This window comes from Gossypium hirsutum, chromosome D05 (genome assembly GCF_007990345.1).
Source record: "Gossypium hirsutum isolate 1008001.06 chromosome D05, Gossypium_hirsutum_v2.1, whole genome shotgun sequence".
NCBI classification, from domain to species: domain Eukaryota; kingdom Viridiplantae; phylum Streptophyta; class Magnoliopsida; order Malvales; family Malvaceae; genus Gossypium; species Gossypium hirsutum.
In genome coordinates this window covers 25,856,540-25,928,628 of record NC_053441.1, presented here as the reverse complement: position 1 = coordinate 25,928,628, position 72,089 = coordinate 25,856,540, and the positions used below count along the sequence as shown (strand labels likewise).

Genomic DNA, 72,089 nt, shown 5'->3' with positions numbered 1-72,089 from the left:
AAACCCACTGAACTGCTTTCCAATGTTCTTTACTGGGATTCACCATGTATCTGCTAACTGCACTAACTGCAGATAATAAATATGGACGTGAACAAATCATGGCATACATGAGAGATCCTACTGCACTAGAGTATGGAACATGTGGCATGTACTCAATCTCATCATCTGATTGTGGAGACAAAGCTGATGAAAGTCTGAAATGGGCTACTAAAGGAGTACTAACAGGCTTAGCATTCTGCATATTGAATCTGCAAAGAACTTTCTCAATGTAACCCTTCTGACTTAGGTACAATTTACTTGATTTTTTATCTCTGAGAATCTCCATACCAAGTATCTTCTTTGCTGGTCCCAAGCCTTTCATATCAAATTCTTCATTTAGTTGGGCTTTTACCTTTCTTATCTCTCCTTTATCTTTTGCTGCTATCAACATGTCATCAACATAAAGGAGTAGATACACAAAAGAACCATCACTATTTTTATTCAAGTAAACACAACTGTCAAAGCTACTTCTTTTAAAATCATGAGAAGTCATAAAGGAATCAAACCTCTTATACCATTGTCTTGGTGACTGTTTCAAACAGTAAAAGGGACTTTTTCAGCAAGCAAACGTAGTCCTCTTTTTTTGAGACTGTAAAACCTCTGGTTGTTGCATGTAAATATTCTCCTCAAGTTCTCCATGCAAAAATACAGTTTTTACATCTAACTGCTCAAGCTCCAAATCATGCATGGCCACAATACCAAGCAAAGCTCGAATTGAACTATGCTTCACAACTAGAGAGAACACATTTGTGAAGTCCACTCTTGGAATTTGACTGTAACCCTTTGCAACAAACCTTGCTTTATATCTGGGTTCTTCAACTCTTGGAGTCTCTTCTTTCTTCTTAAACACCCATTTACAACGAACAACCTTTTTACCTTTAGGAAGTTTCATAAGATTCCATGTTTTATTTTTGTGTAGTGATTCCATCTCCTCTTGCATAACAAACATCCACTTTTCTGAGTCTTCACAACTAACCGCCTCAGAATAATTAGATGGCTCTTGGTTTGCATCTATATCTTCAGCCACATTTAAAGCATAAGCAACTAGATCAACCTCGGCATACTTTTTTTAGGTTTAATTTCTCTTCTAGTTCTATTTTTGGCAATAGAGTATTGTGGTGAAGAAGCAACTCTATTTTGAATTTTTGTACTGGCTTTAGTAGTCGACTCTGTTGTAGATTATAGATTAATCTTATGCTCCACCTGCTTTTGATTTTCTTTATTAGAAGAGTCTTTAAGAGATAAGTTAGGTAGCATAGTAGTTTCATCAAAAACAACATCTCTGCTAATCACAACTTTTCTTTTTTCAAGACACCATAACTTATACCCTTTTACACCAACTTTATAACCAAGAAAAACACATTTAATAGATCTCGGTTCTAATTTTCCATTATCAACATGAGCATACGCAGGACAACCAAAAATCTTTAAATCAGAATAGTCAGCAGGATTACCAGACCATACCTCTTGTGGAGTCTTTTTCTCAATGGCAACGGATGGAGATCGGTTGATCAAAAAATATGCAGTAGAGGCTGTTTCGGCCCAAAATGACTTTGGTAAGTTGGCATTTGACAACATACATCGAACCTTCTCCATAATCATTCTGTTCATTTGTTCTGCAACACCGTTTTGCTGTGGAGTATGACGAACTGTCAAGTGTCTCACGATCCCTTCTGACTTGCACAATTTATTAAACTCATCAGAATAGAACTCTAAGACATTGTCTGTACGGAGGAATGTTATTTATTTTCCCGTCTGTTTTTCAATTATTGTTTTCCAAGACTTAAATATGGAAAACACAATACTTTTCTGCTTCAGGAAGAACGCCCACACTTTTCTGGAAAAATCATCAATAAAAGTTAGCATATAATTAGCTCCACCTCTCGAAGGCACTCTGAATGGCCCCCATAGATCAGAATGAATATACTCCAATGTTCCCTTCGTGTTATGGATTCCTCTGGTGAATCGAACTCTCTTTTGCTTTCCAAAAATGCAGTGCTCACAGAACTTCAGTTTGCAAATTCTTTGCCCATCAAGAAGTCCTCTTTTGCTCAATTCTGCCATGCCATTCTCACTCATATGCCCTAGGCACATATGCCAAAGTTTAGTAATATCATCATATGACAAGGAAGAGGATGAGACAGCTGCATCACTTGTAATAGTAGAACCCTGCAAAACATATAACTTGGTAGTCTTTCTCTACCCTTTCATCACAATAAGGGAACCTTTGGAAATCTTCAAAACCCCACTTTTAGCTATGTATTTGTACCTTTTTGAATCAAGAGTACTCAACAAAATTAAATTTCTTTTTAATTCTGGAACATATCGTATGTCACTAAGTATTCTGACGACTCCATCAAACATTTTAACTTTAATTGTTCCAACACCTTCAATTCTACATGAAGCATTATTTCCCATCAAAACAATACCTTCAGACACTGTTTCGTAAGTTGCAAACCAATCTCGATTGGGACTTATGTGGAAGGTGCAGCTAGAATCAAAGATCCACTCCTCGCTCGCTTTAGAATTGTTGACAAAAGCGACTAGAAGTTCACCATCGCTGTAGTCTTCTACAACATTAGCTTTACTAGAATTTTCTAGTTGTTTTCTATTTTGATTCGCGGCCTCCCTTTTGATCTTATTCTATAGCTTATAGCACTCAGATTTAATGTGCCCTTTCTTCTTGCAGAAGTTACAAGTTTTACTTATGTTTGAAAACTTCGATCTACCCTTAGATTTACTGCGAGGATTCCGTTCATGTGTCCTTCCATGATCATCATCAACATTCTAATCTTGTTTCCCACGAACAATAAGACCCTCTCTCTGATAGTCGGCTTTAACCATAAGATGCTTCATCTTATCATACGAGGTTAAAGAATCATAAACCTCATCAACTGTGAGAGACTCACGGCTATATAAAATCGTATCTCTAAAGGTTGAATAAGAAGGGGGCAACGAACAAAGTAGAATCAACCCTAGATCCTCATTATCATACTGAACCTCCATGGCCTCCAAGTTTGAGAGAATTTCTTTAAACACTGTTAAGTGTTCGTGCACAGATGCACCTTCCTCCAAACGATGAGTATAAAGACGCTGCTTCATATGCAGCTTGCTAGTTAGAGTTTTCGACATGCATATTTGTTCCAACCTCTTCTATAATCCAACGGCGGTCTTCTCCTTTATCACGTCCTATAAAATTTCGTTAGACAAATACAGATGTAACTGTGTTAACGCCTTTCGATCCTTGCGCTTCTTCTCTTCGTCCGTCAATGTTGAAGGCATCTTATCTACCCCTAACAGGGCTTCTTCTAAGTCTATCTGTGCAAGAATTGCCAGCATCTTTATCTACCACAACGCAAATCTGGTGTTGCGATCCAACAGCAGAATTTCATACTTCAAAGACGTCATTATCGTGATTGAGATGAATAACCCGGAAGCTCGGATACTAATTTGTGAAAATAGAATATCGGTAATGACAATATATCGCAAAAAAATAGAAAAATAAAGAACACACAGATTTTACGTGGAAACCCTTTTGGGAAAAAAACCACGGGCAAATGAGAAGAAAATTCACTATGTCAAATTCGAATTAATTACAAGAGGAGTAGACGATGCCTATTTATAGGCTTGTAAACCTTATTCTAATAGGAGTGAAACTCCTTATTCTAATAATATCAAATAGATAGAGTTTAATAAGGTTTAAAAAAACCTTATTCTAAAATAAAATAAAAGAAGTATAATTCTATAGGGATTTTACTTTTATTTTATTTTACCGCAGTAATTTATTTAAATAAGGATTTGGGTCACTTAATTCTAACAGAATTATTAAGTAAAGATAATTGATAAATCAAGCCCAAGTGTTGAATTAGTTAATTGCTAATATTTGTGTTAGTTACCATTAAAGGATCCTTAAGATAATATGCTTGAAATTAAGAAGCATATAGTGGAATAAGTTTGTTGTTGTAGTAGATATGTTGATAATTAGATGGGTAACTTGAAATGTTGCTAAACTAAGTGAAAGTTATTGGGTATGTTGTTAGGGACCAAATTGAATAGAATTAAAGCTATTAAAGATATATGCTATTAGTTGAAAACTTGGGGTCCCTAGTTAGTATTTACAAAATTGGATTTTATTTGATAGAAAGGATCGGGAGATACAAAGTTTTTAGACATTAGTGTCTTAATAGACTAAATTGAATTAAATGTACTCATGTTTGATTTTAGTAGCCTTGTGTTTGAATGGTATAATTAACAATGTTTTTGTATTATCGAATGTAGTTAAAGACAACACCGAAACGCCAAAGGTAAAAGGGAAGGAAAAGGCGAGCATCGAATAAATATCATGATTTGTGCTAATATAATTCACTTTCAATTTCTTGTTTTGTTCCGTATCCATACTTGTAATCTTGCAAAGAATGATATAGTATTGTACTTATATGAATTTTCATATAAATGTTGATACTATGATGATAGTTGATAATGTATATTATACATAAGTATGATTTGAACTTATAAGTGTTGGTGATAAAAAATATAATGCCTTGATAATGTGTTTATATAATTGAGTTATGATTTATGATATACTGGTGATTCTATGATGCTGAACATTGATATATGCTAAAATGATATTTAATAATGATATTGTCCTATTAAATGATGTTAGACGTAGTTCAGTAGTAGTTGTCACCAATATGGTGATTTACCAGTTCCAATTCTTCTAGGGACATGGGCAAATACTAAAAGTTATTGTTGCCAAGTAATCCGAGATGACAGAATACAATAGTTCAAACAAATACTAAAAGCCATCATTACTGGGCAATCTGTGATGGTAGAATAAAATAGTCTCAATTCCCAAAGATCGTGAACTTACTCGTTATATAGATTTGAATATGTATTCTAATGTTTATTGTCGAATAATGGGGGCAAAAATGAGTAAGTTATAAAAAGCGATAGGATAATGGGGGCAAAAATGAGTAAGTTATAAAAAGCGATAGTGAAATGACATGTTAGAATCGAATATGATATGGCTGGAATAAATATTGAATGATGAATCATAAAGATTGAGAAATTAAGATTTATATTAATAAATGATATGTCAATGTACATTACATACACGTGAAAGAAAAGGAAAAAAAATAGACATAATATCCTGGGGGTGACATAAATCTTTAGTAAATTGGTGTGAAAACATGTAAAGACGATATACCTTCGTGGTAAATTTTTTAATGTAGAATCTATGATGAAAAGAAGGATTAAAGTAGTGTCACTTATTATAATATAATTGCATATTTGATATTAGTTTAATCGAATTATATATTGAATTTAATTTATATTAGTATCATTAAATGTATAATACTCAGCGTACAGTTCTGTTGTTTGTATGTAAATTTAAACAAATTCTGTTGGATTGAGTATCTCAAGACGCATTTAGAACTCAACGACATATGTTTTTGTTGTCTATATTTGGTCTAAGGCATGTACCTAAGTTGGGTTATATAATTTTATGCTATTTTGGCTATTTTGGTTATTTGGTGTTTGATGTGTCCTACGGTTGAATTTTGTTATCTAGATTTGATGTCTATATGCATTATTTTACTTATTTGATAATTGGTCCATTTATGCTTAGTAATGATACATGAAATGGTATAATGCTATCTTGTTTGCATGTGTTATGATGTGATAAATGAGTATGTATTGATAGGGTGTAGTTTGGGTTTATGTTAAGCAAGTTTTTTTAAGTTGGAATTCATGTTGAATTGCTGTGTAGTATAAGAAAATGACCATTTGGTCTCGAGACATCTTGATGTCTCGAGACACTAAGAATAAAAATGACCAAGTTATGTATTTTTGGGTTGAGGTCTTGAGACATGTTGAGCATGTATCGAGACATACATCGTCGTGTCTCAAGACAAGTAAACATCGGAGCTAAATCAGTAAAACAAGGGAAGTGTGTCTCAAGATCAATCTGGAGACATGAGGGACCTAGTCTCGAGATTTGTACCCCAATGCCTTGAGACATAGCATCATCAAAACAAAAATTCTAAAACAGGGAAAAATTCTGTCTCAAGACATAGACTTGTTGTCTCGAGACACATTGTTGAATTTTGACAATTGAGTTTGGATTCAAGTCCTAACTCCGAGTTAGATTTCGTATAATTTCCATGGCTTGTTGGTTAAGGATCTTTGACATTATTAATGTATGAATATGAATATGATTAATGATTAAATTGATATGAATGATAATCATGAACTATACTGTGTGAATATTTGTCAAGTTAGCTTGGGTTGCTTTGACGATATAATATGGCATCACACATTCGGATCCGACGACTAGGTCAAATGTGTGGGTGTTACAAGCATCAAGTGAAGTTAGACTGATTGAAGAGGCAATTTGGGAATCTCCCACAAAATCCAACATATGTTCAACTAAATTGTCATGCTAAAGCATATTGGCTTTGATTGGAGGTGTGCTGATTCTAGAAAAGTCTTGTAACTTAGTTCATACAATGTATCTCCTAGTGTTATTAAATTTTTAAATAGTTGGTACATATAGTTGAGGCTATGCCGTTTTAACTTTCCTATACAAGGCTTCGTGCAAGGAGTGTAGAGTGGGAAACGATGAAGTGAATAACTGTTTTGTGATTTTATAGTCATAGAGGTGGTATCGATTTCTATTCCTTGCTCCTATGCCCTCTAAACCTCTCGATTTTCCTTTCGCTAGAAGGTAAAAGTTAAACTACACCCTAAAACTCATTACTTTTGAAATGTTTTATGCTTGTACTAAGATTTTGTAATTTATTAGGTGGTTCAATGATTCAATAAATTGTGCTCTATGTGGTTGTGGTTGTATTCATTCACTTTAATTAATATCCCTTATGATGAAATTTAAGTTTTTTATTTTTTTATTTTTGCAATTTGTATGAATGTTGTACCAATGGGAATTTAATGTCTCTCTCATATTTATTTTGGTTATGATTAGTTTGAATTTAGTTAGTTGTTGTGTTAATCATTAAGTTCTAATAACTGTTTGGTTGAGAGAAAAAATAAAAGGACGGAAGGAGGAGAAAAAGTGGAAAGAATATAAAATTTAAACGTGCTTAGTAGGAAAAAGAAAGCGAAAAAACAAGAGAGATGTCTATTTTTCATCCTAATATATAAAAACAAATTATTTTAAATTAGAATTATAAGATGCAAGAAAATGATAAATGCATTCATGTTAGTTCAAAATTATGATTTTCAAATATTTTATTTTCTTTTTTCTTACCTCAATCTTTATTTTTAACTGGAAGGATCTTCTCTACTATTCTCTAACTTACAAATCACACGATGCGTACGATATTTATAAAGAGCTAATTAGAACTTTATAAAGAAAAACGATTCCTAACAAACCCTCTTTTAGTCGAATAAATGCATCGACAACTAATGAATTTTAGTTTTAATCAATTCGATGATTTTCATCAATCATCAATCTTTTTTCTTCATCCAATGTGAGATGTTTATAAAGAGCTAATTAGAGTTCTATTTTTTATTATTTTATACCATGTGTCAACATTCTAGTTGATGTTCAGTAAAAAATTACCGGTGGTAGTCAAATACCAATAAAAAGTATCAATTTAGTTTACCGTTTTAAAATTTATGTATGAATTAAGTCAAAAAAGAATTTAGGTACAAGTTACCAAATTTAGAAACTAACCAAAAAAAAAAGAGAGTATATGTCCTCTCTAGAGGTGTCTATGGGCCGGGCCGGGCCCAGGAAAAAATTTGACCCGCGTCCTAGGCCCGGCCCGGCCCAAAAATATGGGCCTAAAATTTTGTCCAAGCCTTGCCCGAGAAAAAATTTCTAAGTTAGAACCTGGCCCGGCCCGACCTATTTTTTTAATAAACACCAAAAAATTATTTTAAAAATAAAAAATAAAAAATAAAAAATATTTTAAAAGTATTTTAAAATAAAAAATAAAAAAAATTATTTATTATATTCGGGCCGGGCCGGGCCTGGGCCAAAAAAATGGGCCTCATTTTTTGCCCAAACCCATATTTCGGGCCTATATTTTTACCCGAACCCTCTCATATTTCGGGTGGACTGTCGGGCCGGGCCGAACCACCCGGCCCATGAACACCTCTAGTCCTCTCATTCTATTTTTCTACACTTCAATCTTCTATCTTTTAGATTTTTTTTTTACCTACCAAATAAAGCTTAAGAAAATATTAAGTTAGACATGATATTATATCCCAGATATTATATCGAGATCTAACTTAATTCATGCTAACCTTTATATAAAATGATTCTGATTTTTAAAAAAATGCAAAACATAGAGTTTTTTTTAATTAAAATTAGACGTTAAAGGGGCCAAACAATTGCTATGAAATTGATTTCCGGGGCACTAGGAAAGATTGTGCATAATTTAACATGCATTTCAATTATAAAGATTGTGCATGGGTTAACAACATGCGCTTCAATTATTGTTTATATAATTTGATATTGTAGGTGGATTTATTAAAATATGCTGAAAATTTTTTAAATTTAAGTATTTATGCTGCTATTTTTTTAATCTATCGATATATGTTGTTTTTAAAAGAGACAAAAGAAACACGTTCTACAAGGAACGTTTTCATCGATGTGGTATTGAAAACACGTCCTGTAAGACGCGTTTTCACTTTGTTAAAATTATTTTCATTCTGTCATAGGTTTTAGTATCAGTGATTATATGGTCTATATGGGAATTTTTTTTTAACAAAGTGAAAATGAGTCTTACAAGGCATGTTTTCACTGCCATATTAGTGAAAACGTGCCTTGTAGGACGTTTTTTTTCTCTCTCCCTAAAAATAACATATATCAGTACATAATTCTCAAATTTTTAAAAAAATATCAGCAGATAAATCGCTAAATAAAATAATTGAGATTTTATTTGAAAATCAGCTTCCAAACGAGATAGGTCAAGTTTTTGATTTTATTAATTTCGTTTTCGAGATGATAATATATTATTAATGGGATTTAAGACGCAATTAAGAAGCCGCCAATCACATAAAATTCAGTTTTTGATTTTTTTAAAATGCAAATTTAATTTTTAATATGTTAATGATAAATTTAGCTTCATTACTATATCACAAAAAACGAGTAATTTTTTGTTACTAGACTACAAATTTTTCTTCAAAATGGTATTTTTTTACATGACTATTTGAGTTTAATAAAATATTAAATTGTCACAAAAATGAGTTTAATAAAATAGTTTTAATTGTAATAGCAAGTAAATTTGAAATTTGAGGTGTTAAATTTCTGAAAATAAAATAGAAGAATTATTATTTTTGGTATTAAGCATAATCAAATTTGAATGAAAATTAAAATTTAAGTAAAATTTTTTCAACAATAATAAATTTAATAATTAGATTGAAATCCGCTACCACAATTTCTAATCACTTGTTCATTTGTTTAATCCTTCTCGTAAAATTTTTAATTCATAAAGAAATATCATTACAATAATGCTAATCCAATTAAATAAAAGAATTTTAGCATTGCATTTAGATATTTTGAGTAACTGTTCAACATAATTCAGCAGAATCCATATTGCATTTTTTCTTAAAAAAAGAAAAATGAAAAAAAAACCCATCGAGGTCAAGTTTAAACTTAAATAATTAAATTTGCAGTTAAGTATGTTAGACTAATGGTAATTTTATTATTATTATTTTTCATTTTATTTATCGGAGTAAATTCAGTAATTAATTTTTTATATACCTATTAAGAGATAGATACTAAACACGAATTTAAAAGCTACTTACTGATTAATATCACGAATTAAGCTGGCTTTAAATTCGATGGAACTCAATTTAGCTTCAACGCTTGGATTTTAATTCTCTCCACCTCTTCTTCCTTTTTGCCTTTTACTTGTCAAAATCCTATTACATACCTGATGGGGCATCGCTGGTTCTTAGTGTCGATCATTGACTTAGCGGGACGACTTTGGAGATAATTGGAAGAACCTTAGTCTCCACAATGTTTACTCGGTAAGCAAATTAATGTGAAAGCTCGATCCTGTTTCTTGTCTGTTAATTAAATGTTCGCCGGCATGGCAAGCGCCTGTTTTAGCCGGCAATTTTCTCTCTCTTTATGTCTGCTGTTGTGTTTCAGCTTACTACTACTTTGTTGCGTAAAATGTGATGATGAACTTCAAATATTGTTGAACCTGAAATCGGCTTTCAATGAATCAAGTAGCACTTCTCTTGATTCATGGAAGGCTACCGCGGTTCTGTTTGCAGCTTCGAAGGAATCACTTGCAACGCAGAGGAGTTGATTAAGGAAATCGAGCTTTCAAATCAGAATCTCACGGGTGCCCTTCCTTTAAATTTAATATGCCAGCTTCAATCATTGGATAAGCTTTCCTTGCGGTACAATTTATTAGAGAATTTCACCGGTGAAGAATTGAGTAATTGTGTAAAGCTTCAATATTTAGATATTGGAAACAATGTTTTTGAGGGCCCATTTCCAGATCAGATTCTGGAGCTAAAGAAACTGAATTTTCTTGATTTGGGGTATTGCGGAATTAAAGGCAGGATTCCTCGAGCAATTGGAAATCTCACTGTGCTTACTGATTTACAGCTTCAAAACAATGGTTTATCTGGAAAAATTCCAGTGGAGATTGGAAAGCTTCACAAACTCCGGCGGCTTCAGCTTTACGATAATCGGTTACAAGGAAAACTTCCGGTTGGATTGAGAAATCTGACAAAACTTGAATACTTGGATGTCTCAAGGAACCAACTCGAAGGAAATATCTCACTATTGAGGTACTTGACCAACATGGTAAGCCTACAACTCACTGAGAACCTGTTTACAGGCATAGTTCCGGCCGGAATATGGGGATTACCTAAAATGGTTACCATTGACATTACTTCCAATCAATTTGAAGGTCCAATTACATCTGATATAAAAAATGCAAAAGAAATTAGGAGACTGTCAACAACATGGAATAAGTTATCAGGTGAGTTGCCAGAAGAGATTTCAGAAGCTACATCTTTGGAGATAATTGAGCTAAGCAGCAATCAGTTTTCGGGGAAAATCCCTCGTGGAATTGGGGAACTGAAAAGATTGAGCAGCCTTGAATTGCAATATAACAGGTTATCTGGTTCTATACCGGAGTCGTTAAGTTCTTGTCGTTCTATCACTGTCATAAACATGGCTCATAATCATCTTGCAGGGAAAATCCCTCGTGGAATTGGGGAACTGAAAGGATTGAGCAGCCTTGAATTGCAATATAACAGGTTATCTGGTTCTATACCGGAGTCGTTAAGTTCTTGTCGTTCTATCACTGTCATAAACATGGCTCATAATCATCTTGCAGGGAAAATCCCTCGTGGAATTGGGGTACTGAAAGGATTGAGCAGCCTTGAATTGCAAGAAAACGGGTTATCTGGTTCTATACCTTCGTCTTTAGGATCTTCGCCATTATTGGACATTCTGGATTTGTCTCAAAATGAAATTTCCGGTAACATTCCAAAGAGTTTATCGTCTCACAGTTGGAGTGTTCTTTATCTATCCAATAATCGGTTAAGTGGTCCTACACCACTGTCTCTTGTCACTGCAGCATCTGAGCGTAATTTCGAAGGAAACCCTGGCCTCTGTAGTTCAATTATCAAATCTTTCAGGCAATGTCCACCAGACGCTGGCATGTCTAAAGACGTTCGTACGCTTATAACTTGTTTGGCTCTTGGTGGTGCAACCATCTTGCTAGCTTCACTCGTGTGCTTCTTATACTTGAAGAGGAAAAAAGGATCATGGCCCTTGTTTGAAGGAAAAATCATGGGAAGTCAAGTCCTTCCATAGGTTAACTTTCAGTGAAAATGAGATTTTGGATTCCTTACAGCAACAGAATCTGATTGGAAGAGGAGGGTCTGGGAATGTTTATAAAGCAACACTTTCTAATGGTTTAGACCTCGCTGTGAAACACATATGGCTTAAAGATTCTCATGCCAGCCGAAGGAGCCAGAACAGTAAACCAATCCAAAGCAAACGTGACAGTAAACCAAAGGAATTCGACACAGAGGTGCGGACATTGAGCTCAATAAGACATGTCAATGTGGTAGAGCTTTACTGCAGCATGACGAGCCAAGACTCAACCTTGTTGGTGTACGAGTACTTGCCGAATGGGAGCTTGTGGGATCGGTTGCATACGTGTAGGGAAACGGAGCTTGATTGGGATCCCAGATATCATATTGCAGTTGGGGCAGCTAAGGGACTGGAGTACCTTCATCATGGATGCGAAAGGTCAGTGATCCATCGGGATATCAAGTCAAGTAACATATTGCTGGATGAGTTTTTGAAGCCTCGGATTGCTGATTTTGGACTCGCCAAGATGGTTCAGGCCAATGGTGGTAAAGACTCGACCCATGTCATTGTAGGCACCCATGGCTACATAGCTCCTGGTAACTTACTTTCTTGCTGTTTAGGAGATTTTTTGACAGATTCTGTTGGTTAATAAAATTAATGGTAAATTCTGTAGAATATTGCTACACCTACAAAGTAAACGAGAAGAGCGATGTGTACAGCTTCGGGGTCGTATTAATGGAGCTAGTGATTGGAAAAAGACCAACTGAGCCAGAATATGGTGACGATAAGGACATTGTGACTTGGGTCTTGAGTAAAACGAAGGACAAAGCCAGTGTTTTGGGCATAATAGACCCAAGAATTGCAGATGCTTCGAAAGAATACGCTACCAAGGTGTTGAAAATAGCCATTTTCTGCACCAACACGCTGGCGGCACTTAGACCCACCATGAGAACCGTGGTTCAGATGTTGGAAGCGGCAGAACCGCGCCAACTGGTCACCGTTGCTATCGGTTAGGACTGAATAAAAGGAAAGAAAAATAAAGATTGTGATGAAAAGTTCAGTCTACAATCACGAACAACCTTGTAATATGGTAACATCATTGGTTTTAGCACAAACAGTCCAGTAATTAAAGTATTAGCCAGAGCCTGTAAGCTGTAATGCTTTAGTGATGTTTGAATTTAGCACAAATAGAGCCAAGTATCTCCAAGAAAATTTTATAGGTTTAAATTATGTTTTGGTTATTAAACTTTAAAAATTTAAGATATAATCACTAATATTATCAATTTATTTCATTTTAGTCCTTAAAGCTAATTTCATTTCCCATTGATAACTGAATTAGAATCTTAATAAGTACTACAATAAAATAGTATGGCCCAACTGGTTTCTTGCATTATAAAATATGGAGTAATAATTGATAAAGAAGGAATATGTAAAGGCTAGAATGAATTTTGAATAAGTTAATGGACTTTAGGGTCAAGAAAAGAAGAGCGCCAGACTTTAGCCCATTTAGACAGGATTATTCGAGTGCTAGTTGCTTGACACAAACAAAGCCATCAATTATGTGGTACACTAATCACTCAAAAAAAATTTTATGGACCAAAATATTTCCACATTTTGAGACTCTATGAAAAGATAATTACAATTTAACGAGTATTTTCTTTTATTTTAAGTATTTGAAGGAATAGAAATAAAATATCTAATTAATAATTTTATTATCTAAGTCTGAATAGTTGATGTATATCAAATAGAATCACATTATATAATGTATATCTATATATAGAATATCGAAATTCACCATTAATCAAAATATATTTTATATTAAATTATAAATTTGTTGATTGAACTTTACTATTTTATAAGTTTCGAGAATTATTTATATTCCCTCTCCAACTCATAAATAAGGAGATGATACGTTTCAGCGCACTCAAACCCACGTCTTCTTGTATTGACAATAATACTTATGTCAATCTAATTAAATCCAAACTAAATCCATCGAGTTAAATTTGAATTGAAAAATAACTTGACTGATGAATATGTGAAAACGACTAACACTATTACACTTTATTCAAATAACCATTATTCTTTTTTTTTTAATCAAATAGGCTTCCATGTTGTTTGAATCTTTTCATAGAAAACATTGATTTTAACTCAAAGGAAAAGTACTTCAATTTTTTAAACCAATCAGCATTTCATGCTTAAAAACTAATGTGGTAGAATGAATTTTACTGATTTTGGTTGATAAAAAATATTAGTTCCCTTTAGTTTTACATATCTCACAATCTTATTGGTTATAAAATATTTTACCTAAAACTATTTTAACTAAACAAATTTTAAAAAGAAATTGGATTTGAATATTGATAATTTAGTTGATTGAGTCTTAGCTCAATTGGTATCGGTATTGTTGCCAGTACAAGAGGACGTGGTTCGAGTGTGTTGAAACGCATTATCTTCTTATATAAGTGTTGGGGAGGGTCTATAGATAGTTCTGGGCATTATATATAAAAAAAAGAGATTAAGAATCGTGATACTATACTCATACGAAAAGAAGTAAATTTAAAAATAAAAATGCATAAAAAGGTTTTATTATATAATAAAGAAAATGATTATAAAAAAGTTGACAAATTAGGGGAAACCAAACCCTAGTCCACACATGGAGAAAAGGATAAGGGTTGGAAAATTGAGAAAAGAATTGACCTTCCAACAGAATAATTCTCATTCTCCCTTCTTTATAGAAACAACATGAGATTTTGTGGTTAGAAGTAGAACTCATCAAAATTAAAATGGATGTCTATTTCAACACAAAAGCAATGAGATTTTTACATTTCCGCGAATTCATTAAATCCTCGATTTATAATTTAATGCAGTTGATTTATGTAACAATTTTATAACCTCCAACTTTTTAAAATCAAATCCCAGCATTAGTATAATAATTTATGTTAATCTTCAAATATAAAATAAATAAGCAATTATTTGATAAATAATAAGAGTTACCATCGTAGGAAATGTTTATTTATTTATATTTTTATTTTACTATATCTTATCAAAACACAAGTCACACCATAATTTTCCAAAATAAATAGGTAAATATACTAAAAATCCCTTAAACTATTATATCTTGTTTAAATAAGTCTTGTAATTAAATAAATTCTTAATTTGTAATTTTTACCTCTGAAAATTCTTGATTTTAATATTCAAGTAAAATATTTTGAAATTTTAAATTATTCTGTATTTTATGCTGATTTGAATTTGACGAGAATAGTTTATTAAATAAAATAATAATATTTTCTGACATTAAAATAAAATAATATTTTAAAATTTCTTAAAAGTGCTTATATATAACACACTTAACCACTCTTTTAAATTTTATGTTATTGTTAAAATTGTGTAGAATTTCTATTGCATCTACAAGAAATCAAGATAAGAGCCCGAAATCCAAAATAAATTTAGTTTAACACTAAAATCAAAGGCTATGGATTCATTTAACTACAAACATAATTGAAGGGTTTGTTTAGGCAAAGTATGTTGAAACCATTTTTTTTGAAAATAAAAAATTTAGTTGTCGACTAAAATAACGAAAATTGGGAGTCGCCACCGATCATTTATTGAGGTATGATCGGCTCACCTTAAAAATGATTTTGGTCTGCAAAATTTGAGAAAACAGGTTCGGGAGTCGGTTACACACGAGGAAGGGTTAGCACCCTCGTAACGCCTAAAATTGGTACCGAATTGATTGTTTTTATGTCTTAGTGTCGAAATTTTGAAAAGATTTTAAAGTACGATCCTTTTAACTTGAATAAATTGAATAATAAAATACTCTTATTTCAAAGAAATAAAATGTCACACCCAGTGAGTTAGGGCGCACCATTTTTAATCTTCAAAATTAAGTTTATCTTTTGACTTTTAAAACCCATGCATGTTGAGAAGAATATTTGGTTATTTGGGTCAAATGAAAAATCAAAACCCAGTAAGTTATGATTCAATTTCCCAAAATTTCTAAATACCGTATATTGCCTTTATTTTTTAGAATAATCCTTGTCTCGAAAAAAACAACATGTCATATCCAATGCATTAGGACACAACGTATTGAATTCCCGAGAATGAGCTTTTTTTATTTATTTATGTGTTTTGATTAAAGCATATCCTCGATTATTTAGATTCAACGAGGAAAATTGGAACCCAATACGTTAGGGCTCAATCTTTTAGAAGATCCCAAATGCCGAGTATTGCGTTATTTTTGAAAACTTTTGTATGAAATAACTTTGTCATTTGTAATCTTTTGCATGAATAAAAAACGATTGAATAATAATGTACATCGCGAAATGATAATTCGTAAACTAAAGCATACACTAATGAATAACAAAGATTCAATATATACGAATAAAAATATCATATACATAAGAGCAACAACTTTATATCCTACATTATGCAAATACTAACATCCATATTAGCAATCAAAATGAATTAAAAAGTTAATCTTAAAAAAGTAACAAGCGAATTAAATAAAATGTAACAAGTCTTTAAATAACAAAAAAAACAACATGAAAGAAGGAAAATTATATATTAAAATAAGTTTAAAATAGTATATATATATACATGAAAGTTTGAACTAAATCAAAAATATAGTTAAAAATAAATACTTCATGAAATAATAGTATCCCAATAAATTTAAAAATAAATATTATATCAAAATACATAAAATTATATACATATATTAATTTAAATAAGCAATACATGAGAAAAAAAATAAAGATGATAATATATACATAATATATATATATATAAAGAAATTGAAATAATAGTGCAGAATAAAGTAATATATATATGTAAAAAAAGTAACCGAAAATGTAACCCAATATAACAATAATGTCAATAACAATAACAAATAATAATAAATTAATATTAAACTAATTAATAAAACGATGGGCTAATTTGGGATTAAAACAGAAATTTTGGGATTAAAAGGAAATGACCAAATTACAAAACGAAAATAATATAGGGACTAAAATAGGAAATATTCCTTGCCTAGTAAAACGCAGCGCTGCAAATGGACTAAAATGGAGTCAACAACAAATTATGCAGCCCAATTAAAAGAAGCAACATAAACTAGATTGAAACCAAACACAAACAAGGACTTGGAGCGCAAATATCCCTTCCCTTGCCAAAACGCGCGGATCTAGCCGCATTTGGGTCGGGTCATCGGGTATGGCTCAATACGGCGCCGCTTTAAGGCCACTGAAGTAGGCCTTAAACGACGCCGTTTTTTACACAATAAATATCAACCTTAAAACCCTAAAATCAGCAGCTATCAGCCTTAAACAAATTTAAGGGAAAAAAGAAAAGAAAGCTTAAACATCTGCCCCCCCAAATGCTGCGCCGTTCTTGCGCCCTCAACCTCTGCCAAGACTCCGATTGCAACGAAGATGGTCAAAGATCCGGCGGCCAGGTAAGCTCTTATCCTTTAACTCCTCTTTTCTTTTATTTTGCACACAAATAATAAGATAAAAAAATACAAAGAAAAGAGAAAGAAGAAAAAACTGCAATCACCTTTCGAGTTTTTTTTTTCTCTCTGAATATTTTTGGGGTTTTTTTGTATTCAATATGCGTCTGTGTATTGATATCGTGAGTAACCCCCATTACAGATTTAAAATCGGCTTTATATAGTCGAAAAGAAAATGAAAAAGAAAATCAAAATCTGAAATTTTTCTTTTTTACAACTGCTATCTGTTATTTTCTTGTTTGGTGCTGCATTGTCCATTTTTTTTTGTTACAGGTACGACCGTACGGAGGCGCGGTGACGTGCAGGCTTGCGTGGGGGAGGAGCGACGTGCTGGAGGCTACTGTTATGGCGTTGGGAGCTGGGTGCTGCCTAGGGTTTCTCTTAGTCTTTGGGCCACATAGCAATTGGGCCACCGTTTTAGGAATTTAGGTTGGGTCTGGGTTAAATTTGGGTTTAGGTTTAATTGGGTCCGTAATCTGGGCTTAGAGTTTGTAAAAAAAACTGGACTGTTCAATAATGGCATTTTAATTTTATTTGTTTTTATATTTGGTTTATTTTTTGTTTGTGCTTTAGGGTCCGGGCAAATTGGGCCTATTACAAAGTATATATACTATTATTTAAGATCTTGATTGGGTTGGTGTTATGAGTTAACTGAGCAACAACTCGGTTGGAAAAATTATCGAAATGCCCTTCCGTAATTAAAACATTCAATTGCATTAGTAAAACCTTCAATTTACAATTTAGCTAAAGTTTTATTTTGATATTTTTATACATTTTAATTTTATTATGCACATTTTATTACTTTCATCAATTGTATATATATCTATACTATTTATAAAGCTATTCACGAGTTGGTGTCATCCATCAACCGAGTCCCAACTAATTGGGAATTACCAAAAAGATATTTTATTTGCAAAGTAAGTTATATTATATGTGGGTATTTTAGACTTTTTATATTTGTATAAATTAATAAAAATTTATCCATAATAAGATTTGAACCAAAAACACCGTGCATATAAAATAACTTCATTTGCCATTTGATCTAAAGCAATTTTTAACTTTTATGTTTGTTAAATAGATTTCTATAAATTTGTGTATATCTATACTATTTATTAAGTGTTTTACCCCTCCCGTAATTAAAATAAGTTATATTATTCGAGGGTAATTTGGTCTTTTTTATTTAAACAAATGAATAAAAAATACATATGGTGGGATTTGAATCTAGACTAATTAGGTTAGAAAAACCTTTAATTTACCGCTCAATTAAAATTTTCTGTTAATATTTTATACATTTTATTTTTTATTATGCATATTTAATTATTTCCATCAAACGTGTATATATATTTATTAATGTATTTGATTGAGTTGGTGTCATAAATTAACTCGACACCGACTCAAGATTGATGACAACGCCATGATAAATAATTTTAATATATCTTTTTTTTTTCCATTTTAACTTCGTAAATATTTAATGTGTTATTATTGTTAATTAGTTTCAAACCATACGTTTCATAATTTATTGTATGTTATTTTTAAACACACATTTGTATCCTAAACTTGTGATTTCCACATGTATACACGTGTGATAGGATTTCTAGTATTAATAATGTTGTTAATTGAGTTGGTGTCATAAATTATCTCAATACCAACTCAAGATTGATGACAAAACAATAATAAACCATTGTATCCATTTAGTATTTTTAATCTTATATATTTTTATGCTTAAATTTCGTTTTACTCACAATTTAATTTGATTTTTTCATTTAAATATCATAAATTTATGGTTTCCATGTATACATGTGTGATAAGAATTCTAATAATAATTTAAGGGTTTTTAAAAATATACTAGCCAAATAAATATGATAAATGAAAGGAAAAAAAGAAAAGAAAAGAAAAAAGAAGCAGATAATGAGGAATTAGCAAGTATAGGAGATGCCAAATCAACACCAAATATTTTTTAAGAGAAGTGGGCATCTTTTACTTAGCTATTCATCATTGAGCACATCTACTACTATATCCAACAATCATATTCCCCATTTCCCTATCACATAATAACCCATTTAATGAAAAAATTATTTATTTTTTTTAAAAAAAATACCTTTAAACCATCCATTTAATGGATATCTATATGCACAAAAATAAATATTATTTATTTAGTATAATTTTTAAGCTAATATTGTACACTTTTAATATACTATTTATACAAAATTGGGGAAAAAAACAGTGCATTAATTGTGACTTGGATTCAAATATTCAATAGGTGATATGCATTAGAATTAAAAGTATCCTACTTTCCATTTTAATGTATATTATTATAATCAATTTTGATACACGTGGTGGAAGGCCTATGTCCCAACTTAGATGCCAACATTCCCATTGGCTCATCAACGTCAATCAAAAAATTTATTTTTCACAACAAATGATTCTTTGTGGGTGGAAATGTTGGTAATTTCCCAGATTATTGATTGTCTAATTTTATATTGTTTAGAATAGTTTAAAATAAATAATATAAAATAACATATTATTCATGAACCAACAAAAGCTAACCATTAGGTCTATTGAATTAACTTATTTTGACTTTTATATTATATATGTAAAAAAATTAAACCCACACAGTCATTTACTCTTCCTAATGTGAAATTATTTTATGAAACTTTTTCATCATATTAGTTATGGTCTTTTTTTTAATTATTTAATGATATTTCATCAATTTTTTCCATATCATTAACAAATAATTTTGATAATTTTTTTACTCTGAACTTTGACCTTGAACCTTGAACTCAAACACCAAACCTGAACCCTAAACCAAACTCTAAACCTCAAATCACAAACCCAAACCATGAATATTAAACCCTAAACTCCAAATCCTAAACCTTAAACCCCAAACCCAAATCTTTAGGGTTTGAGGTTTGAGTTTGAGTTCAAGGTTCATGGTTTAGGGTTCGAGTTTGAGGTCTAGGGTTCAAGAATCGAGTTCAGAGTTCGGGGTTTAAGATCCAAAGTTTAAAACTTAGGGTTTGGAGTTTGGGATTCAATGTTAGGGTTTTGAGTTCAATATTTAAGGTTTTGGATTCGAGGTTCATGGTTTAGTGTTCGAGTTTGAGGTTTAAGGTTCAAGAATTGAGTTCAGGGTTTGGGGTTTAAAATCCATAGTTTGAAACTTAGGGTTTAGAGTTTTGAGTTCAATATTTAGGGTTTTGGGTTCGAGGTCCAAGATAAAAAAATTTATCAAAATTATGTGTCAATGACATGAAAAAAGTTACGGAAATATCGTTAAATAATTGGAAATGGACCATGAATGATGTGGTGGGAAGGGTTCGTAAAAATAATTTCTCCTTAATTTAGAATTTGAACATTCTATTTTTATTTTTAGGAATTTAGTTATTTTATTTTTTAAATTTCAAAATTAAAGTCCAAGGGTTAACTCATAAAATAATTTCTCTTTCGTAATTTAGAATTTTGATCCTCTATTTTTATTTTTAATAATTTAGTTATTTTATTTTTAAATTTAAAATTTTAATTATATTAAATTTATTGATTTAACATGCTATTCACTTGATAATTATGTAATAAAAAATTAATATAATATAATACTTGTACAAGCCCAAATTTGATCTGGCCCAGTACACTCAAAGTAGACCAAGCCCAAAAATCAATAAACAGTCCAAATTACAATTCAGCAGGCTCAATCAGACCAGCTCACTATTCAACTACACGATTACTCCCAGCCCAACAAAATTAAACTCAAACTCGGAGCCCAAAACCAGGCCCAACAGACCTAGAAACCAAAGTCAGCCTAGGGTTTCAGAAAGAAGTGCTTCGAATCATTGCTATTTGACCTAGACCTGTTCTAAAAGAGTCGAGGCATTTCGAATTGTTTGTTGACATGGACAAAGTCAGGGAAAACCTCTGAAATTATTTCAATATTGGACCTTGGACATATAATAGTTCCGAATCGAATCTCTTTAGAAAGAAGATCTTTTGTCTCATGGTAGCCTGCTCCAGTCCCCTTACGAAACTTTCGTTATTGGGTTAGCCATACACTTCACATGTTTCTAGCGATTTACATGGCATCATCAAATGATACAAGTCTTGGAAAAGAATCTACAACGCACTAGAACGTCCTTGTTGACGATCCTTTACTTCGGCAGTATCTAGGGTTCCTCGAACAATGTGATATCTCACACCGGGTAAATCCTTAACCCTTCCCCCTCTTACTAAGGCTACAGAATGTTCTTGTGAATTATGGCCAATACCAGGTATATAAGCAGTGATTTCAAACTGAAACCCTAGGCACCGCACCTTGCTTCAGACCTTTGGTCTCCGGGCCGCCACTTGCTTCAGACCCTCGGTCTTCTACGCCACCGTCACGTCCAGCGCCGCACCTACCCTCTGCCCACCTACTCCAGCAACCCTGCAAAATAGAGGAGAACACACAAGCAACAAAAATAATAGGAAACATAGAAACAAATCGGCTATAAAAGTCGAACACCACCTCTGTATATTTTTTTACAACGACCAGTGAATCAAAATAGCAGAAAAAATAAAAAGGTGTTGATCTAGATTTTGTTTTTTTCACAGTTTTTCTCTTTGTATTTTATTTTTCCATGCTCTTTTATTTTTTGTTTTTCTTCTTTTCGAATTTAATTCTAAAAATAGAGAGAGAAGGGATTTTACTTGAATCGGCTAGCGATCTTGCCGTCGATGACTCTCCGTCGGCGCCGGATTCGAGTTTGGAAGAGGGTTTGAAATACCATTTTTCTCTCGGCCTCTTGGTTTAAAAAAGGGTTTGGCCTTTGAACGTGCTAAAAAACAAGGTCAAACGCCTCCTTTGCGCAGCATCGACCACTGGCCACGGTGGCGCTACGGTGACGGCTATGGTGATCATTAGGTCGGAGAAAAAGAGGGAGAAGGGTTAGGGGGAAAACCCTTATGTTTTTTTTTTCTGAAAAGTGGTGTGAAATGAAAATTAAAAAAAAATACTTATATAGGCCAATTAAACAACGTCGTTTAGGGCTGGCCACAATAGCCCTAAAATGACGTCGTTTCATCCCTTGACCCGAGATTCGACCTGCTCCGAAAGAAGGATCCGCGTGTTTTCGCTTAGGGGGATATTCGCGCAATGGATCCCTTCCCCTTTGAGATTTGTTTCAATGCGATCTTTTCATTTTTCTGATTTTGGCCACCAGATTTTGCTCACATTTAAATTCGGTCCTTAGACCATGCGTGAGCGTTGGTCCTGTGAACGGCGCCGTTCCAGGTCGGGAAAAAGGGGTTATTTTCATAGTTGGCCCCTCCGCATTTTATTCAATTTCCAATGTTGTCCTTTTATTTTTTTAATTTGCCTATATAATTTTATTTTCATTTCATTTTAATCCATTGCGAAATGACGCGTTTCAAGGGTTGGGGAATAATTTCCCATTTGGCCCCTACATCTTTGCGCGCATTTCGTTCGGGTCCTAATGATTCTGTTTCTTTTTAAATTTCACCCTTTGATTTGGTTTTATTTCCGATTCAGTCCTGGGATCATTTAATTTATTTATTTATTTTTCTCTCTTTCTTTATCTTTATTTTTAAAAAACTGTTTTTTTTTATTTTCTTCTTTTTATTTTGTTAATCATTTTGTTTAAAAAAGAATCAAATGCCTTAATTTATTTTATGTACTTATTATCTCCTTTTTTTTGTTTTCACATTTTTAGTCATTTTGTATTATTTGTTGCTTTCATTTTATTATATTACTTTCATTGCTCTCAATATGTACATGTATTCCAATTATTATTATTATTATTATTATTGTTCTTTATATTGTTATTTGTATCATTATTATTATCTTTGTTCATGCATGTTAACATTATAATTCGTTACTATCAATGCCATATGCTTTTATATTTTGCAATATCATATTCTTGTTATTTGGAATGTATGTTGTAATATCGTTACGAGTCATGTATAACCTTTTTGTACATATTAAACGATTTCTTTTAAAGCATAATCAAATAAATTACGTGCATATTGATAGATATTTTATCGACTTTCACCCATTGTTCAAAAAAGGGAAAAAAGTTTTAAAATAAGGTAATATTTCGTGTTTTTTGGGATTTGAAAAATTGTACCCTAACTTACGGGGTTTCGATTTCCTCGTTAAGCCTAAATAGCAAAATATCGTTTTAAACTATGATTTTTGAATAAGTAAAATCTCGTGTTTAGATTCGAAAAGGTTGTGCCCTAATTTACGGGGTTTCGACTTTCTCGACGAATTCAAACATACGAATCCTTTTAAACTTAAGTTTTTTAAACAATCTCGGAAATTATTAAAAGATCATGTTCTAACTTACGGGACATGATTTCTTTTCTAAACCCGAGATAATCAAATACCTTTCAAAATAAATAATTTATTTTTTTTGGGCATTTATTCACGTATCGAGAATTCAAGACATTGTATCATAACTTACGGGATATAATTTTCTTTCTCGATTAATGTGAAATATGCCATTTTTCTCGAAATTTTTAGCATTTCAACAAATGATCATGTTTTGAATCTTTTTCAAATTTTCAATCTTCGACACTAAGACACTAATTGATCAACTAGGTACCAATTTTGGGCGTTACGAGGGTGCTAATCCTTCCTCGTACGTAACCGACTTCCGAACCCATTTTTTGATTTTCGTGGACCAAAATCGCTGTTTTGATAAAACCAAATTGTTTATTAAAACAATCATTTTTCGAGGTGGCCCGATCACACCTCATCAAAAAAGATTAGTGGCGACTCCCACATTCGTTTTCATTTTTCAAAACCCAAGTCGACCCCGTTTTATCAAAAAAATGGTGTCAACAATACTCACTTAATAATCATATAATAGTAAAATAATGTTGTAAACAATTTACTTTTAAACACAAGAGAGACACAAGGATAAAAATCCATTAATTTGCATTACACTAAATTTTCAGATTCAATTTTCATGCACACAAGCTTACTTTTTTTCACTAGTTCTTACAAAATTAATAGATTATTATGATTTACAAAGAAAAGGTAAATAATTTAATTAAATGATATGAGATAGGTTGTTTTAAAATCCCCTACGTATACAGACACAGGGACCCATAAAATAAATTGTACATATGTATATTATTGCACCAAGTACAGCATGGGGGAATCAGTATGTAATGCCAGAAATGCAATTTTCTTTTATTACAAAAATACATATCCCAAACATTGTAAACATGGTCATGCTTATATATAATATCATACTGATGTGGGTGGCAATATTGGTAACATCACCTGCAGCTTGTACAACAGTGCTATTGCAAGGATCGGCTACTAGTATTTGTTTAACATAGATTTATTTAATTTTTAAATTTTTTTATGTATTTAAAGAAATTTTGAGACCGTCTATATTCAAACCAAAAAAGTATAAAACATAAATTTGAAGGGTCAAATTAACATTAGGCCATGACCATCCAAGGGAAAGCAGGAGTGATCACATCAAGAGGGGCCACATGCAATGCTCAGGGTTGGGTTGCAGATTATTCTAATATCTCATCTGTATAAAGTAGAAATATTCTATGTTTACTCTTTATTTTTTTTTAAATATTTATATTTGACATTTATGGTTAATATATATTTAGATATATATACAAAATTTAATTTTTTAAAAATATATATTCATTTTAATACATATTATATTCAATACTTACACTAAAATCGGATTAAAGGATATTATTCCTCTACACGAGCTAGTGGGTTATATACATAGAAAAGAAAGCCACTTTATGCAAAAGATACGCACAGTACACACCTCATTCTTATCTCTCTCAATGCAACAGCTTAAAGCCTGCTATTTCCTTCATCATTGAGGCTCATTACTACTGCACCCATTGATCCCTTCAATCATCTCATTTCTGTACTCTCTTCCCCTTCTCTGCAACAACCACCTTAACTGCCACCTCTTTTCCTATCAAATGGCACCCAAAGCTATTTTTCTCCTTCTAGTCTTACTTAGTTTCATGTTTTGTTCTTCTCAAGTTATAACAGATGATCATCAGTTTAAGTTCTTCAACGCCATGAAAGCTTCTCTATCAGGAAAGGCCTTATCTGATTGGGACATGAGAGGGAATAGTTACTGCAATTTCACTGGAGTTACCTGCAATGATAAAGGGTACGTTGAACGCATTAACCTCTCAGACTGGTCACTCTCCGGATATTTTCCAGCCGACGTGTGCTCGTATCTGCCGGCTTTGCGGGTTCTTGATATCAGCCGCAACAATCTCCAAGGGAACTTTCTCAACAATGTTGTCAACTGTTCTCTCTTGGAAGAGTTCAATATAAGTTCTGTTTCACTAAGGGAAACACTTCCTGATTTCTTCAGAATGACATCGTTACGTGTTCTTGATTTGTCATACAATTACTTTCGAGGCGATTTTCCCATGTCGATAACTAATCTTACCAATCTTGAAGAGCTCTACTTTAATGAAGTTGATGAAATGAACTTATGGCAACTTCCAGAGAACATCTCAAGGCTGAAAAAACTCAAAGTTATGGTCTTAACGACATGCAGGTTGTATGGCCCGATCCCAAGATCGATAGGAAACATGACCTCACTTGTTGATCTTGAATTGAGTGGGAATTTCCTTTCAGGTCAGATTCCAAAGGAGCTTGGTTTGCTTAAGAACTTGGAACAGCTTGAACTTTATTACAATCAGCACCTATCGGGGACAATACCTGAAGAACTGGGAAACCTGACAAAGCTCGGAGACTTGGACATGTCAGTCAACATGTTGACTGGATCCATTCCAGATTCTATATGTCGACTTCCCAACCTTCGAGTTCTTCAACTTTATAACAACAGTCTTACAGGAGAAATCCCTGGCGTTATTGCAGATTCCACAAAATTGACCCTCCTTTCACTCTATGGAAATTTCCTTTCGGGGGAACTTCCACAAAACATGGGGAAGACGTCACCATTGATTGTTCTTGACTTGTCTGAAAACAACTTTTCAGGTCCATTGCCAGCTGAGATTTGTCAAGGAGGTAAATTGCTGTATTTGCTTGTCTTAGCTAACAAGTTTTATGGGAAGTTGCCTGAAAGTTATGCAAACTGTAAGTCTCTTATTCGGTTTCGAGTTAGTAATAATCATTTGGAGGGTTCAATACCAGAAGGAATTCTAGGCCTCCCTCATTCTTCAATCATTGACTTGGGTGACAATGATTTTACTGGTCCTTTTCCAAGTTCAATTGAAAATGCTAGGAACTTATCTGAACTGTTCTTGCAGAACAATAAGTTGTCTGGTTTTTTGCCTTCTGAAATCTCTAGAGCTATTAATCTGGTGAAGCTTGATCTCAGTAACAATCTCCTGTCTGGTTCAATACCTTCAGAGATTGGCAATTTGAGGAATCTCAATTTACTTATGTTGCAAGGTAACAAGTTTGGTTCCTCAATCCCCACTTCACTTTCTTTACTGAAATCACTCAATGTTCTTGATCTTTCAAACAATCGTTTGACTGGGAAAATCCCCGAGAATCTCAGTGATTTGTTGCCAAATTCCATTAACTTTTCAAACAATCAACTTTCTGGACCAATCCCTCTTTCATTGATTAAAGGAGGGTTGGCTGAAAGCTTTTCAGGCAATCCAGGTCTTTGTGTTCCAGTCCATGTCCAAAATTTCCCCATATGTCCACAGATTTACAACCAAAAGAAGGTAAATTCAATGTGGGCAATCATAGTTGCAGCCATTGTCATCACCATTGGAAGTCTCCTGTTTCTTAAACGACGTTTAAGTAAACAGAGAGCTGTAATAGAACATGATGAGACCTTATCTTCATCATTCTTTTCATATGATATGAAGAGTTTCCATAGAATATGTTTTGACCAACATGAGATCCTTGGAGCAATGGTTGAAAAGAACATTGTGGGGCATGGAGGATCTGGCACAGTTTACAGAATTGAATTGAAAAGTGGAGACGTTGCTGTGAAGAAACTATGGAGTAAGACGGCCAAAGATTCATTTTCAGAAGATCAGATGGTTTTTAACAAAGGAATGAAGACTGAAGTTGAGACACTTGGAAGCATAAGGCATAAGAACATAGTCAAACTATATAGTTACTTCTCAAGTTTTGATTGTAACCTGTTGGTTTATGAATTTATGCCCAATGGGAACCTCTGGGATGCTCTTCACAAAGGATGGCTCTTTCTTGACTGGCCTACTAGACATCAGATTGCCCTTGGGGTGGCTCATGGCTTGGCTTATCTTCACCATGATTTGATGCCACCTATTATTCACAGAGATATCAAGTCAACAAATATCCTACTGGATGCTAATTATCAACCCAAAGTTGCAGATTTTGGAATAGCCAAGGTTTTGCAAGCAAGAGGGAAAGATTCTACCAGTACTGTCATTGCAGGCACCTATGGTTACTTGGCACCTGGTAATATTCTGATTCAACTTCACTTCATTTAAGATATTATAATTTACGTAACAAACGCAGCTTTATATTTTTGTTTTTACTTTTGAGTTTACATGTTGAGACCAATATATTTCATTTAGTTTAAGTATCCACATACATTATTTATGTTTGATGTATATTTGCGGATTAATACGAGGATATAATCCTCCAAGGACCCTCAAAATCTATGAAAATCTTGGAGGTTCCTTGGAAGATGATATCCGATATCAAGTCTAAGAGTAACATAGGTTTCCATTTTAATGTCGCCAATATAGGGTGGATTCTGACTAATTTATCCAATAGAGATCCTAAACATATATGTATATATATAGAATTTATAGTTCACCTTACACTCGAATATGGATGTACTTATTAAAAATAGATTAATTATTATTTTTTTAAATTTTCATGCATTTGAAGAGTTTTTAAAAAGTCATATCTACATATTTGATATGGAATCTAGTTTTTAGTTTACTCAAACTGATTGACTAAAATCTAAATGATGACTTTTGACAGAATATGCATATTCAAATAAAGCAACAACAAAGTGTGATGTATATAGCTATGGAGTGGTGTTGATGGAACTAATAACTGGTAAAAAACCAGTAGAGTCAGATTTTGGAGAGAACAAGAACATTGTTTACTGGGTTTCAACGAAACTGGATACAAAGGAGGGTGTAATGGAGGCCTTAGACAAGAGTTTGTCTACTTCATTTAAGGATGAAATGATTCAGGTTCTAAGAACCGCCATGCGTTGTACATGCAAGAACCCATCCCAACGTCCAACAATGAACGAGGTTGTTCAACTGTTGATCGACGCTGACCCATGCAGATTAGGTTCTTGCAAGCTGTTATCAACAAATAAGACCAAGGATGCATCAAATGTCACAAAAATAAAGAACCAACCAGATGTATGATCAAGATCAACGGTGTATGATGAAGTTCTTTTAGGTGAATTAACATAGGTTCTATATAACAGTAGGGTCTCCTAAAGTATTATTGAAAGACCAGTGGTAAATGGTTTGTAGGTTCTCCCTTTCTTTTTTTATTGTCTTTTTAGTTTTACTTTTAGCTCTTGTAAGAACCTAAGGAATTTAATCAGTATAACTGCTTTATGATAACGCATAGCATTAGCATCTGTATTAAATCATTGTATAGCTTTTGATAGCTTTGTTTTCCTCTTCTTTTTTTCTTTGGCATGAGAGTTATCTAGAGAAAGGAACACTTCAAAAAAGGAAAGCACAGTGTGAAGGGTAGAGGAAGATGTGATTTGTAAGAGGCTTTCTTTTTTTACTTAGAAGTGGGTTCTGATTCTATTTATAAGTGTAATGGTATATTATTCTGACTTAGATATGAGTATAAAATATATAAGTATGTGTTTCATAAATATATTCAAAATTTTTAAAGGTTTTCTTATATCCCATGTTCATTTCTGAACAATACTGAATACTAATGTTAAATATAAATACTTCCAACAAAATACAACACTAAAGTAATATAGATGCAAATTATCCATCGAGAGAAAGTTGAATTCACTTATTGATTAAAAGCATCTTTGTCCCTACAATTAAGGGACAGACAAGAAAGCACAAGCCTATATATTGCTTTTTTCCTGTTTCAGATATTTCTTTTCAAGTTTTCATTATTCGGTTGAAGTAAATATAATGCATTGAGGTTCCCACGGTTGATTCACTGTAAACAGTGAGCCATGAAAATCCACTCACAGGTTAAAGTACCCTTGGGTTATTAAAGCTATTTTGATGGAGAAACCTTCATTTATAAATATTCTTATATAACATTCAAATAAAATACGAGATAAGAAATAAATAATTAACAGTTTGAAAATCATTTCCTAACTTTAATTTTTTTTTTTGAAGTACTCTTATTTGATTTCTGTGTCTAACATATATCCCGACATAAACATGGAAATCATGTAAAGTAACATAAACTAAACACGCTAAAATCATCATGGAAGTAATAATATACAGCTATAGTAACTAGATCATGACCTATACATCATTGAGTGTTATTTGCATCAATGAATGCCAAAATACGTGTGCATATACTTGGCAATTGAATTGTGTTGTTATCAACTTTGTGAGTGGTTTCAGGGACCCAAAGAAGAATAAGATTCATTGGAGAAAAAAAAATATATGTTTTCTTTTGAGCATGGTGGAGAGTCCATATAGAAAAGTTGAAAGCAATGATCAATGAAATTGTTTTTAAACAAAAAGACAAGGTATATGAAAGCAAGCTTGGCTATTTCAATCAAAAGAAAATAATAAAAAAGAAAAAGGAAAAAAAAAAGAAAGCTTGAGGATGATATATGAAGCTGCTTTCCAAGAAAGATATGTCCTCTCCTTGAACGCAAATTAACAAACAGTAGGCATTCAAAACATTGCACATATTCATTCAAGCAGTCATCCTTTGAAGTCAAAACTACATGAATTCTTGTCACAAGTACGGTTTCTATAAGGGTTTTAGCACACAAAAAAAGGGGGAAAAAACATGCCTAATGATGACACTTTCACTGAATCACATACCAGCAAGTAGGAGACAATGCCTGCTTTTCACAATGATGGATTGCTGATTTAGTTACCGCTCTGTGTATGAAATGACAAATCAGAGGTAGTAAAATGGTAAGTGTGGGCTAAACAATAAGATAAAAAAGGTAGATAATGATGGAGCGACTGATTGAAACACACAAAAAATGGCACTAACTACAAAAAAGAAAACCTGAGCTAGTACGTATCTGATATAGTGTAATGAGTGTGCCCCATGGTGTTAGAACTGGTGGCTCAACCCTGTTGCAGTGGTATTAACAGGGTTAGGCACTTTACTAATAAAGTTCACATTTGAATGCTTCGGTATCTGATCCAGGTAATTGGAACTGGGTGCACTCACAAAAAAAAAAAAAAAAAAAACAAGACGAGAAAAGACAAAGAAAATCTGGGTTATGGGGGAGACTTGGTTTTTTTTTCTTTTTTCTTATGTTCGTAATTTTGATAATTTAATAATTCTTGTTATATAAATTTTGAGACAGTTTTATTTTAATTACAGTTAGAAGAGATAAAAAAAGATATTTGAGAAGATATTAACAAAAATGGTAGACTTAAAAAATAAATTAAAAAGTAAAAAATTTTGCTCTAAATTAAAATATGAACGATTTTGAGCCCTTTAGAATAATTTAATCCGTCTTTTTAAATTTAAAAAGGTATATAGACTTACATAAACAAGCTTGATTGAACTATGATTAAGAAAATTTTATATGATATCTTGGTAATGCATCCATGGCAGTGGAACTGGGTGCAAAGAAAAGAAAATATGAGTTTTTGATTAAACTATGAAGAAAAATGAGTTTATTTGAAATATATGTAATTGTATATATTTTTTTGATTTTTCAATATATGTATCGGAGCGAATCCAATAACTAATCTTTTTTATTCTATAAGCCTATTAAGGGAGTAGATGTTATTAGTTTTAAAGCTGCTTCATACATAAAGTAAGGATCGAACTCTCGATCACTTATTAAAGTAAGAGAGACCATTGACATCTCACCTAACTTTTGTGGTTATATAACTATATATTTTAACCTGTCATAATTTTGATGACTTAATAACAATTTTTTCATTCAAAAGCAAAAAAAAAAAGGATAATGATTTTTATTATATATTTTTTAGATAATTTATGTCTTTATATTTTGTATTATTTTTTCATACGATGTTTTAATCTTTTATCTTAAGCCAAAATCAGAGCGGAGAGAAGTAAACAGCAGACAAGAACCTTGGGTCGGACAAATCAAATGAGATTCATTTCATTGGGTGTTTTTGGATAACAACAGTTTTACACAAGTTAAAAGGCCAAACATAATTCATAAAATTGTGGCCCAAGCTTAAGTTCCAAACAAATTTAATAGCATTTTTCTAGGCTTAATGATAAATTTGACTAGTAACGTTTATATGTTTTGTCAAAATAGTTCTAATTATATTTCTGAGCCTTTTTTGGCCATCAACTCTTGTTCTCTTTTTCAATTTGTTTAAAAAAAAGATTTAATGAATAAATTCAATGTTTTAAATTTTCTTTTCTTTCAAAATGTTTCAATCTTTCATACGTTTGTTTATTGAAAAATTTTCTACCGAGTTAATTTTTTTAGATAATTATGTTTATTTTCTTTTAATTAAGAGTTATTTTTTTAATTTAATGTATTATTTTTATTTTATTATTTTGCACATTTAATTATCTTATTGAGTTATTTAAGTAATAAATTATATCTCATTAAAAATATTCCACATCATCCCTATTATTTCATTAAATCTGTTAGAAAAAGCAGATTGAAAAAAGAACAAAGGTTGATGGCCAAAAAAGACTCCAAAATACAATTAGGGCCATTTTGATAAAACATGCAAACGCTAAATTTATCATTAAGCCTTTTTTTAAGAAAAAGCCCAATAAGGGCAAAAATCATATTAAACTATGAAATATCATCCTATAATAATCGATGGATGAAATCCGGAGAATCTAAACCGAAATCCAAAGCATCATTCCCATCTATCAATCAATGTGCTAAATAATGGGCGACATGATTGGCTGACCTGTGGGCAAAAGAAAAACTAACAACACCAAACGAGTTACAAAAAACTAGGGCCTCATTAACAATACGACCATAATAAGATAAATCTAAAGGCTCACTAGAAAACTTGTTAACAAAAAAAAGCACAATCATATTCTAGAATGACTTTGGAAAAACTCTTCTCAAGGGCCTTCTTAGCAACGCAAAATAAAGATAGAGCTTCGGTTGGATGAGCATCAAAGGCCTCCGCAATTGAAAAAGTAAGTCTGACGATCACCATTCCCTCATGGCCACGAACCACGGCATCACAATAAGCAAAGCTCATCTTCGCATTCCCTACTACATCAACAATAATTTTGACCTCATCTTCATAAGGCAAAGACCAACGAGCCACGATTGAGCATCTAGGAACCAACAGTGCGTATAAGAGGTTGTGCACCCAAGACTCATAATGAAATGACCTAGCTCTCAACACCACATCTTGCAAGGAAACATCCTGTCCCTAGATAACGATCATATTCCTAGCCTCCTACAGTTTCCAGAGGAGCACAAGAAAACTATTGAAGGCTTTCTTGTCCATCTTCCACATTGCCTCATCGACCTAGTTGATTGCACTACAAAAAGACAATCAGAGCAAGTCATTATGAATACTATATGAAATTAGAGCATCCCTTGTGGTAAGGTAATCCCTTAGAGCATGCATGGCATCCTCCTTTGGAGCTCTATACTGAGGACACCTAGGATTTGCACCTTGAGAGAAAATAGCACACCTCTTAGCCGTTGAGAGAATGCCATGGCCTAATCTCCACCCAAAAAGTCGAACCTTTGGAAGGGTTCTCACGTTCCAAAGTCCCCTCCAAAAAACCCTATGCGGACCCATCTGTAACAACCCGGTTTGACTCTAATCGGAATAGTGGTTTCGGGACCACAAATCTGAATTAGAAAAATATTTTAATATTATTTTGTGTGTTTATTTTGTATGCAATTAATTGTGTGAAATTTTCGTGTTTTAATTTCGTCGTTTAAGTGTCTGATTTAATAAAAGGGCTTAATCGCGTAAAATGAAAATTTAGGGGTTAATTATTAAAACACCTAATTGTTGTTGTCTTTATAATTTAGAGGTTTTATTATGCAATTAGCCCACTATGTAAGTTAGTGGGTGGCAAAGGACTAATGTAACCTTATTATATATGTTTTATATATATATTAGTAAAGGTTAATATAGTAAAATAATAATAAGGTTAATATTTGTTTAATATAACAAATCAAAATGCCATGTTCTTCATCTTTTGGCCGAATTGGAGAGAAAATAAAAGGGGTTTAAAGCTTGTTTCATTCGGCACTTTCAAGCTTTGATTAAGATAGGGATTTTGTTCGGTTTTTGATGATTTTTATGTTTTTGAGATCGTTGCTTCGATTACTATTTGACCCATGCTTGAATTTTTGATTTTGATGAATATTTTGAGCTATGCCATTGATGAATGCTTGAGTTTTATGATGTTAGTAGGTGAAATATGAAATATATTTGTTAGATTAATATATTTTGTATTGGAATTTTTAGTGAAATTGAGTAAATAGGGCTAAATTGTAAAATTAAATTTTTTGGGGACTAAAGTGTGAAATAAATGCAATGTGTGGACTTGTATGAGAACCATGAATATTCGGCCCTTGTGTGGTATGGGCAAATTTTGTGTAAATTGTGTTTTATGCAATAAGGAGTAAATTGCAAAAAGTGTAAATATTAGGGGCAAAATAGTAATTTGCCAAATTATGTGTTTTTGGATTAAAATTGAATGTGTTAATAAATAAATTATCTTATTTTGAATATATTTAGATCGAGAACCAAAGAAATCGGAGTTAGATGGGAGAAAAGCCAAATTAGTCGAGTAATCGTCCGACTTCGATTTTCCATCGTCCGAGGTAAGTCTATTAGCAATTTAATGTTATTAACTCAACATATATATATGTGTGTATATTTATTATATAATTGATGAGCTATAATTAAAAGTATATAAATTGAATTTAGTTAATATAAGCATTTATATATGTAAATAAGAAGTTCGAATAAGTATGTATATATAATTATAAGTTTTTGGAGTTAAGTGAAAGTATGGATGTTATATTTGTATTTATAATGTTCGAATATATATATATATATGTATATATATATAAATAAGTTTTTGAATTCAGTTGAATTGTGAATGTTATAAAAATATTAATAGGGTTCGAATGAGCATGTATAAGTTATTGTATTGAAATTAGATATGAAGTTATATATATGAGCATGAGGTTCGATTGTGTATGAATATATATATATAAGTTCATGAGTTGAATTATAAGTATAAATTATATATAAATGTATATGAGGTGCAAATATGTATGTATACATATATATAATTTTTGTATTGAATTGAAGGTATGAAATTATTAGCTTAGATTATTTATAATATATTTGAATGTATGATATGTTTTCTTTGAAGTGAATTTAATGCCATAAAATGTGTATCTATCTAAGTAATTCGAATGTTAAATGTATATTACTTCGGGTATATTATAAATTTAATAGTATGATATTAGTAGTAGGATTCAAGTTATAAAGTTATATACATAAATTTGTTAGGTTGAATCATGAAGATATTGAGCTGGATTTGGTGTTTGAATTTCATGTACCTATGTGGTTCAAAGATATAGGTTATAAATTTTGAGCTGAATTTTTATGTATGGATTTATATACATATATAGTTCGAATATGAATTACAGCTTCTTTGAACTGAAATTATTGTTGTGAATTATACAAGTATGTTTTAAGTGCATGATTGTTACGTAGAATTGAATATAATTAAATTCCAACGGAGAAACGACTATCGGATTTATTGCCAGTGAAATTATTCAGACTATACGTCTAGCAGGCTAAGTGCCGGTGAATTGAATCGGACTATACGTCCAGCAGGCTAAGTGCCGGTGAGTTGAATCAGGCTACAAGCCTAGCAGGCTAAGTGCCGGTGAACTGAATCAGGCTATAGGCCTAGCAGGCTAAGTGCCGATGAACGGAATTAAACTATAAGCCTATCAGGTGAAGTGCCAGTGAATCTGTTTAAATTAAGTGATTCTATGCATTGGGTATAAATATATATGATTTTGTTTATATGAAATGGATAAATTTATGAACATTATTTCAAGGTGGTTGATGAGTATATAATCATTCGAATCCTTGTGAATAGTGAGTATGTATATATATATCGGTTATCATGAAATTGTTGGATATAAATATATGTGTGTATATATGTATGCATTCGGCATAGGTGGGTATAAGTGTATATGTGCATTCGGCACTTATAGTTGATAAGTATAAAAATTTTGCTCTTGATATATGTAATTGAACAATTATATATAAATGGATCCGATGAAGTGCGAACAATAAGTACTCTAGTAATCAGTATATGCAGTTAATGATTATGTTAGTAACTTGATTATATGCATATAATGTATATACCCTTGTCCATTTATGTATATTAGTTAAATATACATTCTTTTAGATTTAAACAAAATGACTTAATATAGCAATGATTGGTTAGTAAATATATTTGATGTTTGTGATTTCAATAAATTTACTTAAAGAATTATGTGATTCTTTTATATGTATTTTTAGATATGCTATAGACTTACTAAGCTATAAAAGCTTACTTTGATTGTTTTTGTCCATTTGATTTTATAGATTTTGGAGACGCATTACGAGCTCGGGGATCATCAGCATAGTCTATCACACTATCGACTTCTTTTGGTATTTTGTTAAATATTTAAACTTGATCTTATGGCATGTATAGGTTTGAGTACGATGTTGGTTAGATTTTGATTGTAAATTATAAATAGCTATGCGAAAATGATTTAATTTTCATGTTTGGGATCAATTTGGTTTTTAAAATGGTTGTGTTTGTTCGGTAATGCCTCGTAACCCTAATTCGGCGACGGATACGGGTTAGGGGTGTTACACCATCCCTAGGGATTGTAGAAGAAATCAATTATAACCCAAATTCGTGGTATAAACATTGTTGGGTACATGCCCCATACTAAGATGTCCTCCTCATGTTTCTCCCCTATAGGGATTTATGCTATTGGTTGCCTTTACATTGGTAAAACATAAATTTAATAATAAAAGATTTATTATTAAAAGATTTGTTTAACATAAATCGTAAAACATATAATTTTTAATCATGTGGTAATGGTTTTGAATCTCACAATTCATGTTTTATATTTATTAGCTTATACGTAAATATTCTTTCGGGGTTACAGAAATATATCAAACACCAAAATTTCAAAAAATTATTTAAAAAATGTGACTTACTACTATTTATTGTTTTTATATATTTTTAAAATTTTAATTTTTTTATAAATTTAAAACTACATTTAAAATTAACTTAGACAAGTGAATGTCAAAATTCATCCTCAAATTTTTAATAATTTTATGAATTCTTAATTTTTTTTGACGAGGTATGATAACAACCAATGATAGAAATGGTTAATAAAAAAGTTTAATTAATATATTTGTATTTATTTGTTAGACTGAAAAAATTCAACCATTGATTCCTCGGTATAATATAAATACCAAAGTTTTATTAAAAAAATTTATAAGCAACACAAATTTGATTATATCATTAAATTTTTTTATCAGTTTATTAAAATATCAAAAATTAAATTTGCATCAAATATTTACATAACCAACCAAACATGCATCCATTTGGAAAAATCATATCAAATATTAGTAGCTATGAGCTACTAATGAAAGAGAAAGATGAAAAAGAGATTCAAGTCATCCAAAATATTGCACTAATAATTATTCCAATCATCAGCCTAAGGCTTAGTAACATCAACAAATCAATAAAAGATGTCGGTTTCATGATATTTACATGACATCGTGACATGGCAGTTCTCCTCATCGAGACATTGCCCTTGTTCATCCTAATGTTATAACGTTGAGCTTTGTGATGTTGTGATGTCATCGTCTGTTTTGTTTCCAGCTCTACCTTGCTTGAAACACTCGACTTTTTGGTGTTGTTTTGACTTGGTGACCCCCTTTTTGACAGGATTATTGATGTTTGATCTAACGGAACATCTCTACTAACAATGATCTTACTTGTTTCTGGGCACCATAATTTTATAGCCTTTTATCCCGATAGCAAAACCTAGAAAGATACACTTCACAGCCCTTGGTTCAAGCTTTCCCTAACTGACTCAAGTATAAGCAGGACAATTGAATACTTTAAGGTTAAAGTAATTAAGAGGATTACCCAACCAAATCTCTTCAAGAACCTTTCAATCTAATGCGCAAAGTGGAGACTAGTTCACCAAATAACTTGCCAGGTTAACTACTTTAGCCCAAAACTTCTTTTTTAAGTCTACGTTGGAAAGTATGCATCGAGCTTTCTCAAGTAAAGTTGCACAGTACCAACAACAGTGCGATGTCTATCGATTCCTTCCCATTTTAAGAAATCATTAAACTTCGCTAGATAGAACTCAATAGCATTATTTGTTTTTAACCGCTTTACGAGCTTCCCGGTCTACTTTTCTATTAAGGTCTTCCACTACTTGAAGATCTCGAAAACTTCATTCTTGTGCTTCAAGAAATAAGCCCAAACTTTCCTGTAGTGGTCATCGATAAAAGTTAGAAGATATTTGCTAGCTTCTTTGGAGACAACTAGAGTCGGACCTTATAAATCAGAATGAATATAGTCAAGGGCCTCCTTTGTCCTGTGCACTGCCAAACCGAAGCTGACTTAAGTCTGTTTCCCATAAACGCAATGCTCGCAGAAATCTAATTTTCCAGCTCTGGTACCTATGAGAAGACCTCTTTTGCTTAAAACGATCATACATTTTTTTCTTATATAACCGAATCGCATGAGCCACAACTAAGTTGATTTAGAATTCGTAAAGAGGTAATTTTTTTGTGTCGTCGTGACGTCAGGAGAGTCCTCGTCATGACGTGGAAATGATTTCACCTTTGCTTCTATAATTATTGCTGAACCAGACACCGTTAAACCTTGTAGAATGTATAGACTATCGACTTTTTGTCCTCTCATCAAAACAAGAGCTCCATGAGATACTTTTAAGCCATTTGATTCAATGACGATCTTACACCCATTCGAGTATAGAATACCCAAAGAGAGGAGATGCTTTTTTAAATCAGGCACATGCCTAACATCTATAATGTTTTGAATATCCTATCATGCATCCTAATCTGAATGTTATCAACGCTGGTTATTTTGCAGGGTGAGTTATTTCTCATAAACACAACTTCATCTTTAATCGAATTATATGTGGAGAACCAATCCCTGTTGAGACACATATGGTAGGAACACCCCGAATCCAAGATCCACTTGGATGTGAACTTAGACCTTTTAGTCGTTGACACTAGCAACAAATCATCACCTCTGTCCTCAACTACATCAACTTTCTACTTTGATGTGACCCATCTTTTTGCAATAGCCACATTACTTGTTGTGGTTTCTTGATTTCGATCTCACCTTAGATCTTCTTTGACCCGAATCTTTAGACTGTTGTCTTCCTTTAGCAACCAAAATTAAGGCTTGCCCATTTGATTTGTTCTTTGAACCTAACTCATTGTTGAGTTTATCCTTGCTTAATAAGTTTCCCTTCACATCCTCAAATGAGAGTCTCTCTCTGCCATAAATCAGAGTTTCCCTGAAATTTTTTTATGGCAAAGAAAAAAATAATGACATAGCTTATTCTTAATCGTCTATGTTGGCTTCGACATTCTTCAGGCTATTAAGGAGAGTAACAAATTCACTGATATGAGCTCTAATATACTCACCTTCTGTCATACGGAATGTGTATAATTGTTGTTTCAATACCAAGCGATTTGCGAGAGACTTTGTCATATAAAGGGCTTCCAATTTCCTTTATAAGGTTGCTGTCTTTTTCTCCGTAAGTATCTCTTGCAATATATTATTCGTAAGGCACAACTGAATTGTTGACACTGCCTTCTAATCAAGCTCCCCCCATTTTGTCTGATTCACATCAGTAGGATTTTATCCTGTAATAACCTTTTTCAAACCATTTTGAACCAGAATTGTTGTCATTCGAACTTGCTACAAATTGAAATTTGTGATCCCATTGAACTTCTATATATCATAACTCATTGCCATCTCAGAATGGGTTGAATGTGGAAATCAAACCAAACTTTGATACCAGTTTGTTGGGTTAAACTCGAATTATGCAACGAATAAAAACAAAAAACGAGAAAAATCAGACACAAATATTTACGTGGAAAAACTCCTTCGAAGAAGATAAAAAACCATGAGAAAAAAAACTTCACTAAAACTACAAAAACCAAAAGATGAGTAAAAGATGGAGAAACAAACAAACCCAAATCCAAAAAAAGTACAAAGTTCTCCCAAAATTCCCACAAACTCTCTTTTAATTATGTTGTTGAATTAATCTCTCTAAGATTGCTAAAATTCGTCACGAATCTGATTAGAATATCCTAGAGTTATTAGAGTTTGATTGGGAAAAGATAATAAAGTTTAACTAGGAGAAAAAACCGAATTTAGTGGGGAACACGTTGCCACATCGTAACGTGGCATATTGGCTCGTCGGACATCTTTCTTTGCGTCATCAGGATGTCTTTGTTTCATCCGAAATGCGAGGTACGCTCTTTAACAAATAACAATATATGAGAGTAATAATCGATAATTGGTTTGATTCTTAGAGCAACAATTTGAAGTATGACATAGTAGCAAGATTGAGTTGATCAACAATTTATTTGGACAAAAATTACAGTTACTTTGAAGAGGTGAAACAACAACCATTTAAGAATGATCAATATCTGATTGAAGGCTAGTCAACATTCAAATGAATTTGAAATAGAAGTACATTGTGGTAGCAACTGAGTAGAAAATTTATGGTGCAAAAGGCGGCTATTTGGCAGCATATTCAAGAGGCAAACGGTGGAGAGATTTAAGGCTTGAAGGCAAATGGCAACTTTATTTCAAGCAAATATTGTCAAGAAAAGGGGTACCAAATAAAACTTATGAAAAAGCGAAAACAATAATTGCAAGTAAATTGAGCAGTGCTAGAAGTAGTGCTTAAGAGTAATGCCAATTGTTTTAGGCATTGGTGAAAAACAAGGTAGAAAACTAATGAACACTCGATATGTTTACGCAGTTCGATTTTTCTACTTCTGCGAGGCTTTACTCAGAGAGATAATCTACTATCTTAACACCTCATAAACAAGTGATTACAAGCCAAATCTAAACCAATCTTCAAAATATGTTCCCATAGTAGTGTTTAAAAATCATGGATGAGCTTACACGCATCCAAAGTATTAGCAAATATCAACGATTTTATTATAAAAAATTGCCAACTCCATATATGACAAATTATAAGGTTGAACAATGCCAGACACCAATATGCATGGCTTGTGATATTGCTCAAGGCACTCCTCAAAACTACCTCTAACAATTTATATGGAGCAAACTTGGACGGTTCATGTCCATGAAACTAACTAAAAATTTGACTAAGACAAGTGCATCTATCAATTAATAGTATAGTTATGGTGAGCAAAGATATCGTTCCCATGAAGACTAAAAGTATTAGTAATTATTGTATTTCTATTATTTAATCGATAAATTCGAGTGATTGATTAAAAACTAAAATTAATTAAATAAATAAATTAACTAACGAACACGACAAAGAACAAAACAGGAAAATAACTAATTAACAACCAAGAAGCTAAAGAATACCCAGTAAATAATTCACCAAGATTTCATTTGTCATTATCAATCTAAATTACGCAATTTCTTTATATAGTATCTTGATCCTTAGAAATCCCTAAATTTATGCTAATATCTTTTTCGAGAGTAAGAGCAACTGACTAATTAAAACCTCTATTATCGCATTAACTTGATTTATGGATTCCCCTGTTAAATTTGACTCTAATCTGATAGATTTATGTCGTCCTATTTCTATGATTGCATACAATTCCACTCAATTACGCAAGATCTATTCTTAAACAGGGTCTGTTCCTCCTCTGATTTAAGCACATCAAACATTTATTAATAATCTAGAAACATCAAATCAAGAATTAAATACGCATAATTGAGAATAAGAAACTAAATATTTTATTAGAAACATCAAATCAAGAATTAAATACACATAATTGAGAATAAGAAACTAAATATTTATTGCGCAAAATAAAAATCAAACGAAAGAATCCATCACAGGGTACATCTCCCTAGGTATTTAGAAAATTAGTTTATGCTTACAAATAAAAAAAATTCAAAACACAGTATAATCGATTTTCACTCGTTTTTAGCTCTTTTTGCTCCCAAATGCTATCCTAAGTATAAAAACATGAATTTAAAGAACCAGGAGCATAAAATTCACAATTAACATAGAATAATCACTCAAAAACATATTAAAAATGAGATTAAAATGTTACTTTTAGCACTTATGATAATCTAGTGGCAAAAATAATTTAATTTTGGAATGAATTTGCATCATTGCATGGCAAGTAGGTGGCAAGGCAACAGTTTAATGAACAATGAATAGAACAGAAAAGGCAGATTAATCGGCAAGTAGTTAGTTGATCGGCAAGAAGCAAATTTAAGTAGTAATTGGTCGCAATGATTTGAATGATAATGGGATTGATCGGTTAGTGTCGAGGAAAGCAAGGTAGCCTTGATTGGTGGCAAAATTGAATTGAACAAATGGCGAAACAACCTTTGATCGGCAAGCACGACAAGAATTTTGGACGCAATGGAGCAGAGTTTTGAAGTGAATTAAATCCCGACACTAATAAAATTGGTGGGGAAGATGGATGGTGAAGACAAAAAAAAAAAAAAAACGAATGAATTTGGTGCATTGGGGACTCCTAATTTAATTCTATTTCTAGTTATTAATAAAAGCAAGTTATCTTAATAATAATTCTAGTAAAATAATCTATAATTATTTATATAACATCTCACAAAAATCTTTAAAAACGTTAATAAAAAATACTAATCTAATTAGACTTAGGGTTAATAGGTAGTTTGCTTCTAAAATTGTCTAAAAGCACCTAGTTGAACTTTTTGTACCTAGTTGATATTTGAACTTATATTTCGTCATGCAAGTTGATACCTCTGCACTAATGCCGTTAGTTGGTGTTGATGTAGTATTGATGACCAATCTAATGGTGACACACAGTAACCTATTAGTATGACGTATGGCAGAAATAAATTAATTTTTTAAAATATATATAAATTAATAAAAAAGTATAACTTTTTCACATTAAGAATGAATCTGAACATGTGGTTGTCCAAATACATTTGATTCTGGACACACATTTGTCTAAATTCATTCTAGATGTATTTTTTAGTAAGTTTATATATTTTAATTTTTTTTATAAAATATTAGTTTTTAAGGTTATTATTATTTTAAAATATATAAAATATGTAAAAGAACTAAAATTTATAAATTTATAAATTTATAAATTTATAAAAATATATAAATATATAAAACAACTAAAATCGCATCTACGACGAATTGGACAAATGATTGTTTAGATGCATTTGAATTTGGATAACCATTTAACTAGGTTATTTTTATGTAAAAACTTTTCTTGTACTTTTTTTTATTAATTTATGTATTTTACAATTATACATGTTTTTAATTTCAAAATAATAATAACATGACATTTTATAAAATATTAAAAACATACAAGTTTAGTAAAAAAATACATCTGGAATGAATATGGACAAATGAGCGTGTCTATATTTAGATGCATCTTGACAATCTTTGTCTAGATTAATTCTTGATTTGAAAAAGAATTATATTTTTTTATTAATTTATATATTTTTACTGATTTTTCTAAATGTTTTCAATTTATGTCACCGCGTGTCATATTGAGAGGTTACCACGTATTGTTATTGGATTAGCCATTAATATCACATCAACAAACTAACTGCATTAATGCGGAGTTCGATGATAATAATAATAATAATAATAATGATAATAATAAACACATCGCACGCCACTAACCTATTGAAAATGAAAAAAAAAAGTTACTTACAAGATCAGTCTCCCTTTAATAGTTGAAATTTCAATTTAATCTTAAAATCAAATTAAAGTTGTAAATAAGTCCACAATGTAAAATTTATTATTTCATCCGTAATTTTCGAAATAATTTATTATAAAAAAATTATCACATTTATCTTGATTTGACGCGAAATTTAGTATCAAAATTTTAGATGGGTTTGAAAGGATTATTTCTAGCGGTAAGCTAGAGACTACCTTTGAGAGGAATTGTTTTATGTAAAAACTTTGGTTTCTTCCTAAGGCCTAGCTCTAGGGATGAGCATTCGATCGAATCGAATCGAAAATTTTCGAGTTAATCGAGTTTTCGAATCTCATTTTATCATTCTAACTTTATTTGAAGTTTTCTCGAATCGAGTCGAGTGAGATGGAATTCGATTCGAATCGAATCGAATCGAATATATTTGTTCGAGTTAAATTTTAAAAAATAATTTTGGGTCCTTGTAACCATTGTCATCCATCGTAATAAAATTTGTCCACGTTAATCAAATTTTTTATTAACTTTCATCACTTCATAATTTATTTATTAATTTTTTATATATTGGTTAGCTTCTTTGCTTGCTTAGTTGTTTCAATTATCTTCAGATTCTTGTCACTATGTATTTTAGAATTAAAAAATATATTAAATGTAAAAATATGATTTTTTAATAAAAGTTATTTTAAAAATAAAATGTGAAATTGATACCAATATAAAATTTTAACACGAATATTTTATGACATAATTGATAATTCAATTTTAATATAAATATTCAATATGACTAAACAATTCAATAATATAAATAATATAAAATGTGAAATTTAATTTAATAATATAAATAGTAGATATAAATAAAATTATTACTATTTATGTTTAGTGATTTTTTTTGGATAATTTTGATTTTTTATTTGAGAGTAAAGGGTGAGAAGTAAAAGTTTAGGGGAAAAATAAAAAAGTTTTGGGAATAAAAGTTTGAGGGAAAGTAAATAGGGGGAGTAAAATTTTGGAGGGAAAATATTAAAAAAAATTGGAGGGGGGAGGGTTTGGGATAGATGAGAGGTGAGATGGGAAGGGAATAAAAGTTTTAAGTGAAAAGTGGGAGGGAGTAAAAATTTTGGGGAAAATAAAAGGTTTTGAGGGTTTTTGGGAGTAAAATTTTGAGAAAAAATAAATGGGAGAATAAAATTTTGGTGGGAAATGGATTTTGGGTAGATTGGGGGGTTGGGAGGGGAGGGGAGTAAAAGTTTTGGGGGGAAAGTGGGAATGAGTAAAAGTTTTGAGGGAAAAGTAAAAAGGTTTGGGAGTTTGGGGTAAAAATGTAAAATATTATAGTTTGATATTCGAATTATTCGAGTTATTCGAATTCAAAAACTCAACTCGATTCGAACTCGAAATTCGAAAAAAAATTCAAGTTGATTCGAATAACTCGATTAACTCGAATATCTCGATCCGTTTAACTCGAAATTCAAATTTTTTTTCGATTTTTTCGAGTCGAATCGAGTTTTGGTCACCCCTACCTAGCTCTCTTCTCTTACCAAAAATAATAATAATAAACATGATACAAAAACATAAATATAACCAATTTTATATAATATAATTTATTAATAATATCAAATAAAACTTTTATAAATACATAAGAATTTAAACATTACTATGAGAAGAAAAATAAAAAATATATATGGCAAAGTATCATGTCTACTATCTGTCCACAAATCATATGACCTTGAGTTGAGTCTTGATCGTCTTCTCAAGATTATTTGTATGATGTCATTCCAAATTAATGGCCCGATCCATCATGAGCATGATTTGAAGGCGGTTTCACGTCAATTAGGTTTCTTCGAATCTCTTTAATGACTTTCTTTCCTACAATTATAACCCAAAAAACAAAAGCAATGAAGAATCACAGGAAATAATTAACAACGTAATAGTTTTTTTATTGAGCTTACCAATAAAGCTAGTGTTTGTGGTTGATGTTGGACGCATGAGTAGGAAAAGTGATAATAGTAATAGTAGAACAAGTATAGAAAGCATAGGGATAAGCCATATCCTATAGGGCATGTTCGATCGCCGAGAAAATTTCTGCCCGTTTTGATCGGATTGGATTGTGATTATTGTGGAGGAGAAGAGAGGACTTCGAAACTCGGTTTTGAATGGCTGTAATAAACTCATAATTTTGAAAAACAAAACCAAAACCCTGTTCTTTTTCCCGTCCATGATTTTTCTTCTCCACCATTTTCCACAAATCCCTTTGCACTTTCCACTGATATTATTGGTCGAAGATACGTAAGTCATCTAATAGTGTAAGTTAGAGTCTTAGTAATTCTATTGAATTGAGTATAATCGAAGCATTTCAATTACATTTTCTATTTCTTAAAGTGGAGAGTGACATAGCTAATTAAAAACACTTTATTCATATCCAATTATCTTATGGCTTTACAAACCCGTCTATACTTGATTTTAAGTTTAAGAAATTCTTTTTATATGATAACTAATATAATGCCCGTGTTTCACGTCGAGTTTAGTGATTCATGTTTATATATACTAGATTTTATGACCTTACGGGTCTAAAAAATTAATTATAAATAAAACTAATTTAAATTATAGTAAATATTTATTATTTATCTAATATTTATATTTATGCAATTAAATTTAAATTTGTGCTCTAGTAATTATGATAAATTATGCAAATATAAAATAAACTAAAATACAATAAAAATATCGTATGAAGGTAAATGTACCACAAAACCCCGTGCATTATACCTTGGATTGTATTTTAATCTCTCTATTGAAGAAATGGGCAAATTGATATTTGTACATTAGATGAGTGAGCAAACAACTGTAACGATCCAATTTCTAGTGGTGTTGAAAAACCCAATATGGAATTGAATTGCTAAAACGAGATGGTTAATTTTGGAAGTGAAAATTTATGTGTTGTCTAAGATAGTGATAGATTAAATTATTTAGTAAAATTAGAATGAATCGACTGATAATTATAGTACAATATTAAATTGTAAAAGTAAAATCAGTATTGAATTTTTAATTTAAAAAATAAAAAGGGACTTGGTTAGAAATTAAGTTAGGGACTATAGGATAAATTAACCCATTCTATATAGGATTAATGGAATGAAACGATTATAAGCACTAACTAGTAATAAGATAATTATATTGTGATAATAATAGAATTATATTAAGGATTTAATTAAGTTAAATAAGTTAAATTAAATTAATTAAACTATGTTTATGTTAAAAGTTAGTGGAAGCGAGAAGCATCTTTTCCATTCTCTTCTTCACCGTCCAAGAAAAGAAACAGGAAAAAAGAAAAAACCCCTTCCTTCTCATTTTCACCGTTGCCGTACCTTGCTAAGAGTTAGGTGAGTTTCTTTCTTAAATTTTTGGTTAAGTGAGAAAGGTATTCATGACCCCTTAATTAATTTAGAGAATTAGCAAGTTTAGATATAATATTTCATTGTTGGAAAATTTGAGAAATGTGATGTTAGAAGATCAAATTCATGCATGAATGAGATTAGATTAATTTTAGTTAATAGACCCCGCGTGTTGGCCTGATGCTTAGGGTGTTCACCGTCCCAGGTGTGGTTTGGGTTTGAGTCACACTTGCCGTATTGTTGTCAGGGCTTTTTACTCCTCTTATAATTCACCAAAAATATTGAAATCAAGATTAGATTATTACCAAATTATGTTTTACCAAGGACTTATATTTGTAAAAGGTGAAAACTTTAGGGTTTATTAATAAATAATAAAATTAAGTGTTAGAGTTTTAGATCAGTAGAGCTGTTAAGGTTATTAAAGATTCAGTTAAAATGGTTATGCAGTTGTGGCTCCGTTAGTAGACCTTGTTGTCATGTATAAAAACCCTTGTTATCTTCATGTATGGTAAGCATTAATCTGACAGTATTGCTTTTCATAGAAAATGTTCCTTTGTGTTTATTGTATTGTATTGCACCTTTATCTTTCTTTACTATAGTTTAACAAGAAGTCGCCGTACTATATTTATCAAGTAGGATCTAAATTCAATTGGATAAATTGTGCAATATAAATGTTTTGAATATTAGAGTAGTGAAGGACTAAATTGAATTAAATGCATTAATATTTGATTTCATTGAATTGTGTTGAATTATGTGATTAACGACGTTTCTATAATTGTATTATTGAACATAGTCAAAGACAACTTTGGAATGTAAAAGGCAAAAGGAAAAGAAAAGTCGGACGTCATTATAATCAATATGACTATGCATCGAGGTAATACTATCTTTTCCCTATAAACTTTGAATAATGGATTCGATTGATGATATTTGAATAATATGTGATAAATGTTTGAAATTGTTTTGGATGTGATTATGAATATTTGGACATTGATATTATAATGATATATGTTATAATGTTAATGCCCCCATTAAACAATGTTAGATGTAGTCTGGTATAGTTGGCATGTCATAGGGTCACCGATATAGTAATTTACTAGCCATCGTTGTCGGGCAACCCGGGATGATAGAATAAACAAATACTAAAAGTCATTGTTATCGGACAACTGGGGTGATAGAATAAAATAGTACTAGTTCACAGAGGGTTGTGGACTTTCTTGATATATAGATTCGAGTATCCGTCCTAATGTTTATCATGGATAATAGGGGCTAAAATGAATAAGCATGAGAATTGATATTGAATGTGAAATTAATAATAAAGTTGGAAAAAAAGAAAGATAAGATTAGTTAAAGTAGTAAATATCAATGTAATTGATGCTTGTTATATACATACATACATACATACATACATACATACATACATACATACATACATACATACATACATACATACATGCATTTAATTTAGTTCATTGTTAATGAAATGTATTTGAATTATATTAGCACAATTGAGTATTCAATATCTAGCGTACGGTTTTGTTTATTTTTGTGTGAAGGTCTTGAATGAGGATTTTCATAAGTTGAAAGTGTCAAAGCATCTATTCTTAACAACTCAACTCGAGAATCATTTTTCTACCTCTTTTGTTTGTATATATGTGCTTGAGTTGGAATGACATATACCCAGATTGTTTTGGGCTTATTGTTTAAGTGATCATTTTGGTATATTTGGTATTTGGCCTATAAGGTTTTATAAGATGAACTTTAACCTTTAATTAGTAGATAATTATGATAGTTTATGCAAGTTTGATTATGAGAAATAGTTAGTTAAACGATGATACATTGATGGTTATGATTTGATGATGTTTGATAGTATTTATATAACACCCCTCACCCGGAATGAACCAATACATCATGAGTAAGGGATGATACATTTGGACACTAAGGCTACTTAACTCAAACATCAAATTTAAAACTTTTTTTTTAAAAACATAAATAGACTCTTTGAAGTTATTTAAGTCATTTCTAGACTTTAAAGTTTTGTTACAAACGAGGGCCATTCGGGACTTATTTAGGTCAAAATAGGGTAAACAAGGTTAATGTCGCGACACTGGAAATGGGTGTCGCGACATTGAGGGCAGAATGCTCCAATGTCGTGACACTGGCTTCTAATGTTACGACAATGAGGGAAAATTACTCTAATTACATGTCCAATGTCGTGACATAGATTTTTGATGTCGCAACACTGAGGATAAGTTACTTGAAACATGTCTAAAACATCTAAAACAAAGTCTAAACAATCCTACATCATTCCATAACACTTCTAAACATGATAAAATATAAATCTCCATCAAAACATCATATAGTTCAACATATAACTCAATCAAAATTTTTAACTAAATTCATAAGGTTAACAAAATGATCAAGATTCATTAAGTATTTTCTCTAGAAATCTTGTACACATGACCAAGAATTAAACTTACCATTAAAATTCACTAATGTTAACATATAAATTTATGTATTAATAATAACATATGATGAATTTAAATAGAGAATATCCATAAGGAACTCTCAAATTAACATTCTATAACTCACTTACCAATTTCACTATTAAGACCACTTACCATTTTATTTTTTAGCCCAATTGTAGCCTTGATAGAACACGTAGGATATGCGGAATGATTTCATGAACTTGAAAATTATACATGAAATTTCATGCAATGCGTAATGTCATACATAAATTTTAATAAGTGAAATTTTAATTTGATTAAAATTTCACAAACCATTAACAAAATTGTTGAATTAGCATCATTTCACATTAATATATTGCATACACAAACAACTATATTAATCCAATATGAAAATAAATGTGTATATCTATTACTTTAAATGTATACAATTAAATCAAAATCAAAGTTATATATATAGATATGAATATTATATATCATTTTACTTTTTCTAAATGAAAAAGTTAGGAAAAAATGCTTTTACATTTGCTTAAAAAAACACTTTTATAAAAGCAACAAGTAACAAAGCCTTAAATTTGCTCAGCCGGGGTTAATTTGAAGCAGAAGATGTTTCTTTTTGTTAAATTGTTGTTTTTTAGGTTGAGTGGTATCTAGTTTGAGTTTTTTTCCCCTTGTTTCTATATTGTTTTGTTTTGTTTTTGAAAACCTAAATTATTGTTTTTTTTAAAGCACTAAATTATTCTTTCACTTGTCTGCAAACGGGATACTATCTCTTGCTCAGTTGATATGGTCGATTGGAGCTGTTTTACCAACAATTGCTGTTGTACTCGATTTTCTATTTATAACAAATCTGGTTTACCAAACGCCATGCATAGTTCCTAAAACAAACATACGGGCGGAACCGAGGACCTCTTGTATGAGAAGACCTAGAAACCACAATGACGACCGTCGATGGTGCGGCCATTGCCCTAACCCTGTCAACAATTCCACCCTCATCAGTTCCAGGCTTAAGCCTCTATATATGTTCCATATTTCTCTGTAAGCCTCTCACAATTTCTCATACATACAGCCTTAAAACCTAGTTATATATATTTTCTTTTCCTCTTTATTTGACCTTGGCTTCATCATGTTCGTCGAGAAAATCCCAGGAGATTATGAGAATGGTGATGTCAACAAGAACTTGGACGATGATGGTCGTGTCAAAAGAACCGGTTAGTTTACCTGAAATATGTTATATATACATATATATATATATAATATCCCGGCTTTTCATGTTTTGTGTAAATAATATAATATTGTATTATTTTGATTTGAAGGGACTTGGGTAACTGCAAGTGCTCATATTATCACTGCTGTGATCGGGTCAGGAGTGCTATCGCTTGCATGGGCGGTTGCTCAGTTGGGTTGGGTGGGTGGTCCGGCTGCTCTAGTGGTTTTCTCCTTCATCACTTACTTCACCTCTACTCTCCTTGCTGATGCCTATAGGGCTCCTGACCCTGTCAATGGACAAAGAAACTACACTTACATGGATGCTGTTAGAGCTTACTTGGGAGGAAGAAAAGTCCAGCTTTGTGGATTGGCTCAGTACATGAATCTTACTGGAATAACCATTGGTTACACTATCACTTCATCTATTAGCATGGTGTATGTATAATCATTTTCTAAACTTTGAAATTTCTCTTCTTAAACTAACCCTTTTTGATGTCTTTATTTTTATTTTTATTTATTTCCCTTGTAACCAGGGCGGTGAAAAGGTCGAATTGCTTCCACAAGCATGGGCATCATGCGAAATGCGAGACATCAAACTACCCATTCATGGTCATCTTCGGCTGCATTCAGATAGTTCTGAGCCAAATCCCCAACTTCGCCAAGCTTTCATGGCTGTCAATCATAGCATCCGTCATGTCTTTCGCTTATTCTTTTATTGGCCTTGGACTCTCCATTGCCAAAGTTGCAGGTAATGCTGAATTACAAACAAAATTGATCAATATATTTGGTTTTCTGTTGTATTGAATTTCATATGCAAGTAATTTGTTGTCTGAATTCGGTGTGAATAAGGTGGGGAAGAAGATGTAAGGACAACCTTAACAGGAGTGGTAGTAGGGGTGGACGTGTCGGGGTCTGAAAAGGTTTGGAGGACACTCCAAGCTATAGGGGACATTGCCTTTGCCTATTCTTTCTCCAACGTCCTCATCGAGATTCAGGCGAGATTATATATTTTCCATTTTTTACGATTTTCATTTCTAAAATTCAGACATTTAACCTCCAACAATCCACGAAAAGCACTTTCCAAAGACACAAAAACATATTACTTATTTGTGCTGATACATAGGCTGCACTATTGGAGCACTTCTTTTCCTATTTCTTGCTATTAATAACAGGCATGTGTGGTTCTCTCATTTTCCAGATTCTTACATAAACCCTTTAATTTTTTTTAAGTATTTTGATATATGCTAGAAATTGAGAGTTGAGACACTGCATTCGTATTGGCCCTTTAATTGATATATGGTTACCGTAGGATAGCGAGCGACAAAGATCCCTATGGACCTTTAAGGATTTTAGTGACTGATTCTTATTGGCCATTTGTAGACAAGAAGTTGAAAATACAATGAAGTAGCTCAATTCAAGAGATGAAATTTAATTTTGATTTATTTAGTTGGCGTCGATTTGGTCAAATGTGCATGTTAACACCGATTTATTTCTATGTTATCTCATTTGAGTGATTATTATTTATTTTCAGGACACAATCAAATGGAGCCCAGTAGTACCGGAGAACAAATCAATGAAGAGAGCAACCGCTATTGGAGTATCAACAACAACTATATTTTATGTACTTTGCGGCCTTGTTGGTTATGCAGCCTTCGGAAACGATGCACCCGGGAATTTCCTTACTGGCTTCGGCTTTTACGAACCCTTTTGGTTAATTGACTTTGCCAACATTTGTATTGCCATTCATCTTCTTGGTGCATATCAGGTAATTTCTCTAACCTTTTCGAGATCCGTGTCTTGCATACCATTTAGGCTCCTAAAGCCTAAGGCCCAAGGGGTTGACGGGTCTAAGTAACGTGATTGACATATACATCCAGGTTTTTGCCCAACCGTTGTTCGGGTTCGTGGAGGGCTGGTGCTCGAGGCGATGGCCGGGTAACAGGTTCATTACAAGTGAACAGGCTGTAAGAGTTCCATTCTATGGTGTGTATTACATCAACTTGTTCAGGTTGGTTTGGAGGACCACGTACGTTATTGTAACGGCATTGGTAGCCATGCTTTTTCCTTTCTTCAATAACTTCTTGGGTCTTATTGGAGCTGGCTCGTTTTGGCCATTAGTAGTCTATTTCCCAATAGAAATACACATTGCACAGACGAAAATGGCTAAGTACTCGTTCAAATGGATGTGGCTCAAAATACTGACCTGGGCCTGCTTGATTGTTTCACTCATTGCTGCTGCCGCTTCTATTCAAGGACTGATTCAAAGTCTCCAGGCATACAAGCCCTTTCAGCTTCAAGATTAATCATTGTTGAAGATCACTGTTCTTCCGGCCGGACTGCCTGCAAAAGGTCAAAGAGTGTCGTCGGAGTTTAGTCTTCAACCGTGCTTCAAAAATTCTATATATGGAATATAATGGAAAAGGTTGTTCATTAAGAAAGAATTTAGTGGAAATTAACTAGGTAGTTTGTGTTATCTTCTGAAACAAAATTATTGTAGGATAAAAGTTTCTGCTATTGGTGCTGCCTTGCTCTTTCTTGATAACCAAAGCATTAGAGAGGATTAAATCAATTCTCAATGAAGTGACAAATTGTGGTCACTCAATTGCTAGATTCAACGGTAGGGACAAACGTACGTCTTTCCTTTGGCCTTTACCATATAAACACTTTGAGCTTCAAAAAAATGATAAATTTACTTTCAAATCCTAAAAATTAAATAAAATTATAAATTAATACAATAATAAAAATATACTTTAACCTTTCAAAAAATTTTTGATTCAAAATTGTCCCCCACAATGGAATTCTTATTTGCCCCTGTCCGTATAACATCAATAATATTTGACAAGGATTTGGTTATGATTACTTTATTTACAACCCCAACAATCCCAGATATGGACCCATTAACACAAGGCAGCATATATACCAGTAGAAGATTCATAGCTGAATAACTAGTATGATGGATATGTAAATCATATATCTGGTCAATGCACTTACTATCACTAAAATGATCCTTTATGCTTACCAGATAATTACTTCTATGCTCACTCGACAGTTGCTCCTATGGTCCCATAGTCTTGTATTCATCAAGATTCTCCATTATCAGACTTTGAACCACTTTTATTACAGATTTATCCACAGCATCTAAAGACTTGAAGGAGACCATAGTAGTTGTTTGGTGTTGGAACTAAGAATGTAAAAATGAAGGATGTAAGCAGTTTCTTGAGCTTGAAGGCCCGATACTTGCTGAGCAAACAATACAAAATCAAACTTGAAAGACAAAAGAAAAGTAAGATGAGAGAGTTTGATGATGAATCTTTTGTGAATTTTTCATTAACTTGTAAGATGGCATAATACCATTACATATACCAGACATACGCTGGTCAAGAAAAACAAAATGGTTACCTAAACATTACCTACTACCACTAAGTACATTGAAACTTGTTGAAACAAAACTTGCACACTTAGTAAAGCTGATTTATCAGCTCAAACATCAACCAATTACATCAAGTACTACATCAACAACTTAGTTCTAATCTAACTAAGTTACAAAATATCATTTGAAAGTAGCAAAATGAACAGCAGCATGAACTTCAGCTGCAACTGCTTGGCTCGGGCAGCTTCTGTTGCTTCTTGTCTGCATGCAGGCCAGCTTCAACATTTGGCAATGTTGAAAATTAGCTCCTTCAGTAATTTAAGTCGTTTGATTAGCAATTTCATTATCAGTTAGTTTTGACAATTCATCGAACAATGGTTGATTCTTATGCTCAGCTTGTCTAGTTCTTTAGGTTTAGCTTGTATCTCTTTTTTCCTTTTAATTCCCATAACATGTTATCATAGATAATTCTTGTCCTCCTCCGTTGGCCTCATCCCACAACTAGCCACAGCCAAGAACGATGGTTCTGATACTAATATGCGGGCCAAATATCCGAGCTAAAACTTACTGATAAAAGGAAGAATGAAGAAGAGAGAAAGGAAAGGAAAAAGAGTCATGTAGCATAGAAGAAGAAAACTCAGAGAAGGTAATTTTCGTTTCTATTGGTAGTAACCACTTACATAGTTTCTCATGTTTCCCTTACCAGCTTGTACAATTACAAATTACATGACACTTCATAGAATTGAAATTAGGCATGTATCACAAACCTCAAATTTCAATTGAACTCAAACTTCTTACCCAAAACAAACAATCAAGGCCATAGATTGATAGTAAGGACAAGTAATGTGAGATTAATGCATTTTTTATATAATAATTTATATAACAGAAATTTATATATTTATGTTATTTTATATGTGGTATATATTTTTTGGGGGAAGGTCTACTTATTCCGGTATAGTTTTACATCTTTCTGTATTTTTTTGTACGATTAATATTTTAATGATCCAAAATTGAATTTATCAATATAATTATACTTGTGTGAATTTTTGAGTGATTCAATATCTCTGTCATATTGATTTAAGATACTCTATATATTAATATATATTCAACGGTTGAATATTTTTTATATAAAATAAATAGTTAGAATTTTTTAGTTTATATCAACTTTGACATGTATGATCTATATGAATGAAATATTAAATTCAAGAGTTAGATCATTAAAATATTAATCGTACAAAAAAAAAACAAAATCAATCATGGCATAAGTAATCAAAGTGAAAAGCGACTTACGACCTGTTTTTTATTGCGTTTGAGGTTCCAGAAGCAATGAAGAACACTCGACTTTTGGAGTCAAAACTATGGTGAAAAAATGTTTTTCACCCAAATACAAAAGTTAAGGTAAGTGTTTTTGGCTTTTGCGTTTAGAAGTAAAAATTACCAAAATGTCTTATGTAGGGTTTTTTTACTTGAATAATATAAAAAATAAATAAATATGAAGATAAAATAACAGAAATAATATTTGTGGGAATATGCAAAACCAACAGTGAAATACAGGTGCAGCTTGACCAATCGACGACACCACTTTATTTTTTTAAAATATTTTTTCGAGTGCAACCTGATCAATTGGTGGCACCTGTATTTAATACCAGAAAATACAATTTTTTTAAACAATATACGAATAAAAAAGAAAGAAAACACGATGTTTTAAATTTTTTTCTGGTATTAAAACACGGGCTCGTGATCAACAAGGCACATCCACATCATCCATCAAGTTGGTGCCACTTGACAAATCGATGACACCAACTTGACGGATGATGCGGATGTGACCTATCAGTCACAGGTCCATGTTTTAATACCCGAAAAATTCAAAACGCCAGTTTTTTTTTCATTTCACCTTAAAAACAATTTAAAATTGAAAACTTTTTGGGTGCCAACATTGGCGGCACCAATAAGAATTTTTTTTCGTATACTGTTTTAAAAGAACTCATATTTTTCAGTATTAAATATGGGCATTGCTGATTGATCAAGCTGCACCCCAAAAAATTTTTTTTTTAAATAAAGTGGTGCTGTCGATTGGCCAGGCGGCATTGGTATTCCACTGTTTATTTTGCCTATTCCCGTAAATATTATTCTTGTTATCCTATTTTCGTATTTATTTATTTTTTATATTATTCAAGTAAAAACTAGACCTGATCATGGGTCGGGTCACTCGGTCCCGCCCGAAGGCCCGCTCGAAATGTGGGAGGGTTTGGGAAAAAAATAGACCCGAAAAATGGGCTTGGACAAAAAATAAGGCTCGTTTAAAAAATAGGTCAGGCCTCGGGTAAGACATTTTTGGCCCGGGCCCGGCCCGGCCCGAATTCACTAAAGGACAAAAAATCTGCTCTTTTTTTTAATGTTATTTTCTTGTTGTTTTCTCCCTATTTTGCTACCATTTTACTATTATGTTGCTACTATTTTGTTGTTATTGTTTGGATATCGTATAAAACTTATTTTATTGTTAATTTTGTTATTATTTTAAAGGCATTTGTTAATTTTGTTATTATTTTAGAGGCATTTGCTTGTTAAGTTGCATTTATTTTAGTATTATTTAAGTCTACATATTTTTTAAAATTTATTTTCAATTTATTGGGAAATAATTATTTTGATGTTTTTAGTATTTTTGATGTATTATATATATTTAAAAATTATATAAAAAATTAATACGAACGGGCCAAGTTGGGCCCGGGTTTTATCAATTTTATCCGGGTTAGACTTAGGCAAAATTTTAGGCACATTTTTTTGGCTGAGTCCGGGCCTAGTAAATGGGCCTAAATTTTTATTTGAGCCCGACCCAAACTCGGCCTATGAGCAACTCTAGTAAAAACCCCTTGTTTATATTAGCTATTTAAAAATGCACATAAAAATTAGATTAATTTATATTTTATGTATTATTATATTAATTTATTTAAATATTATATACCTTAATTAATAATTAAAGATATTATAACTTTCAATTATAATTATTGATAATAATGGAAAACACTAAATATTAATAAACCATAAAAGGAGTAGCAATTAGCCAGCTTAGTTAATTCTTAACTATCCATCGATATCCAAGGTATATTGCGAAATCCATAACTGCCTTGATTTAACCCAAAACGCCCTTATACATTCCCCGCCATTCGGCCTTAGACGTCTCTTGACACATGGACCTAATTTTGTAATTTCCAAGGCACTCTCCGCGCGCTTAAATGATTTCTCTTCCAATCCTACCAGACCAGTAGGAGTGGTGTTTTTCCGTTTGTGGAAAATTTTCTTTCCTTTGAAATCCTTTGAGAATTGTAAACGATTTTTAATTTTTGAAACTTTTCAACTTTCAAGGGAAAAGAAATCAACGGCGGCGAAAATGAACGATATGGTGGAAGCCGTTGGGGTTCCTCCTCCGACGCCATCGTTCTCCTCACCTACCAGTCCAAGGAAACGCGGCAGCGGTGGCTGCTACTGCCGCATTTGGTCTTGTTGTTCGAGACGAATTATCTCGCAGAACAATGCGAATTTCGAACGGAGCGCGGTTCCGTCGCGGTTCATGTACTATCGCTGTGGTTCTTGGTTGAATTTCTCGGACGATGATTTACAAACAGTGCGTACAGGTTTCTTGGAGCGGAAACCGATTATTGAAGCAGTGATCGACGGTGCAAAGTATATAATTGATTTTAAGAGGATGCAGCAGATCAATTACTCGACAGGAAATTGGCGGTCAGTTGCTTGGATCGATGAAGATGGCAAGTGTTTTTTCCCCAACGTGTTTTTCTGCAATGAAGACTTGTGCAAATCTGAATATGAAAACGAAAGGGATGATGATATCAGCTGCGACTGCAAAAAGAAGAATAATCGCACTCCTGAGATTGATATTGTGAGTAAAATTGATCGAACTTCTTCGGAAAGAAAGCAAGTTGATGGGTCAGAAAGTTCCTCTGACAAAGCCGTGGGAGTAAATGTGATTAGAACTGCTGAATGGCCTAATGCGAAAAGGTTGAAAGAAACAGAGAGAGAGTATATGGTCGTTTATAACCTTTTCTTTGACGGAATAAGGAGGGTAGATAATGGAGCTAGGGTTACTTCGATTTATCGGTGCAATTGGGAAACGCATTTGGATAAGGCAAGGCTTGTAATTTTCCAGAAACAGATTGAGATTACTAAGGCTGAAAGAGGCACTTCAAATGTGACTTATGCATGGTATGGGGCTTCCGCCGAGGTTGTGGGGAGTGTTCTGGCTTATGGTTTTGGGTTGCCCAATAAGGTTACGCCTATTGATGTTTACGGGAATGGCGTTTATCTGTCTCCCTTAGAGTTGCCACACTTGAGGTAATTCATTGCGTTTTTCTTTTTCCAGTTAACTGCATAGTTTTACTTTAGTGGCCCAGTATTGGCTCGGTCACCATTTAGTTCTAGATTGAAATCAACTTAGCTTCAGTAGTAATTCAAGCCAAGTTGGTACAATGCCAATTTTTGGCTTGCCTTCGAGATACAGTCTAGTTGCTAGAACCTCTGCACTGCTGTTTCAAAAAAGATGTGTACAAGTTTGAGATATATAATTATGACGATGAACTCTAAATAGTGGTTCCGTTTGGCTTGAAAATATGCTTTTCTTTTTTTAGCTAGTGTACATGATTTCCTTATAATCTCATGATTGTTGTTGAATACTTAAATAGAGAGGTTCGTAGAGTCTCCTTTCCTTATACCAGTTGATCTTAAGGAGGAAAAAACAACTTAATCATGATCAGTTCACATTGATAATTTTAACTACTCCTTACTACATTATTGGAGACTTGTAGTCAAACTACGAGGTATTGCTTGGTTTGGCCTAAAAGCTACACGGTTTTGTCATGCTTACTTTTGGGTAATTTTAACTTTTGTACTGATTATTTTGATCTGTTCTAATGTTGGTTTTACCGTTACAGTGCAATTCTAGCTGATGCAGATGAAAATGGTGTGAGACATCTTATTCTGTGCCAAGTTATATTGGGAAATATTGAGAAAGTGGAAGCTGGATCTCAACAATATCTCTCATCAAGTGTGAATTTTGATACTGGTTCTGATGATCCTAGCAACCCAAGGTGGTATGTAGTATGGTCACATAATGCGAACATGTATATTCTTCCCGAAAGTGTAGTGAGTTTCAAAACTTTGGGTAACACGCATGGTAAACTTTTATACTCTCCTTGGTGTCTTTGGTTCTTTTTTCTCCTCTCCTTTATATGGTTTAGAAGTTAAGAGGTTGTTTTCTTGTAGGTCCAGTGAGGCCAACTTTTTCCATTCAAAAATTGTTAAGGAAGTTGAGGGACTCTCTTCCTCCTGCCAAATTCGAGGAAATAGTAACTTCATACTGTTCATATAGGGTAAGTAGGCTGCATGCTAATCAGATGAAGATTTTGCTTGTTGCTTGTAGCGGAATTTGTCTATAAAGTATGAACACTTTTTAATTTTGTTTCTTCAATTGTTTACCACAGGCTGGAGCAGGGACCAAGGGTGATTTTACTAAGAAACTACGACTGGTTGTTGGTGATGACGAGTTTCTGAAATCTGCTGTTATGGAAATTGGTTCTAACTCATTTCAAAGTGTCCAGCATTTGAATTACTGATTCATTTGCCCCTGTCATTTTATAAAAGAAAAGGATTAGGATAAGAAAGGAAATGCTTAGTCCGCACACTAACCCACAGTACATGTAGCAATTGTGGTTGACAAATTAAAGAGTTTACAGTTCACAGTTTCAGATTTGTTTTACCACTGAAGGTTTTACTATGGTTATAAAAATTGGAACTTGGAGAAGAAATGAGCTTCAGAGTTCTTCAGTGGTTTTTAGCTTAGAGATGATAATGTGAATGGTATAAAACATCTTATACTGTGCCGGCCCCGGGTCATACTGGGAAATATTGAACATGTGAAAGCAGGATTTCATCTCATATGTTGTGGATTTTGACACTGTGCTGGTGATCCTAACAATCCGAAGAGATATAAAGTGTAATTGACAAACAGCCCATATTTAACCTGAGTTTTGGGTTTCAGACCTTGGTAAATGCAAAGGTAAACTCTTTTATCTAAACTATACCCTTTGTTTTCCTTTTTGTAAGTTTGTGGTCAGTATTTTCGGTGTTATCATGCAAGTAAGTATGTTTGGCCTTACCGAATTTCTTTCGAAGATTTTGAGTTCTTATGTCTAGCCAAAGCAAGGGAAGTACATACTTTTAACGCATTTTGATTCCCTTTTTCAACTGCTGACTACAGACTGGAGAGTCGACCCGCGATGGTTTGTTGAGCAACTAAACAGAAGCAAATAAACGAAAATTGTTGAATTCATTCACAGAATAAGGTTACAAGCTCGTTTATATACAGTGAGCTACTACTAACAGACTGCTAACTAACTTTTCTAATCTCCTAACCTTATTCAACAACTAATCACTATATTTAACAACCAACATACATTCCTACACTCCCCCTCAAGTTGGAGGGTGATATATATCTCGCACCCTCAACTTGGATAATAGATATGTTGTTGAACTCTCAGACCTTTAGTTAATATATCTGCTAGTCGTTCCTTCGTTGTGACATGCCTGGTTTGAATTAAACCACGTATTTTTTTTCTCGTATAAAGTGGTTGTCGATTTCTATATGTTTTGTCTCGTAGAAGACTTGATTTGCAGCTATTTGTGTTGCTAGTTACTGTCACAATACAGCATAGTTGGTTCCTTGTGCTCAACACCAAGTTCTTTAAGCAGGCTGCTTAACCACACGAGTTCAGCCACTATTCAAGCCATACTTCGCTACTCGGCTTCTTGTGAAGAACGTGACAGTGCTTTGCTTCTTTGACTTCCATTAAAGCAAGGAATCCCTAAGCTTAACACAAAATCTCGATACTGATTGTCTCGTCATAAGACTTGATGCCCAATCAAAATCACAACCATCAGCTGTAAACCACCTGTTGGAAAAAACAACCCTCGATCAGGATTTTTCTTTATGTACCTGATCACTTAGAATATATAATTGTATGTACTTGATCACTTAGACTCCATGTCCTATTATAATCGTCAAGAAAATTACTACAGACAGAAGTTTATTCATCTCAAATCAAAAGACCAATAATTCATGGAAATCATTGGCTGCATGGGAGAAAAAATTATGCAAATCATTGCCTGCAATGTCATGGAAAAGATTTGTTAATGTTGAAGAATAATTTGTTTAAGAATTTGTTTAAGACTGATAAATGGAAAAGATTTGTTGATGTGAAGAATAATTTGTTTAAGACTAATAAAGTATTTGAGTGGGATGATTCGGCTGCTTTAAAAGTTTCTCAAGAAACTAAATAGAGATTTGTTTATGCGAAGAATAATTTGTTTAAGACTGATAAAGCATTCGAGTAGGATGATTCAGCTGCTTTAAAAGTTTTCCAAGAAACTAAACAGAGATTCTCGGAAAATTATCATGGCTTTTCTTATAAAAATAAATTACCAAGTAATTCAACTGATTTATATATCGATGATATTGATTGAGATCTTGAAATCGACCCAAAATTTTTCTCAAAAATAAAGTCAATTTCTGATAATGATGAAGAAGAGAAGAAAGAAGAAGTTATCACTGGATGGGAGTACGATGATCCTACACCTTGTTTGCCTACCATAGTTGAATGGCAAAGAACTTTGTAATTAGTTTAGTAGTAGTTAATAGAATATAGAATTGTATGTACCGGTGACTCAATCCTTTTCCTTGTTGGAAAGAAATTCAAATTTCAGTTAATCCTTTTTCTTGTTGGAAAAGGAATTTCAGTAAGTATTTGTATAATAAAATTATTAAAAAAATAATTATATCTGCATTGATAATATTTTTTATTGAATGGGTTTTATTAGTTAAATAACTTTATTAGTTAAATTTAAAATTTTAAAAGTAATGATTACGAATTATGACTTTCAAAATAATGATTACAGAATAAAGAATTATAACTTAGTAGCAACATTCACTTTGAAACTTACAACAGTAATTCAGTGAAATTGACTAAAAAAATAAAACAAGCATCAAGTTGCATCTTTTAATCCAACCAATTGCACGCATCGACACCATAGAAAATCTATAAACTACGATGCAACACCATAGAATCATATAAGAACATCTACAAACTACGTAGACGGCTTGTTCATACATTAGATTTACCCTTTCATTCTCCACATAAAGGTCCCTGATTCTTCTTGTAGCATGTTCATTCACAGAATACAAGCGGCCTGCAAAATATAAAACAGAATAGAAGAACCCTTTGACTTGGTCAATCATAGCCCCTGCACTCTTCAACTTCACAAAACACACTCTTAGCAATACTTCAGAGTGACAAATGAAAATATTACCATGTCCAAGATGCTCGTTACCAATTACCAAACTATAGGGAATAGGGTTGATAGGCCTGCAACCTTTTTTCAATGTGCGAACAAAGAAATCCCTTAAACATGCATATTCTTCAAAAGGGAAAGCTACTTCTTCTAGGTCTTACATGCAAACCACAATACCACATCGTAAGTTATTCTTCATTTTCAGTTGACTGTGCATTTATCTCATCAATCGACAAAAGCGATCTAAAAGAAAATGAGAAGGGAAAAGTTATGAGGTAATAAACATACTTGAGTGGAAAGCATGAGCCTATGCTCTATACACATGCGGGCACAGCCAAACTGGAATGTCCTAAAAAACGATCTTTAAGCAGGAGCATGGGAACTGTCAATTTATCATTAGTGTTCAAATTAGAAATCGTAAAAAATAATATATATTCATTTACCATGCTTAATATTATTCAATCATTTAGTAATGATCATTAATGTTTAAACTAGTCACCACCATATGTTCAAACTATTTTTGTGTTGATGAAAATTTGGTATAAAATCCCATTAAACCTTAAATTTAACTAGATATATTCAAGCACGTAAACGATCTGCATTAAAATTTAGTACATAGATTATATTGAAGTTGTAGTAAAATTTAAACACAAAGATACGATAAGAGTGCATTGGTTATAGATGCAAATAAAATATGTTGAACATGAGATTCGTAGTTGTAATTAGTTTACTTCAACTACTATTACTAAACTAATTACAAAGTTCTTCTCATATTTTCTGTATTTGTTGTTCCATTTTGTGGCTCATCATACTCCCATCTAGTGGCTTTAATTTGCTCTAATGGAATTGAAAACGAATCAATTTTTTAACTTCTTTCTCTTCCTTTTCTTCATAATTGGAAATCGACTTTATTTTCGAGAATAGTTTTAGATCGATTTCAAGATTCCAATCAATATCATTGATATATAAATTAACCGCATTACTTGGTAACTTATTCTTACAATAAAAACCATGATAACCATGATAATTTTCTTTGAATCTCTATTTGGATTCTTCTTCATAATTGGAAATCGACTTTATTTTCAAGAAAAGTGTTGGGTGCATTACTTGGTAATTTGTTCTTACAATAAAAGCCATTAAAAGTTTTCCAAGAAGCCAAACAACTGAACCATCCCACTTGAATTTCCATGAATTACCATTATCATTCGGTTTGGGACAAGTAAACTTCAGTCTGTATTATCTTTCTAGACGAATATGATTGTATTTGTATAAGAAATTTATTAAAAAACAATGGATGTAAAAAAGGAATTATCTAAAAATTAATGTTATTTTAAACTCAGTTTTTAGCCCGTAATTTGATTCTGTTAGGTAGTATTTGTTTCTTTAAAAATAATTTCTAAAAAATTATTTTTGAAAATGATAATTTATAAAAAAAAATTATTACATTAGCAAACTGAACTAATTAATAACATTTTAATTTGACATAATTAAAACTTTTTCGTAATAAACTTAAATAAATATAAATACAAATTATTGTGTCAAAAGAAAGATTCCAATAAAGAAGGATTCCAATTGAAGAACATAATGTATCTGCTGTCTAAATACGAAGAACATAATGAATTTGTTGTTTAAATAAGATATTTGATTTTTTTAAGGTTCAGGGTACAAAAGGGCATTGGCACTTAACTAATATTTGTTGACAGGAAAATTGCAACAGCAATTCAGAGAAATTGACTTGAATGTAGGCTCAAAACTCTCCAAATATCATCATTCTTTCTGATATCATGTCATTGGCTTGTTTTATCCTTTCCCTAGTTGCATCTTTTAATCCAACAATTAGCACGTATTGAGACAATAGAATTATATAGCTGTACAGCCACTATTTTGCCCGAGCCCAGGCACAAATAATAAAACCTAAAATAGCAAAAAAGTCCAAATTACAAACAAACCCAAGCGGCCTAAATCCAAAACCTTAAATGGCTTAATAGGGCCCAAATTTAAACAGCATCAGGGAACCCTAAGGTTCTCTCCTTTCTTCGCGCCGCAGCTTGCTGCCCATATGCCTCCAGCGTACTCGTCGCCCGAGGTCTGCCACCGCCAGCCAGCCTTGCACCAAAACGGCAAGCCACTCCTCTGCCTTCGCCAAAGACTTGCAAACAAGCAGCACAAAAGAGCAGAGATAGTAAAAATAAATGTATTTTCTTTCGGTTATATAAGCCCAAAATCAAACAATGTAAGGGGGATATTGTATGAAAAGATTGGAAATAAAAAAGAAAGAAACTTTGAAGGTGATTTTACTTCTATTTTGGTTTCAAATCGGGCCGATTCTACTTTTATTTTTATTTTTTATTTTATACGAAAATAACAAGAAAAAGAAAGAAAAAGAGGAACTTACCGGGATCGTTTCGCGTCTGTGTCGTCGGAGGCTTCTTCTCCGACGATAGAATCGGTTGTTGAAAGGCTGGTGATCCACTCCCTTTTGTTTTCTTTTTGGTGTTTCGAGACCGGATCCGTATTTAGGAGGCCGAGATCTAAAAATGGGGTAAAAAAGGAAAACTTTTTGACTCTCCGCCGCTGTGCGCAGCGGTGTTGGCGCCGACGATCGGTGGCCGGGCCGATGGCCACTGGCCGAACCCTGGGCCGGAGAGGGGGAGGGCCTTGAGAGAACTTCTGCAGTTTTTTTTAGTAAGGGGGAAAGAAATAAAAAAATAAAAAAATAAAAAAAATTGGGCTTAAATAACCCAATAAAACGGCGTCGTTTTGCTACTAGGGTTCAGGTGCCAAAACGACGCCGTTTTGGTCCTGATTCGCGTGTCGACCCGATCCAACTAGGGGTGTTCATTCGGTTAACCGACTGGTTAACCTACCCGAAATAACATTAACCGAATTAACCGACCTTTCAAAATTTTTAACCGTTAACCGAACTCAATATTTTTCAAAAAAAATTAACCGAACCGAAATTTTTTCGGTTAATTTTTTCGGTTAACCGAATTAACCGAAAATTATATATTTTTTTATTTTTGGTTAAAAATTAACCGAATTAACCGAATTACCCGAATTAACCGAATTGAACCACTACATAATTAAATTATTTTTAGACTTTTAGACTTTAGTTTCGGTTTTAGTTTTAGGATTTTATTTTTATTTATTAAATTATTTGTAATTTTTATGATTGGGTTGGGTTGGGTAATTGGGTTGGGTTGAATACTTGGGTTTGGATTGAGTTTAGGTGAATAATGGGCCTATTTATATATTATAATTTTATTTATTAATTTTTTCGGTTAAACCGAAAAAGTTCGTTAACCGACCGGTTTCGAACCGAATTAACCGTTAACTGAAAAATTAAAAAATAATTAACCGACCCCTGACCGAAAAAATTCGGTTAACCGACCGATTAACCAAATTCGGTCGGTTAACCGAATTTTTTTAGTTTTACCCGAATTTTTCACACCCCTAGATCTAACCCAGGGGATCCGTGTGTTTTTATTAATGGTCTATTTCGTAAATAGTCCTTCCGATTTTAAATAGTTTCGCAATCAAGTTCCTTTTAGTTTTTAATTTTGCCCCAAAATTTTGTTCTGATTTCATTTGAGTCCCGCGTAAAGTGCTGCGTTTTGGAAGGCGGGGATATTTTTCCTTTTAGTCCCTCCTTGTTATTCGCGTACTAGATTCAGTCCCTTTCTTTCTATTTATTTGCGATTTGACCCCGAATTTTTTTAATTCAATTTAGCGCTTTGTTTGTATTTTGGTTATTTTATTATTAAAAATAATAAATTATTATTATTAATTTTATTGTTATTATCATCAGATTTTTATTTATACTTACTATGTAAATTTTAAATATATGTAGCTTATTATATTATTATTATTATATAATTGCTTATATTATTTGTTATTTGTTATTTTTATTTTTATTTTTTACTTCAAATTTTGCTATATATATACATATATACATGCTTAATATTTACATACATGTACACGCTTACATTTTTATATATATATATTATAATTTATATGCATGTATGTATTTATATGCATATTTTAAATTTATATATATACATACTTACATGTATCCTCTTTTATTTTCATAAATATATATACACATATTTAAACATATTCTTTATATTTTAAAATATACCCCTGTTTTACATGTATAGTTTTTATATTTTATAATTCGTACATACATACATATTTTTCGTATATTTTACAATTCACATACATATATATCCACATATATTTTTTATACTTCATAATTTTAATACACACATATATATACTTTATATTTTTATAATTTTGTTCATCTCTTTTATTTATTTATGTCTTTATTATTATTTTTAAAAGAATATTTCAATCTAATTTATTCACATATTTGTTATTATGCATGTTATTAATTTGTCCTTTTTATCCATTCATTTTTATTGTTGTTGCTCGTATTATTTTTTACTATCGCATTCAATATTGCTTTGTACGCATATTGTAGCGACGTAAAAATTTTAGCTTAGCTTGGTCGCTAATTGTGGCGATTTATTGAAAAAAAGTTTGAAATTTGACGTTTGATTTTTGAAATAAACAGGGAGTCGCCACCGATCCTTTTTCCTAGGTGTGATCGGACACCTATTAGATCTCTTATTAAAACAAATAAAAGGTTGAGTTTAGGTCTACGTTAAAATCCAGAGAAAATTTAGGGTTCGGGAGTCGGTTACGCGCGAGGAAGGTATTAGCACCCTCGCGACGCCCAAAATTGGTATCTTATTAAACACATGTTGTCTTGATTTTCAAAAATACGAATTCAATTTGACATTTAAGTGTGATCCGATTGAAGGAAATGAGAAGTTGCAAGTTTTTTTTTGTTTTTTAGAAGGACGTCCCGTTTTTAACACGAGCCGATTAATTTCACCCAACATAGCGATGAAATCGATGAATTAATGTTAAAATTGATACATTGCCTTATTCTTAAAATTAAAATGTAAAAGTTTTTAAAATGATAGTAAAAAAAAATCCAAGAATATTATTGTCAAAAAATGCGAACAATGATGTGAATAATAAAATATATAAAATATAAAATATTAAAATATCAAAATATTAGAATAATAATAATTAATATTGAAAAATAAAAAATAAAATAGAAATAAAAAAGATGTACATAATATATATTAGAAATAATAACGATGTTTAAAAAAAATACTATTAATAATACTACATCAATATGTACATATATAAAAAATAAATACGTGATAATATTAAAAATATGTACATAATATAGTGTTAAAAATATATACATAATATAGTTAAGATATATACATAAGATAACATGTAGAAAAATATATATATATATATAAATAATATAATATTAAAGATATATAAATAAAATAGTATAAAATATACATATACGTAATATAGAATTTAAAATATACCTAATATATTAAAAGAATATATATAATATAATATTAAGAAATATAATAATAACAAAAAAGGAGAGAGAGAGAGAGGGTGGATGATTTTCGGCAACAAGGTCGGCCATCGTCCGGTCGCCGGACCACCGTCGGCGCCACCGTACACGGCAGCCGGACCTCAAAAAAACTTTTTCGGTAAAAATAGGTAAGCTTCCTCCTTTTATTTTTTTTTTACTTTCGTATAAAAGAAACAAAATAAGATTGAAAGGAAAACAATAAGTAAACAAAGAACTTAAAATGAGAATAGACAAAGAAACCTCTTTTGCTTTGATCTTTGATTAATCTTCAAAAAAAACTAGCTTCTCCAAAAACTAGCCTTCACAATAACTCTTCTCCTTAATTACTTTAAAAAGAAACCTCTCCAAAAATCCTTTACAATAACTTTCTCTCCCAAAAACTCTCCAAAAAAAAATCCCCCTCCAAAACTCTCCAAAAAAATCCCCCTATACAAAATATGAGAAGGCTTATATAGCCATTTACAAAATATTTTTTATTGTTTATGTCTTCATTTGTAGGTACAAGTGGTGGTGGAGAATGTGTGGCTAGTGGAGTTGGTGGTGGGAAAAGAGTGGCTAGTGGAGTTGGTGGTGGAAAAGGTGTGGCTAGTGGAGTTGGTGGTGGAAAAGGAGTGGCTAGGTTTTTTTTATTTTGATTTGGGCTTAGGGTTTGGGCCATTGAGGTTTTGATGTAAATTTGGCTTTGGGTAGTTAAGATTTTGGGTTTTGGGTTTAATTTTAGTGGGTTAGGTAAGGCTAAATTGGGTTTTGATGTAAATGGGCTAAAATTGGCCTACAACAGCTGCCCCTCTTTGCTTATTATCGTGTAACGAGAATAGAGCAAAGATATAAAGAAAGGTCAATTTTGTCCGGTCTTGTTAAGTATGGACTTCTTTGGTGCTCTTCTCATCCAGGTAGTCTCTTTCCAGTCCATCGCATCTTGTAGCTTTGGTTCAATCCACTGCAAATTCGGAGATATGCCTTGTAGCTTCAATCTGTTCCAATGTAATTCAATATGCTCTTCTATCGCTTCAGTGAGATAAGGTTTTGGGTCTTCTCTTCTGCCACTTTAGAAAGGCAAGATCTGATATCCTCGATTAACTCCACTGCAACTTCAGGGAGACAAAATATGGTGTCTTCAATCAGCTCTAATATTGATTCTTTACTCGGCATGTGATCTTGAGCTCAACTCATTTCTCGCAATATGAATTGACTCTGTAAAACTAGACATTAAAAACAGAAATTGAAAATAGCTCAGCACGTGAGCCAAGGCTCAACTCACCTCTCGCAAAAGTAGATTTTAAAAATACCTCGACATGTGAACCCAAGGCTCAACTCACATCTCGCAATATGAGTTGATTTTTGAAAAACAGAAATTTAAAAATACCTCAGCGTGTCCTGAGGCTCAACTCACCTCTCGCAATATGAGTTGATTTTTTTTTTAACAACAGAAATTGAAATTACCTCAGCGTGTCCTGAGGCTCAACTCACCTCTAGCAATATGAGTCGATTTTTGAAAAACAGAAATTGAAAACCAGAAATTGAAAATACCTCAGCGTGTGAGCCAAGGCTCAACTCACCTCTTGCAACATGAGCTAATTTTTGATGAACATAAATTAAAACCACCTCAGCGTGTCCTGAGGCTCAACTCACCTCTCGCAATATGAGTTGATTTTTGACAAACGAAAATTGAAAATACCTCAGCGTGTCCTGAGGCTCAACTCACCTCTCGCAATATGAGTTGAAATGAAAACACAAAAATTGAAAATACCTCAGCGTGCCCCGAGGCTCAACTCACCTCTTGCAATATGAGCTGATTTTGAAAAAGTAGAAATTAAAAGGTTCAACCCACCTCTCGCAATATGAGTTGATTCTTGACAAACAGAAATTGAAATTACCTCATCGTGTCCTGAGGCTCAACTCACCTCTCGCAATATGAATTGAAAAAAATACCACAGTGTGTAATCTGAAGCTCAACTCACCTCTCGCAATATGAGTTGATTTTTTTTTAAAAAACAGAAATTGAAAATACCTCAGCATGTGAACCGAGGCTCAACTCACCTCTCGCAATATAAGTTGAATTTTGAAAACAGAAATTGAAATTACCTCAGCGTGTCCTGAGGCTCAACTCACCTCTCGCAATATGAGTTGATTTTTTTTTTACGAACAGAAATTGAAGAACAGAAATTGAAAAGACCTCAGCATGTGAGCCGAGGCTCAACTCACCTCTCGCAATATGAGTTGATTTTTGAAAAGCAGAAATTGAAAACGCCTCAGCGTGTGACCCGAGGCTCAACTCACCTCTCACAATATGAGTTGATTCTTTTGAAAAGTAGAAATTGAAAATAGCTCAGCACGTGAGCAAAGGCTCAACTCACCTCTCACAATATGAGTTGATTCTTTTGAAAAGCAGAAATTGAAAATAGCTCAGCACGTGAGCAAAGGCTCAACTCACTTCTCGCAATATGAGTTGATTTTTAAAAAACAGAAATTAAAAGGCTCAACTCACCTCTCTCAATATGAGTTGATTTTTGAAAAGTAAAAATTAAAAACAGAGTTTGAAAGACAGAATTTGAAAATACCTCGGCATGTGACTCGAGGCTCAACTCACCTCTCGCAATATAAGTTGATATTTTGAAAAGCAGAAATTGGAAAAAAACAGAAATTGAAAATACCTCAGCGTGTCCTGAGGCTCAATTCACCTCTCACAATATGAGTTGATTTATTTTTTTGAAATTAAAACACAAAAATCGACAATTCCTCAGCGTGCCCCGAGGCTCAACTCACCTCTTGCAATATGAGTTGATTTTGAAAAACAGAAATTGAAATTACCTCAGCATGTCCTGAGGCTCAACGCACCTCTCGCAATATGAGTTGATTTTGACAAACAGAAACAAAAATTGAAAATACCTCAGCACGTGAGCCGAGGCTCAACTCACTTCTTGCAATATGAATTGATTTTTTGACAATAAAAATTGCAATTACCTCAGCATGTCCCGAGGCTCAACTCACCTCTCGCAATATGAGTTGATTTTGAAAAACATAAATTGAAACACAAAAATTGACAATACCTCAGCGTGCCCCGAGGCTCAACTCACCTATCGCAATATGAGTTGATTTTTGAAAAACAGAAATTTAAAAATACCTCAGCGTCTCCTGAGGCTCAACTCACCTCTCGCAATATGAGTTGATTTTTTTTTACGAACAGAAATTGAAAAACAGAAATTGAAAAGACCTCAGCATGTGAGCCGAGGCTCAACTCACCTCTCGCAATATGAGTTAATTTTTGACAAACAGAAATTGAAATTACCTCAGCGTGTCCCGAGGCTCAACTCACCTCTCGCAATATGAGTCGATTTTTGAAAAACAGAAATTGAAAACCAGAAATTGAAAATACCTCAGCTTGTGAGCCAAGGGTCAACTCACCTCTTGCAATATGAGCTAATTTTTGATGAACATAAATTAAAACCACCTCAGCGTGTCCTGAGGCTCAACTCACCTCTCGCAATATGAGTTGATTTTTGACAAACAAAAATTGAAATTACCTCAGCGTCTTGAGGCTCAACTCACTTCTCGCAATATGAGTTGATTTTTTTTGAAACATAAATTACAAAACGAAAATTGAAAATACCTCAGCGTGTCCTAAGGCTCAACTCACCTCTCGCAATATGAGTTGAAATTAAAACACAAAATTGAAAATACCTCAGCGTGCCCCGAGGCTCAACTCACCTCTTGCAATATGAGCTGATTTTGAAAAAGTAGAAATTAAAAGGTTCAACCCACCTCTCGCAATATGAGTTGATTCTTGACAAACAGAAATTGAAATTACCTCATCGTGTCCTGAGGCTCAACTCACCTCTCGCAATATGAATTGAAAAAAATACCACAGTGTGTAATCTGAAGCTCAACTCACCTCTCGCAATATGAGTTGATTTTTTTTAAAAACAGAAATTGAAAATACCTCAGCATGTGAACCGAGGCTCAACTCACCTCTCGCAATATAAGTTGATTTTTTTTTTAAAACAGAAATTGAAAATACCTCAACGTGTCTTGAGGCTCAACTCATTTCTCGCAATATAAGTTGAATTTTGAAAACAGAAATTGAAATTACCTCAGCGTGTCCTGAGGCTCAACTCATTTCTCGCAATATGAGTTGATTTTTTTTTAACAACAGAAATTGAAATTACCTCAGCGTGTCCTGAGGCTCAACTCATCTCTAGCAATATGAGTTGATTTTGAAAAACAAAAATTAAAAGGCTTAACTCACCTCTCGCAATATGAGTCAATTTAAAACATAAACTAAAAATACCTCGGCGTGCCCCGAGGCTCAACTCACTTCTCGTAATATGAGTTGATTTTGAAAAAAAAAATTAAAAATACCTCAACATGTCTTGAGGCTCAACTCATCTCTCGCAATATGAGTTGATTAAAGCATGA

The 72,089-nt window shown here is 32.5% G+C and overlaps 3 protein-coding genes and 1 pseudogene across 4 annotated transcripts; all 4 read left to right on the top strand.

The window, feature by feature from the left end:
- Nucleotides 1-10,085: 10,085 nt before the first annotated feature.
- On the top strand, nucleotides 10,086-13,146 carry LOC107905205 (receptor-like protein kinase 7; annotated as a pseudogene).
- Nucleotides 13,147-25,126: 11,980 nt separating this feature from the next.
- Nucleotides 25,127-28,913, top strand: LOC107905206 (receptor protein-tyrosine kinase CEPR1). Its single transcript, XM_016831797.2, has 2 exons — nucleotides 25,127-27,774; nucleotides 28,309-28,913. Exons 1-2 carry the CDS (start codon nucleotides 25,311-25,313, stop codon nucleotides 28,707-28,709), a joined length of 2,865 nt encoding a protein of 954 aa, XP_016687286.1. The 5' UTR covers nucleotides 25,127-25,310; the 3' UTR covers nucleotides 28,710-28,913.
- Nucleotides 28,914-43,402: 14,489 nt separating this feature from the next.
- Nucleotides 43,403-52,930, top strand: LOC107903144 (amino acid permease 6). 2 transcript variants are annotated; one of them, XM_016829188.2, is made up of 7 exons: nucleotides 43,403-43,445; nucleotides 50,421-50,480; nucleotides 50,586-50,913; nucleotides 51,012-51,226; nucleotides 51,328-51,473; nucleotides 52,010-52,243; nucleotides 52,356-52,930. In XM_016829188.2, exons 1-7 carry the CDS (start codon nucleotides 43,403-43,405, stop codon nucleotides 52,779-52,781), a joined length of 1,452 nt encoding a protein of 483 aa, XP_016684677.1. In that variant the 3' UTR covers nucleotides 52,782-52,930. The 2 variants fall into 2 exon arrangements, with proteins under 2 accessions (XP_016684677.1, XP_016684678.1); XM_016829189.2 differs by lacking the exon at nucleotides 43,403-43,445 and having other exon boundaries at nucleotides 50,396-50,480.
- Nucleotides 52,931-57,099: 4,169 nt separating this feature from the next.
- LOC107905208 (probable inactive poly [ADP-ribose] polymerase SRO3) lies at nucleotides 57,100-59,664 on the top strand. The gene is made up of 4 exons (XM_016831798.2): nucleotides 57,100-58,195; nucleotides 58,792-59,033; nucleotides 59,123-59,229; nucleotides 59,341-59,664. The coding sequence occupies exons 1-4, from the start codon at nucleotides 57,237-57,239 to the stop codon at nucleotides 59,470-59,472; spliced, it is 1,440 nt and encodes a 479-aa protein (XP_016687287.1). The 5' UTR covers nucleotides 57,100-57,236; the 3' UTR covers nucleotides 59,473-59,664.
- The last annotated feature ends 12,425 nt before the right edge of the window (nucleotides 59,665-72,089 follow it).

Excerpts from the sequence above, each read along its gene's own strand:
- LOC107905206 (XM_016831797.2), top strand. The coding sequence starts at position 25,311 with ATGGCACCCAAAGCTATTTTTCTCCTTCTAGTCTTACTTAGTTTCATG. Across the intron at positions 27,775-28,308 it reads CTATGGTTACTTGGCACCTG|AATATGCATATTCAAATAAA; the intron begins GTAATATTCTGA and ends GACTTTTGACAG.
- LOC107903144 (XM_016829188.2), top strand. The coding sequence starts at position 43,403 with ATGAAAAAAAAAAGTTACTTACAAGATCAGTCTCCCTTTAATA. Across the intron at positions 50,481-50,585 it reads TGGTCGTGTCAAAAGAACCG|GGACTTGGGTAACTGCAAGT; the intron begins GTTAGTTTACCT and ends TTTGATTTGAAG. Across the intron at positions 52,244-52,355 it reads ATCTTCTTGGTGCATATCAG|GTTTTTGCCCAACCGTTGTT; the intron begins GTAATTTCTCTA and ends ATATACATCCAG.
- LOC107905208 (XM_016831798.2), top strand. The coding sequence starts at position 57,237 with ATGAACGATATGGTGGAAGCCGTTGGGGTTCCTCCTCCGACGCCATCG. Across the intron at positions 58,196-58,791 it reads TTAGAGTTGCCACACTTGAG|TGCAATTCTAGCTGATGCAG; the intron begins GTAATTCATTGC and ends TTACCGTTACAG. Across the intron at positions 59,034-59,122 it reads AACTTTGGGTAACACGCATG|GTCCAGTGAGGCCAACTTTT; the intron begins GTAAACTTTTAT and ends GTTTTCTTGTAG.